Below are 72089 nucleotides of genomic sequence, written 5' to 3' on the forward strand. Positions count from 1 at the left end.
TCTTTGACGTGGTCTCTAACCGCGCTGTTTGGAATTTTCCAAAACCAAGATGCGTCGAATACCACATTTTCAATGTTCTGCTATCTCATTGTGGCAATATACACACCTTTAAGCTTTGCAACACCTTCCCAGAAAAATTCTCCAATCTTCAGACCTGGATATGTTATCTTGCAAGAAACGGTATCAGAGAATTCACTCTTGAGTATGCTTGTGCAGCAATTGATTTTGCAAACTTGTTTTAGTTACCAGCTTGCATATGGTCTTAATGGTCTTCAATGATATGCAGTTGCTCGAAAACTTGATCTGCAACTGCCCTGTTCTACAGATATTGATGCTTAATGGTCTTCAAAATTTAGCTTGTTTAAGCATTCAGGCTCCAAAGCTAAAACAGGTAGATCTCCAAGGAAAATTGGGGGCTCTCATTCTTAAAAGTTGTTCAGTCCTTGCAGAGATCACCTTAGTCATCACTTCAGATGAGTTTACCAGCGTCGAATATCAAGATGAATGAAGGATTTACCATTTGGTACACTATCTCAGTCAATTATCCAGTCTAAAAAGACTTAAAGTTTCTAGTTTTTACCTTAAGGTAATCAAGACCTGAATCTGAAACTTTGGAATTTTGCCAAAATAAAAATACAATTCCTAAACATTTGCAGTATTCTGTTTTTCCTCTTATATTCAACTGCTTTATATTTTATTGAACATATTGGACATTAACTGACTCTTCAGATTCTTTATGCTTTTGATCATAGAATTGGCTGATGCGGGATGTTTCAGACGTTGCTTATACTGCATCCAACCATTTGAAGCTTCTTTATCTCATAGATATATGTTTCAGCGATCATGATCAGACCAAGGCTACTTGCAAACTTCTAAAACACTTCTCAAACTTACAGGAGTTCCAGATCTTTGTAAGGTTGTGACATCAATGTTCATATATCTTCTTGTCTTTCATGCCATTCCATCTTGTATGCTGATCTCCAAGATGAATCCTGTTGCTGTATTTAGATTTGAAGCGGAGAATATTCAAGACAATCTTCCAAATTTCTGCAAGCACAAAATCAGTCAAGCTACTGTTTTGGACAACTTCAAATTGTGAAGATTCATCCAAGAGATTCGGTTTCAATTCTCAGTAACCGGTGTCCTGAATTGGAATTTATCAAATTCCTACTTAACCATTCTCCAATACTAGAAAAAATGGTAATTTTAAATGAAGAAGAGCATAGAGATAAATTTAATTTAAGGTTTAAGAAAGAAATATTGTTATTTAAAAGGAGTTCCCCAGAAGTGAAAATTACATATTGTCCAGTGTCCTCACTGCCATGGTACAATACAATCAATCGATGATGACTCGATGTTCTTCATTTTGTCAGTTGGGGCTTCAAGGTTTTGAGGCTTTTGATTTAGGGTGTCAGGTTTTGAAGACTGGTGAGTATCGCTCAGCAAGAAGTCTTTTAATGTTTTAATGGCCGCTTGAGGACGACCATAGATGGTTTAGTTTGCATTGGCTTGAACATTATTCTAAACTTGGAGTTTGAATAGTAGAATATTCTATGTTTCTTCAACAGAAGATGAGGAGATTAAAGTTATGCTCTGCATTAGTTAAAATTGATTGATGTGTAGTTTGTATGTTCAGTGAAATTGATTGATGTGTAGTCAAGCACATTTTTCTGGGTTTGCACTTTTTCTCTGTACTTGCACATAGATGCTTAACTGAGGAAATTCAAGTCTGGAAAAATTGAAGTACATGCTCAAATTTTAGAAGGGCTTCTCCAACTCTCTTTCAAAAGGGGAAAATTATCTTAGCCTTTTATATGGTTCACCTTGGGCCTAGGAGCGGAGTATCGATCTGACGAGGCAAATTCATAGGGTTTGCATTTGGTTGCTTTCGCTCTATGGAAAGCTTCCCATTGCTCCACAAGTCCATCGCCTTCAAGCATTTGAATTACTTCAGACATTTTTGGCCTACGTGTTGAAACGTATTGGGTGCACAATAGAGCCACTTGAACTATCTCTTCAAGCTCAATTCTGTCATAGTTGATTTTCAAATGCGTGTCTACAAGTATTTCAAGTTTCTTTTCCTGATGAATTTTCCTTACCTAAAATCATTAACAAGTGTCACTCAAGATACTGATAAATATAAGCATCTTAAGAATTTAAGAAGAAGCAAGTGGATAAAGAAGTTTGAACTCACCCAATCAAGCATTGTTCATTTCTGATTAGTTGCCTAACCAAATTCTATCGCCTTGTAGCTGATTATTAATTCTAGCAGAAGAATATTAAATCCAAAAACATTTGTTTTCTCAAGATTTATTGGCTTGATAGTTCAACTTATCCTAAAAAGATGATCAAACTCTACCAAATGAGATTCCTTGAGACAAAAAAAATTCTTCAAACCTTTGGGGCACTCATTTGAGTGCTTGCATATACTTTTGTGAATGTGAAAGAACACTTCATGTCTAAGCTTGTTAATGGTTACTATATCATTTTGAACATACCTGTTCATGGAGGTGTGCTATTTTATTTATAACTATTGACCATACTATGTGGTAAAAATGAAAATTTGTGACTTACAATATTTATATTAACTTTATTTCATGTCAAATAACAAAAATAAAACTAATTCTCTATGACCCCTCCAACTCTAAGTGAAAACATAATGTTACAAATATGTTTTTTTCTCTAGGGTTAACGTTTTTAACAAAAGCCCTCCGAACTCTGATGTGAAAGATAAAGATATCGAGCGCTCTGGTAAACATTCTAAACATCACATCACCCAACTTCAACTTCATAATTGTGAAGTAGAGCATTAATTGTCACGGGAAAATGTATACCTGCCGTGAACTTGCACGATGGGAGCTGAATGTTGTGAGTTGGGCCCCCATTCACAATTAAAGATTCAGAGAAACTTTTTTCTTTTTAAGGAAATTAATTAGTGTTATCTTATTACTTCAGTTGTTGATACAAGTGTGCGTAAGGTTAAAAAAAAAAGAGGGGAATGAATGAATATTTCAAAGTGCCTCTCTCTCTTTCTAGCCTCTTTAAACTCTCTCTTCCTCTTTTTTCTTTTTCTAAACTCTTTCTTTTTTCTTTCTAGTCTCTTTAAACTCTCTTTCAGTTGCGCGGCTGAGTTGCTGTCTGCACAGTCGTATTGATAAAGTGGGAGAAAGAAGAGGAGCTCTATAATCATCAGTTTCATAGTTTGGATTGAGCAAGGTGAAAAATATCTCCTGCCACGTGTTTGGTTTGAATAAATAGACATTTTTTGGTTTCTCATTTATCTTTCTTTCTTTATCTTTTCTCCATATATTTTGTTGTTAAGGAATTTTTTTGTTTGATAATATTTATTTACATCTAATTTAATTTGGTTGTTAATAATATTTATTTATGTCTAATTTTTTTAATTATCAATAATATTTATTTATATCTAATTATTTTAATTATTAAAAACATTTATTTGTATTTAATTGTTTTAATTACTAATGATATTTCTTTACAAATTAAAATGAATAATTATTTAAATTAATTTTTAATTATTTTAATTATAATTATTAAATAAAATATTAGTAGTTAAAAATAATTTTCAACCGTTATTTCATATAAATTATTAAATTTTTAACAGTAATTTTATAATTGTTGTATAACTAATCTAGAATAAATGTTAATTATAATTAGTAACTAAATCCATTTGGCAGCTATTTAATTAATTGCAGGTAGAATTGTGGCGGACAATGCTGCAGGGAGCAGGCTGGGACCAACTTCGGAATTAATTGTTGGTACGGCTTCTAGGGAAATGTATAAAAGAAGGCAGAATCTTATGCACACGCGCCAATGAGCACCTGTAATTGAAAAGAAGGCAGAATTTTCAAGGGAAATTTTAAAAAATAGCCAAAATGCCCTCCCATTAACCCAAAATGCCCAAAATCACTGTTTAAAAAAAAAAAAGCCTATGACTTTTTTTAAATATCAAAATTGCCCTTTCCCTCATATTTATATAACTCTTCCACTCACTATAGGGGTTTTAAGGGAATTTTAGATAAATATGGAGGGTTTTTAGATATTTACACTATAAGAGATTTTGATATTTATTTATTTATTTAAAACTTTTTCTAAAATAACAAAATTACCCCTCCCTTCATTTATATAACTCTCCTGACTCACTATAGGGGTAAATGTAATTTAGGATAAATATAGAGGGTTTTTAAATATTTTACATTATAAAGGCATTTTCATATTTATTTATATATTTTATTACTTTTTTTAAAATGTCAAAAATACCCTTCCCCTCATCTATATAAACTCTCCTCACTCATTTTATTTCCACACACTTCTCATATCACTCAAACATTCACTCTCATTTTCATTTTTTTTCAACATCAATTAGTAGGGATTCGTTCGGACGAAGGAAGTTCGTATTTCTAAATTCGACTCGAAAAAAAACTATTCATCAAAAAAAGGTATTTATGTCAATCTTATCTTAAAACTTCATTTTATTTGTTAAGTATAGTTTTTATGTCGTAATATGGGGGTTAAATGCAATATGTGACAAGTATTGGGGGTTAAAATAATTTAGGATAAATATGGGGGGTTTTTGGATATTTTACATTGTAAAGGCATTTTCATTTTTATTTATATATTTTATTACTTTTTCTAAAATGTCAAAAATACCCTTCCCCTCATCTATATAAACCCTCACTCATTTTATTTCCACACACTTCTCATATCACTCAAACACTCACTCTCATTTTCATTTTTTTTCAACATCAATTAGTAGGGATTCGTTCGGACGAAGGAAGTTCGTATTTTTAAATTCGACTCGAAAAAATACTATTTATCAAAAAAGGTATTTATGTCAATCTTATCCTAAAACTTCATTTTATTTGTTAAGTATAGTTTTTATGTCGTAATATGGGGGTTAAATGCAATATGTGATAAGTATTGGGGGTTAAAATAATTTAGGATAAATATAGGGGGTTTTTGGATATTTTACATTGTAAAGGCATTTTCATTTTTATTTATATATTTTATTACTTTTTCTAAAATGTCAAAAATACCCTTCCCCTCATCTATATAAACCCTCCTCACTCATTTTATTTTCACACACTTCTCATATCACTCATACACTCACTCTCATTTTCATTTTTTTTCAACATCAATTAGTAGGGATTCGTTCGGACGAAGGAAGTTCGTATTTTTAAATTCGACTCGAAAAAATACTATTTATCAAAAAAAGGTATTTATGTTAATCTTATCGTAAAACTTCATTTTATTTGTTAAGTATAGTTTTTATGTCGTTGCAATGGGGTTAAATGTAATATTTGACAAGTATGGGGGGGGTTAAAATAATTTAGGATAAATATAGGGGGTTTTTGGATATTTTATATTGCTATGGGGGTTTTAGATATTTTACAATATATATAGGATTTATATAACATGTTAAAAATATATAGGGATTGCTTTGATACAAGACGACATACAAGGGTGTCAAATGAAATGTTATTAAAATTAGGGCGTATTTTCATATTAAACATTGTAGGCGCATTATAATTAAAATTATAGGTTTTTTCGAGTTTCACCGCTTTAGGATATATCAATGCACATTTTTCTTATTTCTGAAGAATTTTTCGATTGTTGTCATTCTATGGTATTTCAACTTTTAGGATTCAAATTTCAGTTTTGTTTTTTCGAATTTCACCGTTTTAGCATATATCAACTCGTATTTTTCAGATTTTTTTAGAATTGTTCGATTAATACCATTCTAGGGTATTTCAATTTTTAGAATTCGAATTTAAGCTTAGTTTTTTTTTTAAATTATCGTTTTAGGATATATCCACTAGTATTTTTCAGATTTCTGCAGAAATTATTTATTATTGACATTTTAAAGTAATTCAAAGTATAGAATTTGAATATCTATTTCAAAGTATAGATATTATAAAAACGTTTTAAATAGAACGTTATAAACAGATAGATGCATTTTGATATAAGATAACATACGAAAATGTTATATAAATTGTTAAATAATTATAGGGGGATAAATAACATATTAGAAAAATATGAGGTGTTTTTTTTAATTATTAATAATTGTACGGCTGATTTACATAGTTATTATTGATTTTTTTTTATACCTGAATAATTATCTTCAAAAACTTGTCATTGTAGGATTGATATTTAAAATGGAGGGTTATGCATCGGTTCGTTACCAAGGAGAATGGATTCAAGGTCGCAACAACACAATGAAATATGTTGGAGGAGCCAAACAATTGATTAAAATCCCTTATGGAACAACATTCGAGGGATTTATTGAGCTTTTGACGGAGTATTGCAGTATTGATCCAATGAAAAACTACATTCAAGTATCAATGAAGCCAAGAAAAATTGAGCTCGACTGTCCCATCCAGATCCAAAATGATGAAGATGTGCAAGGTCTTCTTGATATGTCCCAGTACTTTCAGGAATGTATTCCTGTTTTTGTTACATGTACCCCAATTGAAGGGCAGAAGGAAGAAGATGAAGATGAAGATGAAGATGAGGATGAAGATGAAGATGAGGATGAAGATGAAAAAGAAAGCAGTTGGGTCAAAAAAGAATACGATTTGAAAAAGTTGATTGATTTCAGTAATGACCCATTATATATTGCAAACTCATGGGCTCATGGAGAAAAAGATATAGTTCCCTATTGGGGTGATTTCGATGGAAACGATATGTCCGACATTCCTTCAGACGATGTAAAGCCTGAATATATGACATCAGTAACCGAGGGTATAGATAGTTTACGGCTTGAAGATCCTACTTCAGGTGGTGGAAATTATTCTGGGCCGTTTTTTGACAATGTCCCCACTGATCCATTTAGGTGGTTTCCTGATTTTCCTCCACAACCATCAGCATCATCAAGTGGTTCCAGATCAATCCGAGAGGAGAATGGGGTCAAGATTGGTGATATTTTTCATAGTAAAGTCCAATTGATTGACGCCATGAGACAATTCGCCTTACTAAAAGGATTTCAATTTGGTGTCAAAAAGTCTGACAAGAAACAGTGGGAAATTAAATGCAAGGCTGAAAATTGTAAGTGGTATATACATGCAACCAAGTCCACTGTCGGTGATGTGTGGGGGATCAACTCTATAAATCCTACCCACACATGTTTAGTTGATCAAATCATGCCACATCACAGACAAGCTGGGGCCCGAGCTTTAGGTCAATTAATGAGATCAAAGTTTGTGATGATTGATCGAATTTATCGACCTAAAGAAATAATTGTAGACATCGCCGACCGATATAAAATTGATATTTCCTACTCACAGGCTTGGCGGGCAAGAAATTGGGCTATCAATTCATTGAGGGGTTCACCGGAGGAATCTTTTATGTTGTTACCAGATTATTGCTACAATTTACAACGTACTAATCCGGGCACCATTACTGCTATTGAAACAGACGATGAGCATCGATTTACAAATTTTTTCATGGCGTTAGGATGTTCCGTTCGTGCGTTTAGTCAATATCTTCGCCCCGTTATTTGTATTGACGCTGCTTTCCTTAAAGGTCGATATCTGGGGCATTTATTTATCGCGGTGGCTCTTGATGGTAATAATCAAATATACCCTATTGGTTTCGGTGTCGGCAAAAAAGAAGATCATGACACGTGGTGTTGGTTTCTTATGAGAATTAAAGAATGCATCCCTGACCTCTCTGAGCTTACAATAATCTCCGATCGACATCATGCTATCTACTCGGCAATCGCTGAAGTCTTTCCAGATGTCCACCATGGATGTTGTTGTCATCACCTTCTGTGTAACATGCGGGCAAAGTATAAACGAGACTCAAAGGTATATTGTAAACAAGTTATTACATTTATAACAGTTTATCATTTTCAAACATTTTGCTTACAATGAGTTTTCATATTTTTTTCCCTCTTACAGGTCGCGGGTGCATATTGGAAAGCCGCTAAATCATACACAGAGTCTGAATTTGAGCAGATGATGCAATCCATTGACTCAATGAACCCCCAAGCTGGAGCTTATCTGCGGGATGTCGGCTTTCCCCATTGGAGTAGAGCGTACTTTCCAGGGCATCGATATAATATCATGACCACAAATATTGCTGAGTCATTTAATGCCCTTGTCAGACATGCACGGGGCCTACCTATAACCATGCTCTTGGAGTTTATTCGTGGTACAATGCAACGATGGTTTTACGAGAGGAGAACCCATGCAAGTAAGTATCAAATCGATATTAATTAAAAGTTGTCTCATATACTTTTTTTTCACTTTGTTAATCATATTACCAAATGTGTTCTTAATATTTTTTCTGAATTACAGGTGAATGTCATAACTTCCTCACTCCTTGGGCGGAAGATAAGATCAGTGATCGTCTTTCAAAGTCTGCAAGTTCGGATGTTCGACCGATTACACCTACTCGGTATCAGGTTGTTGAAATTGGTGGATTCATGGGTATTGTGGACTTTGGTGACATGTCATGCACGTGTAGAAAGTTTCAGCTTTCACGTATTCCGTGCAAGCATGCCATTGCCGTTGCACGACATATGAGACTGACAAATGTGCACGCATGAGTTCATCCATTCTTCCGCACCGATATTTATCGTGCAATATATCAGGAACCAATCAATCCTCTTGGAAATCAATGTGATTGGTTACACTCACCGGAAGACAGAGTTATATTGCCCCCCGTCCTCGATAGTCGTCGTCCAGGTCGTCCAGCCAATAGAAATCGACGTCCATCACAAGGAGAAATTGTTACACCGAGGATTTGCAGTCGTTGCCATGAACCGGGGCATACACGAACCCAATGTAAATCTCCAGCACCTGTCTCGAGCTCTGCCCCCCAGCGTTCACATACAAAAGGCAAAGGAACGAGATCTTGACATGCTTATACTCAATTTTGTTTTTTATATGATTCTTCATTGTTGTACTCCAGGTTTATGTAACCGATGTATTTTTATTATTGTTTCAAATGTGTAATTGTATTGTCATTTGATGTAATAAGTTTAGTGTTACTTTATTTCAGTATTACTTTATTTTCTCTAATTGTTTCAATTGTGTAAATGTTTGAGTAATTATACGTTTTTATTATTTTTTCAGGACAAGATTATGTAAAAAATGAACTCAAATACGATACACATCCATATATAACCACAAATAAAGTATATCATATACATATGAACATACACTAAATATATACATCTAAACATAGGAATAACGATAAATATACATCCGTGAGCTACTCGATACAATGAAAGTACAACTGCGCCGCTAATCGTTGACGCATAGAGGTAGACGACTCTCGGGGGAAAACGTAGCTCCGTGACAACGCCAAACACTCAAAAAATCGCAACATGAACACGCCACAGTCACCGGAGCCTACCCCCTGCTGAGGGACATCCGACGCTCGATGCAAAGTGAAAGGATCACGTCGTGGAGTCATCCTCGAAGCAGTCCAAAAACTCGTCGCCTCTAATAATGAGGGAATAAAGGTCATGTATGGTCGCATGCGCTGCTCTAGAGTCCCTATATTCCCTGAAAATGAAACCTCTGAATCGTACACCGTAATCGACCACTCACGGAAATCTATAACTCCGACGACCCAATGTGCGTTCCCGAAGTTTATAGGGATGAAAACCTATAAACAATGAAACATTTCAGTTACTTATCGTTGTCGTTATGTTCTTGAATGTAATAGAAATATATATAAACTATACTTGATCGACCAGCGCCCATGGTTTGTATAACAATCTCGGGGTGTACGCTGCATCAACCATCCTCGTGAAGAGCCCCGAAAACTCAAACTCGCCAATCGGGGTGGTCTGCCAACTCTGCCAGGCCATCTCAATATGGCCTCCGAAGAATGTGTGCGCAGTCGTCCAACGCTGTGAGATAGTCGACTGGTGATCGTCCTGCTGCCGACGTAATAAAGCCAAAAAGGAATCCACATGCTAAAATGGTATAAACAAGTTCACGTGTTAGTTATTAATAAATATATCTAGCTTTTTACCAAATTATATAATATGGACAACTCACATCGTCGGTCAACCACTCGCGTAACTCTACAACAAGCCTCCAGAAGCTGTCTTTCGTCTTCGATCCTATGAAGTACACATCATGTGTGTCAAAAGGCGCAGCTCTGGTATACCATGTGAGGAAAGATTCCTCACGGTCTGCCGCAGAGGATGGAATCATCGTGAGTTGCCGTTTCGCCCTCCCTCTGAGTGGATTTGTATACGGGGTGTGAACCAGTGGACCCTTCCGGACGATTCGACCACGTGCAGTACGAACCAACTGCATGTTACAAATGCATGAACTAATATCCCGCAGAATTTTGTTTCGGGTAAACAAAGGAATGACCCGAAACATGTCCTCTCAAATAGTCGCTGCTGACGCGGGGTCAATGTAGAAGAAATTCGAGATAATGCAGTACGCTGTGCACGAGATATCGCATCTGCCCGGAAGTGTCTGGACTCATCGGGAATGCGTAGCTCGCTGTCAACTCGTCTTCTTTTGCGAGAAATATCCTGTAACAATCACGTAAAAATTATTAGACTTTCATATAAATAAATATGTAAACAAATGTAGTAATGAAAAAAATATAAAAAGATGAGAAATATCAAATAATTAAAATGAAAATAACAAAACGTAAGAAATAAGAATAGAAATTCGAATTCTATACAATGAAATACCTTAAAGTGACGATAATCAGAAAATGGTTCGAAAATCTTGAAAAGACGAATCGATATACCCTAAAATGATGAAATTCGAAAAAACAAAACTGAAATTCGAATTCTATATATTGAAATACCTTAAAGTGACGATAATAAGAAAATGATTCAGAAATCTTGAAAATACGAATCGATATATTCTAAAATGGTGAAATTGGGAAAAACGAAACTAAAATTCAAATTCTATACGTTGAAATACCTTAGAGTGAAGATACTCAGAAAATCGTTTGGAGATCTTGAAAATATGAATCGATATATCCTAAAATGGTGAAATTCAGAAAAACGGAACTAAAATTCAAATTCTATACGTTGAAATACTTTAGAGTGACAATACTAAGGAAATCGATCGCAGATCTTGAAAATACGAATCAATATATCCTAAAATGGTTAAATTTGAAAAAACGGAACTGAAATTCGAATTATATACGTTGAAATACCTTAAAGTGATGATACTCAGAAAATCATTCGGAAATCTTGAAAATACGAATCGATATATCCTAAAATGGTGAAATTCAAAAAAACGGAACTGAAATTCGAATTCTATACGTTGAAATACCTAAAAGTGACGATATTCGGAAAATCGTTCGGAGATCTTGAAAATACGAATCGATATAACCTAAAATGGTGAAATTCGAAAAAACGGAACTGAATTTCGAATTCTATACGTTGAAATACCTTAAAGTGACGATACTCAGAAAATGGTTCGAAAATCTTGAAAATATGAATCGATATATCCTAAAATGGTGAAATTCGAAAAAACGGAACTGAAATTCGAATTCTATATGTTGAAATACCTTAAAGTGACGATATTCAGAAAATAGTTCGGAGATCTTGAAAATACGAATTGATATACCCTAAAATGGTGAAATTCGAAAAAACGGAACTGATATTCGAATTCTATACGTTGAAATACCTAAAAGTGACGATATTCAGAAAATCATTCGGAGATCTTGAAAATACGAATTGATATACCCTAAAATGGTGAAATTCGAAAAAACGTAACTGAAATTCAAATTCTATACGTTGCAATACCTTAAAGTGACGATTCTCAGAAAATGGTTCGGGAAGCGTGAAAATATGAATTGATATATCCTAAAATGGTGAAATTCGAAAAACGAAAATGAAATTCGAATTCTATACGTTGAAATACCTAAAAGTGACGATACTCGGGAAATCGTTCGGAGATCATGAAAATACGAATCGTATATGCTAAAATGGTGAAATTCGAAAAAACGGAACTGAAATTCGAATTCTATACGTTGAAATACCTAAAAGTGACGATACTCGGGAAATCGTTCGGAGATCGTGAAAATATGATTCGATATATCCTAAAATAGTGAAATTCTAAAAAACGGGACTAAAATTCGAATTCTATACGTTGAAATACCTATGAATTTCGCTAACGGAAAAATCATTTGAAAAATTGAAAAAAACGAATCGATATATCCTATAAACGAAAAAATCAAAATATTAAGTTTAAATAACGTCGTTCATCGTAAGTTGTGTCAAAAAGCATCAAAATTCGAAAACTCGAATTTGAAATTTGAAAAATAGATATACAAAAACCTAAAACAAAAAAAACGGATATAAAATTCGAAAACTACACGGTCAGAAACCGTAGATAAGAAAATCTTCAATTTAACCCCTCATGAAAATTCTTTAATAAAAAAAGTCCACTGTTATATGCCAAATTTCCTAAAACCCCCTATGCTGTAACGAAACTCATCCGGCTCCCCAAGGTTTTAAAAAACCAACTTCAGCCCCAACTAAACAAGGAAAATTCGCTGCCGTGGGAAAACTCGTGCTGCCGTGGGAAACGCCGTTCCCACGGCAGACTGCCGATTCATTTGGCAGCGATTTTCAACCCAATTTTGGTCGTTTTGACCTCCAATTTTCACATACATCAAAGGTAAACATTGTATAACATCAAAGCCCTCAATCAATTCAACCAAAACAACCAAAAATCGAAAGATTTTAAGCAATATTCAAACGTAAACCCTAACATTTCAAAACCAAAATTCTCAATCAAATCTCAATTATTTCAGCAATAACTTGATCCAAACAATATGACGGGAGATATACTAACCTTCTTTGCCATTTGCGGTTGTCGGGAAGCTTCAAAATCGACGGAAATGAGATCGCCGTGGAATTGCCGTGGGAGGTGGAATGCTTTTGGAATTTTCGTGGAAATGAACGCAACTTGCCGTGGGAGGAAATGAAATTTTGCTGTGCTTATAAGGGGGGGCATTTTCGTAATTGTGCTTTTCCCACACCAACTTGCGAAATATCATAAAAACCCGACGTGGGATAAATATTTCCCCGAAAACCCAATGTTTTAAAAAAGCCATTTCACACCCCCAAAAACCCATTGTCCATTTAGCTGCCGTGGGAGAAATCTCTTGCCGTGGGAAACTTCGTTCGGCCGATCCATTCGGCAGCATTTTCGGCCAATTTTTGGTCGTTTCGACCTCCGATTTTCACATAAATCAAATCTACACATTTTATAACATAAAACCCCTCAATCAATTCAACGAAAACAACCAAAAATCGAAACATTTTAAGCATTATTCAACCCGTAAACCCTAAAATTTCAAACCTAAAATTCTCAGTTAAATCTCAATAATATCAGCAATAACTTGATCCAAAGAAGATTACGGGAGATATACTAACCTTATTTGCCATTTTCGGTTGCCGGAACGAAAGAAAATCGGCGGAAATTACGCTCGCCGTGGGATTGCCGTGGGAGGTGGGAAACTTTGGAATATTCTTGCCGTTGTACAGTGAAAATTAGTTAACTTTATATATGGGGGTATTTTCGTCATTTCACAAAACATGGGCATTTTTGCTTAAACCTAAATTTTTTGGGCAACTTCCCTTTGACCCCTTTAATTTTGTCTATTTTTAAAAATTTCCCAATTTTCAATAGCTGTAGCCTGCTGGCAGATTTTAATCTTTGTATATATTGTGTAAACTCAACTGGAAAGTTAATGAGAATCAGTTTTGAGGAATTGTTCGGTGAAAACAGTCTTGTTGACGGGAGTTGCAGCAGAATTGGTGAAGTTTTTGTGGAGAGACATGAAAAAAAAGGGAGGATCCCGTTGGTTGTTGGGGTTTATTGAAAATGCAATTTCTCGAAACCGGGGGTTTTTCCCAAAGAAGTAAGTATATGGGGTGGATGTGAATTTTACACGCGACCTTAACAAATTTGGTTATTTAAGTTGGAAGGTATTTTAGTTATTTTATAGAATAAAGATAAAACAGTTATTTTAATTCAAGGATATTTTAATTATTTTATTAAATACAGAGTAAAATAGTCCTTTGAATGAGAATAAGTCATTTGACCAGTTCAAATATATATATGTTTCTTTTAAGGTTTACTGATTTCATAGTTTAACTTTATAAGGAATGAGAACCTTTATAAAATATATATATATATATATATGTTTGCTGTCCAATTTTGGATTGAAATAGGTTATATTAAACAAGTTTATCCCTCTTTACCCTTGTCACTCAATCTAAAACATCAAAAACACAAAAAAAAAAAACCTGACAGGATAGAGGAAAAATGAAAAAATTCATCTTCAGCAACAAAGATGGAGGCGACGAAGATGCAGAAAAGAGAAGATGAAAGCATTGTAGAAGATCAGAGAGATTTTTATTTTCGTTAATAATAAAAAACTAACGGATGTCCCTTACCTTTAACCTACTTGATCACAATTTTCAGCAATTAACATAACATAACATAACAGGCAGCTTCTCAGCTGACGATCATGCATGTCGCTCGGCGGCGGGGTGTGCGCCGGCGAGAATGGGGCACGCCGGGGAGAGTGCGGCACTTCCGGTGAATGTGCCGCACCCCGGCAGCAAGAACTTCGCTAGACGTGTTGCACGTTCGGCGTGCTTGCTGCATGCCGGCAGCGAGGATTCGCCTTACGTGCTGCCCATCCGGCTTTGTTAGCCGCAAGGCCAGCCCTTGGATGCGCCGGTGGTGACCCAGCCAAGCGGCAACGCAAAATCCTGGCCTCCCATAACCGCCGATCATCATCATCATAAGGGCACGCATTTTCATACTTTCCGAATAAGTATATGAATATATATATAAAATCAACGCTAGCACTTACATAAATTTTAATTCTTCAGAAACATCATCTCCCACCCACATATTATTCACGATTATTAGCAGATACAATACACACACACAACATTACACTCACAATCTTATTTATATTAATAAAATTGATACCACTTCACAAGAAAGTCCCAGTCTCACTATATATCATATCCCAGGCATGCATTGCAGTACTCCCAGAGGTGATGAACGCAAGTCTCAACTCCAAGCAGACACGTAAAGCGTTCCTTGCTAATTCAAAACAAGAACAAAATTAAAATAAAACACAGAAATACATTATGGCCATGGCAGAAAAGAAATAAAAAGTACCATTTACCCCAGAAACTGGGGGGAGGAGGTGCAGGTGGGGCAGGTTCAACAGACGAACTTGGATGGTTCTGAGGCGGTGGTGGAATGGAGGGAGGTGGTGTCGTTTGCCCAGCTGCCATCACAGACAAATTTGGCTGTGGGTGACACGTGTTGAGCACCATCGCGATTGAGTCCGCTACTTCCTCCACCCACGGCGGTTGTTGACCCGGACGAGGTGGGCCCAGCATCTTAGGCCCAGGTGCGCCAGGTGCACCGAGAAATCCTGGTCTCGGGCCTCCGCCCTGTGGGCCAGGAAAACCCGGTCTTGGGCCTGCTCCTGGAAATGGGCCAGAACCACCTAGTGAGCCCAACATACCACCTGGAGGTCCGTGAGGCTTTCGTTTAAGATCCGACTCAGTTAAAGCCATTTCTTCTGGTAACCCAGGCAGCAAACGGATTTCCCCGGATTTTAGATCTTCTGGGTGGGCCTTCCAGCTGGCATGCTCCATAGCAGGTGAGCAAGCGCCCGAAGTGAAAATCCCGATCGTCGGAACTCCAAACTTTTTGAAAGTATCAGCCGTCCAGGACATCATAACATCAACAATAGCACAAACCGGTGGGACCCGGGTCGAAAAAAGATTCTGAAGGCCCTGAGCCATCTGGGTGTGCTGGTGACGGTGGTGTTGAAGAGGGTCCGAGACCGAGCTAGGCTGCAACGTCGGAGGCGGAGACGAGGGTATTTCGGTAATTTGAACGAGAGGAAATTGACCCAGAGAGGAAGGGATGTTACTGGCGATATTGGAAGAAATTATAAGGGAGGTTTTGATACTACGGGAGGCTAATTGCTTGCATAATTCCATGTAAGGATAAAGATGGCCTTGGCCGAAGAATGGAACAATCCATATCTCGGCATCAGGAAAAGTTGAAAGAGAAGAAGACATGTTTGATGTTTTGTTGGATGGTTTCGGGATGAAGAAAATTTGATATTTAAACGAAGAGAAAGCTTATCAACGAAGGGTTTGGGAGGTTTTTACCCGTAGGTGTTCATAGTTTGACCGTTTGTTACCAAAAGTTCCTTAGGGTTGGAGGTGATGGGAGAAAGCATGATCTCATTATTGCGAGCCATAAAGGTATTTGACGTTGCTTCTGCGTTGAACGAAGCTGAAGAAGCAACTTTTTTTCAACTTATTCTAGTCAGCGAATGACTGCCAAGTCTCATTCTATTGGAGCCACCTCAATGCTTTCCCATTCATACATATGGTGGCTGTTGCTAGCTTCTCACGTTCAGTAAGTCAATTGACAGAGAAGTAATATTCTACCTAAAAGATCTATCCTATCAGATCCTCTCCCACGAATATAGATAACTCTAGATGTCCAAGCACGGAATCACAGCGTGTTGGGCCTCTTTTTCTAAGGAATTTGAGTGGATGCATCATGCATACGCCCCTGTGAATGTAAATAATACTCCATGCAAGGGCTTTTCTAAGAAATTTGCAAGGGTACGAGTGATTTAGTTTAAATCATAAAATTAAATTAAATTATTTAAAAATTAGTTTACTTTAATTTATAAAATAGTTTAGTTTAAACTACAAATTTTTCAAACCTTTTTTTAATTTGATCAATTTTAAACCGAACCAAATTTTAAAACTTATTTTTAAACTGTATTTTTTTAAAATATATATATAACTATATTTGAAAGAATTTTTAATAAGCAATTAAGTATACATTTTATTTTTTGTTATATTTATTTATTTTATTTTTTTATATATGTATATTGTATATATATTTTATATTTTTATTATGTTCTAAAATTATATTTTAATTAATTTTATTAAATAATATAATTTAGAAGTGAATGATTTTAATCAGTTTAAACCGTAATTTTCAATTTGGTTTGAAATAAAAAATAATTTAACTTATTTTAAAAGATTTTTAAATTATTTTTTTCAGCTTAGTTTTAAAACACCCAAACTAAGCTGAATTTCTAAACATCACTTTGATGTAAAACCATTGGATTTTAAGGACTACCGTAAAAAATTGTAAACATCACCCCACCTCTAACTTTGTTTATTTTTATTAACAAGAAATACTATTTGACTCAAATATCAATTACACCGATTAAAATAAATTTCAGGTTCAGTGATCGACCCTACCTCCAACTTCAGCATTTTGAAGAAGAGAATGTTTTAGGCTGCATTAATTGTGTTATTTTACTGTTTTGTCTAGCTAAATTATAATGCTAATTGCTAGGATCTCATCCATTGTTCCCTGGCGCCAGCAGAATTTCCTTTGTCATGTTTCTTTGTCCATATCAAGGACTAGGAACCTCCACCATGAAAATTTTTTCAATGGCATTCACGGAAAGCTTTAGTGACATTCAATTGCTTGAAAATTAGCTTCAAAAAGTTTTTGTTTACATAAAATATAAATGAAATATATTTTTAGTATGTTGAATTATCTAAATAATACATAAATTTATACCTATAAAAATATACAAATAAATATAATCAATATATAATGTAAAAAATATATATATATATATTTATAATATCTGTTACCATAAAAAAACATATATTTAAGATATATTTTAATATGAAAAAATATATATTTAAAATATATTTTAATATCTTTTAACAAGAGAGGTATTTTCTGGATTATAAAAATAGTTGAAGAGGGAGAGATACAATTTGTATCTTCTATGAAATTGATTGAAATGTGCAGTCATGAGTTTGCAGAAATGGGTTTGCATGGTCTGGTTTAATATGGTTTGAAAGATTTTTCAAACCAAATAGCAAAAACAAAAAAATTTGGAAAAAACATGATTTAAATATCGATTCAAGTTAATAATATTATTATTGATAAAAAGTAATATTATATATTTACAATTTTTAGTATTTAATTAGATATTATTTTATACTTAATTTAAAATTATTTAATCATATAATAACATAATATTATTTGTATAGTCAATAATATATTTAAAAACGTGTATAGTCAATTTGGTTCCATCACCAACTTTGGATTGTAATATGCTACTTCTTGTGAGTCAGTCAATGCCTTCGTTTTCAATCTCTACTCCACCAACCCCCATCATCCTAACTATTTAATCCTAAAAGGACTGTCACAAATGTTAAATTAAGATAGATATAGAAATGGTTAGGTATAAAAGATGTGGGCAAATGATTCATTAAGGTTCTCACAAAGTCAAATATAATCAAGTCTTACAAGATTCATTACTTGATTCAACCAACTTCAACCAATCTTTTTTTGTAAAATTATTAAATTATATAATAATATATTATTTTTAATAAAATTCCTATTATTTTCACCTGAAACGGTTGGTAGAGTTTCCAGGTGGAGCCAGGTGGAGCAAGCGGCACGTGGGTATTTGTCTTCTCTTAAGGTGGAGTCGGGCTGTTCACATTGCTTGAAAACTAAAATGATGGAAGTAAAAAACGTTTTTTGTAAATGGGCAAAACTAACTTCATATAAGTAGAAAATATGTTATTAATTTATTTTTAATTTAAAATTATATATTAATATAATGATATATTATTTATATATTTAAAAATATATATAATAAAATTATATATATCTATGTTATCTATCCCAATTTTGACATAATTATTGATCTATTAACGAAGTTTATATGAGGTATTAATTGATAAAGAACTATGAGAACGAAGTTTATTAATTGACATATTATTAATAAAATACATAATATAACATTCAATTTTATAAATAAATAGTCTAAAAATTTATACACTACGACTTTTAAAATACGTCAATAACTAAATACGTTAATAATAAAGTAAAATATTTAAATAAAAATAAAAATAATATGAATAATTATAATTATACAAAGATATAATTATATGCACTCTATAAATATTTTAAATTCTTACTATAAAGATACAACATGTAATTATAAGAGTAAGAACTTTAATGATTTATAATCTGACTAGCCAAATTAAACTCTTACTACTTAAAAATAAAAATAAATAATAATAAGAGTAATTATAATTAATTATAAGTTATCTATAAAGATTTTAACTACTATTGATATTATTTTTTAATATTTCTATAATTTATCTCTAACAAATTCTATTAAAATAACATTTTTTCAAAATATTCTAATCAATTTGGATTATGTTAAGTTACTTTCGCATGAAACATAATACTATCCGATTTAATTTCTTGTCAAAAAGCTCAACTCCAACCTATTATTTTTTGTATCGAGTTAATGGATCATACTAAAAATTGTTAGCTCTACTTTCAAGTTTCAAATATGTGGCTCTAATGAAAACTCCACTTTTTGCTTGAACTTTACAATTAAAATCTAAATGTCCATTAGGGTTAGATTCGAATCGAACTGAATTCGAACACAGGCAAACTCAGTATCAGCTTGATAACTGTTCATTCGAGCCAAGCCATGACTCAAGCTTGTCGAACGTAATGAAAATGTAGCTCATGTTCGAGCTCGTTGGCTCGCAAGCCTTTAATAAGCCTGACTCGGAATACATACCGAGTCGAGCTACTCGCGAGCCTATAATGAGTTGAAAATCGAATATGTTTCACAATTCGAGCTACTCGGAATAGTCCCTTACATTTAATCTACTTGATCACAATTTTCAGCAATTAAACTAAAATATTTTCGCTGAAAAGAATAAGTTTGGTGTAAGAAACGTAGGAGGCATGCAGAGGGCTATTCAATCATTTTCTTAATTCTTACTCTATTTTAAAATTAAGTTATTTCAGTTAAATTTAAATTTTATTTTATTATAATAAATTGATTATATATTTTTTAAATAATAATATATTATTGTTTTAATATGGTATCGGCCCAATCTTTCTTCGGAAAATAGGCCAAAACACTTACACTGTTTCCCACTCAACCACTGGGCTATAAGGGACAAAAAAATACTTGGTTCCCCTCATCTGACCGAGACAGTTTGCTACCACTTGCTTTATTAATGAGAACTACAATGTTCATCATTCTCTTTCCAAATTTTATCAAACCACCCATGATGGGCAGACAAAATTCTAAACATCACCCCACCTCCAATTTTGTTATTTTTTTAAACAAAAAAATCCTATTTGAGTCAGATATCAATTATATCAAATAAAATAAATTCTAGGTTTACTGATTGCTCTACCTCCAAGTTCAGCATTTTGAAGAGGAGACTGTTTTAGGCTGCATTAATTGTCTTATTTTACTGTTTTGTCTAGCTAAATTATAATGCTAATTGTTAGAATCTCATCCATTGTTCCCTGGAGATTTCCTCTTTGTAGTGGATGCCTTTCATATATTGTACTCTGGCCCATAAATTTATGCATTTCTTCTTCAAAAAGACAATGGACAAATAACAGTTCTGAAGGATAATATTGTCATTAAATTTTTTTTTGAATATATATTATATTATTATATATAAATATATATACATATATATTTATATATTTATATTTTTTATGTACCCTAAATATACCCATGCACCTATTCACCCTGTACGACCCTTTACTCCCCGTATATGAAAGTTGTTGAAAGTGACGTAATAAGACAAGGATGATATTTTTAGAATTAAAAGTAAATTTGTTTATAAAAATAAAATCACTGTACGTTTGCTTAAAAAAGTTTAAACAGGAATTTTTTTATCAGTTTTAATTATTATCCCTGTTTCCTGTGTTTTTCTCTTTTTCTTTTTTTTTTTCGTTTAAATATACCTCGAATATTGCATTCAAGCTATTTGAAGGCATGTAGGTGGAAGCAGAGACTCTAGAGGCATACAAGGGGCGGCATTAGTGGCCAGAAAAAGGTGTTACGTTGCGTTAAGTTATCTCGCGGTTGGTCCAATTTCCAGGTTGGGGCCAAGTTGAGTCAGCAGCACGAGGGTTTTGGACCTTCTGTGTAGGTGGAGTCAGGTTGTTCACATGGCTCGAAAACTAAAATGGTAGAAGTTAAAAAAAAAATTTGTAAATGGGCAATACTATCTTCATATACTCTTCATCATATAATTTATTTTTAATTTAAAATTATATATTAATATAATAATATATCATTTATATATTTAAAAATATATACGTAATTTTTTTTAATAAAATTATGTGTATCTATTTATGTATCCCCATTTTGACACAACTATTGGCCTATTAAAGAAATTTATATGAGGCATTAATTGATGTAGAACTATGAAAATCAAGTATGGGGGAAAAATTGAATTACAGACTCAAAATATTAAAAGGGATTCTCCTTAAAGAATTTTCACTCAATAAGAACACTATATTCATGAAATTTCACTCTAAAGCTATAATATTCTCAAACTTAAAAACTATACAATTAAGTGGGACAAATAAGAGAGAATCAAAGCCCGTTTGGAGCTCTGACAAGCCACTGTAATGCAAGAATTTTTGTACAATAACCTTAACTATAATTAAAAGGGATATAAATATTTTTTTCTTTCTCTTAGGCTAGGCCGACAAACGCCCTTCAAGCGCTTGAGAATCTTGTGGCCACACGTCAATGAGTACGTGTCCTTTTTTGATTGGAAATGAATGGTGTGAGGTGGGGCCCCATTCACAAGTAATTTGGAGGATTATGATTTGTGCAGACACGATTTTCTCGTTGAGGAAATTAATTAACTATTATGATTATCTTAATATTTCTTTAGTTGTTGATAGAAGCGCGTGCGTACCGAAAGGTACAGCAGGAAGTGAACCGATCTATGAGTACGTGTCCTTTGGTCATACTACTAAGCTATTTTTTAGGTACAGTTTGGAAGTGTCATTGTCAATACTAAACTATAAATTTTCTCTGAAAAGGTACAGTCCGAGAAGACCGCCCTTTTGTCTCTAATCTATGTCAGGCACCCTTTGGTCATATAACCATTTTTGGACATTCCTTGGTCATTTTGAAAGATCCCTCCGTCCTTTTGACTGGGTTAACCAGGGAAGGGCCCTTCCCACATTTGAGTCACACTGTAGGGCTGACGTTCTTTGGAGTCATTTGAGAAATTTTTGTCAGCTTGTTCTCATCATTTGAAATCACCGTTACGTTTCTATTTATATGGGTGATTAATTTAAATAATAAAATTATAAATATTTTAATATATAAATAAATTATATTTATATATGATATTATATAATTAAATAATTTTAAATTAATAATAAAATAATATTTAATTATATGATAATATATATATATATAATATTATTTTAATCTAAATTATTATTGATTCATCATCTCTTTAATTTAGTTAAATAATAAAATAATATTTAATTATATAGTATTAAAGTAGGGTCAGAATAAGTCAATGGTTTTAATGGTCCCACATGATCCTTTTGGAATCATTTTAAATGTTGTAAAAAAAAAATTTCTCGTGTACTTTTACTCTCTCCATTGCGTCCACGTGGACCTGTTAATACTGAGCCACGTGGAAAGAACTCTACACGTGGCAATCTATCAGATCTCTTTACCATGAGACATGTCACAGTAGATGAAATTTTACCAGCCAATGAGAAATATCCACGTAGGAATTGACTAGATGAGGATGCATCTCCTCCACAACCTTGTGGGCTTAATCTAAATTGCGATTGACTCATCATCTCCTGCCCCGGGCCCAGCCCGGCCCAACCCCAGCCACTTATTTTTAAATTATTATTTCATTACATATTAATTATTATTTCATCTTCTTATTTGTTTCGCTCGAAAATTATTCAAATTCCTTTTAAAATATCATTAAAAAATTCCCAAATATTAGTTTAAGTGGAACAAAAAAAATAGATTTTATGTATAAAAATATATAAATTCAAATTTTTTTTAACAATATATCAAAATCAAACTTTTAATTTATCTGATTCAATGATTATAAGATCAATCATTAAATCTAATAATTGTCTTATTTGATGTGTTTTGCTTGATCTCAAAAATAACGATCCAACTCAAATAAAATATTTTGATACAAAAAAAAATTATTTTCAAGTGCCTCAATTAGCATTTTCAGTACATGTAATTGTCAAAATATCGTTTGGTCACTCACTTCAACTGGTTGCCATCACTTGCTTAATTAATGATCCATTTCTTATCTGCTCTTTCAAATGTGTGGCTCTCATGAAAACTCCTACACTTTTTGCTCAAACTTTACAATCAAAACCTAGATGTTCATCCTTGTCTTTCAGATTTTCACCAAACTACCCATCATGGGTAGAACAGCAAGTTAAGCTATGGAATCTCAATATTTATTGACTCAAGTTCAACTATATATTTCTAAAAATAAACTTGAATACACATGTTAACGTCTTGTAACATAGGTATACTGAAGTGAGAGAGATTATAACAACATATTGTTAAGGTTGAACTCTGTCAAACGAGATTCTTTATTTAAAAAAAAAATCTATCAAACTTTTATGGGCCTCATTTGGGTGCTTGGATGGTTACAAAAATGTTTTTGTCCCTATAGTTAACATTGATTTCAAGGACTATTGTAAAAAATAAAAGTGAGTATAATTTGGTTTAAACCATAAAATCAAATTAAACTATTTAAAAATTACAATTTTGTTTAGTTTGGTTTAAATTGATATATTTTAGAAAAACAGTTTTTAGTTTATGTTACAGTTTTAGTAATTTTCAAATCGAAATAAATTGTAAACTATATTTTATATATATATGACATCATTTTTTAATAAGCTATTTAGCTTTTTTTGTCATATTTATTTTGTTATTTGTTTTTACATTTATATAATATATATATATATTTCATATTTATTTTATTTGTTTATGTTATGTTCTAAAAAACTATAATTTTATTAATTTTATTAAATAATATATATTTAAGAATAAAAGATTTTTCAGTTTTATTTGAAACCTAAAAAGTTTTGGTTTGGTTTAAAAATTCCCAAACCTAGCTAAGAGAGTACTTCTCCAAATGAGAGGTGTTTCTAATTTGTTTTGTCCAGCCAAATTATAATGCTATTTGCTAGGATTTCATCCATTGCTCCCCGGTGATTTCCTCTTTTTAGTGGATGCTTTCCGGATATTGCACTGTGCCATCTAATTTTATGCATTTCTTCTTCAAAAAGACAATGGATAGATAACACTTTCTGAAGAATAATTTCATTCTCAGTAAAATTATGTGTATCTATTTTATGTATTTATTTTAAATACTCAAATAAGTACACACTAATGTGTATCAATATGTGATTGAGTGATTTTATATTAAAAATAAAATAACACTCAATCACATGATAACACATATAAGTATTACCTATTTATGTATTTAAAATGAGTACAAATAATATTGTTCTTTTATTCTACATGAATTATATTATTCTTTTTCAAATTTTAATAAAACTATATGATCCTACTTTAAGTATATAGATAAGTATACATTTATATATATTATTATATAATTAAAATAAAATAATACTCTTATATATATTATTATATGATTAAAATAAAATAATACTCAATCATATGATTACATATATAAATATGTATCTATTTATATTCACAGAATGGACATATATCACATTGTTTTTCAAATTTTGTCAAAGTCCATCTTATTGGTTTGTAGTTCAAAAGACTTTCATGAGATCACTCTATAGCCCAATTGAGAGTTTATTGGGCCTCTTTTCCTAAGGAATTTGGGTGCAACATGCCAAGGGCTTGTCTTAGAAACCTGCCAGCCATATTTCCAAATTCCAATTCCTGCAATGATTCCTTGCACAAACCAACCACAGCAGCCAAAACTTCCACACAAAAAATCAAAACACAATAATAGATTCAAGATATATAAAAGAGTACATGATTATTCAAATATCTCAATCAAAACAAAAGAGACTAAACTCAATAATAGATTCAATGTATATAAAAAAGTACATATTTGTTCAAGTATCTCGATCAAAACCAAAGCGACTCCAAGAAAACATAAAATGATCAGCCGGCAATCAAGGTGTCTCTTCCTCCCCTCACCCACACCAATCCCTCTTTTTGTGTTATCTTAACTAATCTAGTCATTGCACCATCTTATAATAACCTTCTATCGAAATTCTTATTTTTCGTCCTATGTACCCACATGATAAATGACATAATAGTTTGCCCATGTGATTTTGATTTATATAGACCTAATATTGAATATTCAATTAGGTGTACATGATATATCATTATGTGATTAGATGTTACTTTATTTTAAATTCAAAATCATTCAATTACATTATGAGTTGATATATTATTTAGGTACTCAATTAAACACTTAAAACTTGGTGCAAATAATTTCTTTGATAGGTTACTGTTAAAAATAAATTATGTGTCTTGTAAAAAAAAATAATCATAAATGAAATAGAAGAGATACAATTGTTCATATTAATCATATTATACAAAAGGCCAAAAGACTTATTGTTACCTAAGGTTCAGTGTATTCTTAAACTCTCACTTGTAAAGTTTTAAAAACTCAAATACTCACATTTTAGTTAAGTTTTTGTGTTAAGGTTAAGGGTAAAAATATCATTTAGTTAAAAATATTTAAAAAAACTAAAATTTTATCACATTTTTCTTCCTTAGTTTACAAAACTAATAATTTTTCTCCACCCAAAATTTGAAAAGTGACAATTTCTTCCTTATAATTTTTCTCTCCTTCTCTTTGATAACTATCTCATTTCCGATCGTCAATCAATCTTCCTAAATCTCTTTTCTAGTGTCAATGGTCTCCTTTCCACCATCTTCATTCCCCTTCTCTCTTTGTCCTCCTACCTTCTCCTATCGAATCTTTATCTAAGACAAAGACCATTCGTCTTCATTGATGGTAGAGGAGGGAGATAATAGAAACCAAAAGGGAGAGAGAAGCAAAGGGGGAGAGAGAATATGACCAGAGATGACGAGGTTCATCGGAAAGTGATGATAGAAAAAATAAAACCCTAGAGAGGGGAAATACAACTTTTCAAAATAGTAATAGAGAAAAATTGTTAGGTTTTTAAACTAAGAAAGAGAAATGTGATTAAATTTTAGTTTTTTAATATTTTTAATTGAATGACATTTTTACCATTACTCTTAACTAAGAATTTTAACAAAATGAAGGGTATTTGAGTTTTAAAATTTCACCTTTAAGAGTTTAAGAATACAATAAACCTTGGGTGAGATTAAGTCTTTTGGCCTATACAAAATGAAATAGTATAAGCCAAAGGTTGTGACCAAGATGAATAAGTGCTGACAATTGACTTAAGTTATGAACTCCTTTTTAATTGTTGCGTTAATTATTATTTGATATAAAAATCCGATTTATTAGCAAAGAGAAAAACATATTTAATCATTACTATTCCTGAACTGTTAACCTCCCCAAATTTGAGAGTTACTTGGGGCGAGCATTTTCAGGGAATTTGCCGTCAGGCTTCTGTGTGGGCCGTGGCATCAGCCACTTCAGGGGTTCTTCCGCAAGGAGCCTAAAGCTTGTAACTTTCCACTGAAACTGTTTTTACTTTATTTGTGTTTTATTGTTTCCGTCTCTAGACTTTTTCACCTTATATACCTTTTTTTTAATTTTTTTTATTGTTATCTTCTCTTGGTTTATTAATTTTAACAAAACCCCTTTATCACTTTGATGTTTGAGTGATTGATTTCAAGGACTATTGTGAAGATGAATGTTATTTCAATTTTCTACTGAAACTTGTAACGTTTAGGTTGATTCTGCGGTTTTACTGGCTTGTGTCAAGAGAACTGAGAGATAGTTTTTCTCTAAATGTGATATAGTTTCTAAATTTAGTCTTTGTTTAGCTAAATTATATTGCCAATTTTTAGGATTTCGTCCATTGTTCTTTCGTGATTTTCCCTTTATGTCGGTTGCTTTTCATGCCTTGCAAAAAAAAAAAAATTGGACAGATAATAGTTTTTAAGAATGATATTGAAAAATTTTCCCTTTGATTATGTCAAATGTGGCCTTATCTCTACCAGTTACATTGTGTACATAATATGAGTACTCGAGCAAAAATCGAGCAAGATCAGCTCAAGGTGAGCTTGCAGTAATCGATAGACTTAGTGAACTGCCATGGGCTATTTTGGACAACATCCTTGTTCGTCTACAGATAAAGGAGGCTGTGACAACAAGCATCTTGTCTAGAAAATGGAGATATAGATCGGTTGACCTTTCGAAGCGGCTCTTTGATGTGGTCTCAAACCGTGCCCTTCGAAATTCTCCATATACAAGAGGTCTCTACTACATTTTTAATGTTCTGCTATCTCATTGTGGCAATATACAGCTTTGCAACACCTTCCCAGAAAAGTTCTCCGATCTTCAGACCTGGATACATTATCTTGCAAGAAACGGTATCAGGGAATTCACTCGAGTATGTTTGCACCGCAATCAATTTTGCAAACTTGTATAAGTTACCAGCCTGCATATGGTCTTGTAAACATCTGACCCATTTGCCACTCCGTCAATATGAATTACCACAACCTCCTTGTGCTTCTAAAGGTTTCCGAAATCTTGTCAGTCTCAAACTTTATGGGAAGATTAATTATATACAATTGCTTGAAAATTTTATCTGCAATCACCCCGTTCTACAGACATTGTTACTTAATGGTCTGCAAAATTCAGCTTGTTTTAGTATTCAGGCCCCAATGCTAAAACAGGTTGCTCTCCAAGGAAAATTGGGGCTATCATTCTGAAAAATTGTTCAGTCCTCGCAGAGGTCACCTTAGTTATCACTTCCAATGAGTTTGCCAGCGTTGAATGTCAAGATCAAGGAAGGATTTACAATTTGGTAGAGTATCTCAGTCAACTATCTGCTCTGAAAATACTTCTAAGTTTCTGATTTTTCCCTCAAGGTAAAAATATGATTCCTAAACAATTGCAGTATTCTGTATTTCCTCTTATATTCAACTGCTTTATCTTTTATTAAACGTATTGTACATTATCCTACTCTTCAGATTCTTTATGAATTTGATCTTAGAATTGGCTAATGCGGGATTTTTCAGACATTGCTTATGCTATATCCAACCATTTGAAGATTCTTTCTCTCGATGAAATGTGCTTCAACGATCATGATCAGACCGAGGCTACTTTCAAAGTTCTCGAACTCTCTCCAAACTTACAAGAGCTTCAGATCTCAGTAAGTTTGTGACATCATTTTCCATATATTTTCTTATCTTTCGTGCCTTTCCATCTTGTTTGCTGATATCCACACGAATCCTATTGCTGTATTTAGATTTGAAGCGGAAAATATTGAAGGCAAGCTTTTGAATTTCCGCAAGCACAAAATCAATCAAGCTACTGTTTTGGCCAACTTCAGATTGTGATGATTCATCTAGGAGATTCTCTTTCAATTCCCAGTAACCAGGGTCCTGAATTGGAATTTATTAAGTTCCTACTTAACCATTCTCCCATCCTTGACAAAATCATGATTTTGAATGATGAGCATAGAGATAAATTTAATTTAAGGTTTATGAAAGAAATACTGTCAATCAATTTCACACTAAGTTTGAGCTGTGTTCAAGAGTGCTGAGGCTTTCCTACTGCTAAGATTTAGTTAAAGAAAACAAAAAAAAAAAAACTAAACCCTAGGTTATGAGCTTGAGCCGGAGATGAGAGAGAGAATAAACGAAAAGGGAAGAGAATTTTAGAAGAGTGAAGAAAACGGCGTTTTATTAAAAATAAACAGCTCAACCAAAATACAGATGTTTTCGCAGGTTTTTATAGGCAAAGGGCAAGATTACACTTTCACGGCTCAATTAATTTAACATGCACAAAAGAAAGCAAAAAAATGTGACACAACTTACAAAAATTACAGCATGCATTTAACCTCCACAGACAGTGAAATGATTAAGATTTCTTTTCAAACAGAAAGACTTTAGTACATAGACCTAAACAGAACACACCAGTTTACAGTAGATCTTGAATGATGCATGACAGAGCATAACAACCACAGTAAGCTTAAGCATGTAGTAAACAGGATTGAAATATTGTCACAAGAACTCTCAGTAGCAGGTTACAACAAATCAGATCTAAGCCAAAAACAAATTATACATGCAATATTTTGAACAAATCAGGATGAGCAGTAACATAGACTACTAGATCTACATATTGAAAGTCAAAACCGTAGACTAAACATTGTGAACAAATCATCCAAGATCATGGAACAACGATACATCACAATTGATGAAAAAAAAAGTTGTAGATCAACTCAAGTAACGTACAGATCTATGAAGTTATAACAAGAACTCTTAATAAAAGTCCACATCAAGGTTAGATCAAAACAACATAAGGCTATGCAAACATTATCTAAACCAATATATGATGAACAGTCACAGAAATTGCAGTTTATAACTCAAAAATAGCAGATCTGAAGACAAAATATCAGAATAAAGCACCAACAGATCATATATACTACAGATCTACACATATAGAATCCGATCTAAACTAAACAGTAAAAGGAGCCAAAATCAAACAACAAAACACAACTACTTTCAAGATAACTAAGGAACAGACGGTGAGAGAGATACTGACCACGAGCTTCCACAAGATTGGCTTTCGAATCAGCGTTACCTTTCGTCGCCAGGACACATGACGTTGGTCCGGTGCTCTGATACTATGCTGAGACTTTCCTATTGGTAAGATTTTGTTAAGAAAACAAAAAAAAAAAAAAACTAAATCCTAGGTTACGAGCTTGATCCATAGATGAGAGAGATTAAACGAAAGGTAAGAGACTCCTAGAGGCTTGAAGAAGAAGGCGTTTTACAGGTTTTTATCGGCAAGGGGCTTGGAAATTTACAAAAAGACAGGGCAGCACAGAAATATTACAAGTTGTCACTAGGCGCAGGCACATTACAAAAATAGCACTTTCACCCTTACTATAATAGCCAAAATTAACGGATTGATAAGTATTTAAGTTTTCAAAAGTTAGCGGGAGTGGCTGGTTTTCACTATGCCTTGGGTGGGAATTAGTTATTTGGCTTGAATCAATAGACATATGTTTTCTTTCCAATTTTGAATTGAAATATGTTGCCTTAAACAAGTTTAACCCTTTTTAGTTTTTACCATCGCCATCAGTCAAGCTACAAGATCAAAAACACAAAAAAAAAAAACCTCAAAAGATAGAAGAAAAATGAAAAAAAGAACTCTAGAGTTATAGAGATGCAGAAAAGAGAAGATGAAAATACTAAATAGAAGATGAGAGAGATTTTTATTTTCGTTCATAATAAAAAACTAACGGAAGTCCTTACATTTAACCTACTTTATTACAATTTTCAGCAATTAACATCAAAGCCCCGCCCTCATGTATTTCACTTCTTTTGGTTTTGTTTCTGCCTGTACCCGACTTAAAGTGAATGTTCGGACCCTTGGCACAAGCGGGATGATAGACTGAAAGACGGTGACCACGTAGCCGCCTTGGCGACAGCTCTCCTGATACATAACTCTGCTACTTTGCAACAATAGAAAGAAATTCTGAAATCTTCTAATCATACTCTACTCTCATCTGAAAACAGCATCTTCCTGTCACGTTAGACAAATATCCAAAATAAGTGAACCTAATCGATCAAAGGAGATTAATTTGCTACATAAATGGATACAATTTTATTTATATTAATAGCAATCCGGCTTTCTTAAGAAAGTCTCAGTCTCACTATATATCGCATTCCAAGCAAGTAGTGCAATCGTCCCAAAATTCCAAGCAAGTAGTGCAGTTGTCCCAAAAGCGAATGAAGCAAGCCCCGGTACGAAGCAGAAGTCTCCAGCATTCCATGCTAATTCAAAACAGGACCAAAATTAGAATAAAACTCAGAAATACATTGTGGGCAGGGAAGAAAAGAAATATGACGTACCATTTATCGCAACAACTGCGTCGAGGTGAGGCAATTGGGGTAGCTTCACCAGACCCACTTGGAGGGTTCTGAGTCGGTGGTGGAGTGAGGACATTTGGTGGCGATGAGGTCGCTGCCATCGGAGCTTGGAGTGACCAACTTTGAGGCTGTTGAGGCTGTGGTGAAGAGGGGGAAGAGCTTGGTTAAATACATACAACTGGCTGATACCGTGGCCCCAGTATTAGAGGAAAATAAAGTATTGTCTAAAACGTCCAGTCGGGGTCGAAAGCGATGTACTTACTTTTTTATTCTGATCTGATCTTGTCGGGATCGAAAGAGTTTCACGCGCACGTAAAAATAAATCAAATATTTTTTAAAATATTAAAGCTATTTTTTATTATTTTTATATAAACTCCTATTTACATATATTTTTTATTTCATTTAAACATTCATTTTTATTTTTATTTTTATTCAATATTTAATATTATAGATTTGTTTGAAAAAAAATTTGTATTTTTGAATTCAAATAAAAAAATTAGTTCATAAGAAAAAGATATTTATACAAATCTTAACTTAAAATTTAATTTTATTTGTTAAATCTAATTCGCATATTATTTCAAAGAGACATTTAAATATTTAATCATTTCCTTTATATTTATACTAATCATTTCTTTTATAGGTCATATTTTAAAAAAATAACATTTCCTCCCTAAGATTTAGTTTTCAAACTCCGACGTCATTGTTGGGAGTCTTTCCATCCCAAAACTTTTTTTTCCTTTAATGATCTCTCTCTTTTCAATTGGACTCTCGATCGGTGTCAAATCAAGCTAGGGAGGCAAAAAGCTTTATCAAAAAAACAAAATTCTTTAACTTCCCAAAAGAAGATATATAGGAAAACGATCATCTTTTCAAATGAAGATGAGATCTTTCTCTTCGTTTTTTCAACTTAATTCGATGCCTATTAGGCATTCAGTTGAGAGAAGAGAGATCACTAGATCATCCAATATTATTTAAGTAATAATATATTCACTTAGTGTAGAAAATTTTTTCTAAATAAATTTAATATGATCCCATGATTCTTTGGATAATATCGGTCAGAAAGACAATCTCACTCCAATTCCCACCCAGCGACAGATACAATTTGGTTTGGATCTTCTGTTTGCCCACATCGCCAGAAAACAAAAACTACAGTGGCCAAACAACTTCTTTGTTAACGGGCAATTCTATCTTTATATACTTTTGGCTATATAGTTAGATATTCAATCAAAATATATATACAATTTTATTTTTAATAAAATTATATGTATTTATTTTAAATACATAAATAGATATATATTTATGTATATTATTATGTGATTAAATAATTTTAAATTAAAAATAAAATAAAATTTAATCATATAATGACAAACATAAGTATGTACTTATTTGGGTACTTAAAGTCCTTTTTAATAAAACTATATATATCAATTTTAAGTACATATTTATATGTATCATCATATAATTGAGTGATATTAAATTAAAGATAAAATAAAACTCAATTTATGTGATAATGTATATAAGTGTGTATTTATTTATGTATTTAAAATATGTATGTATAATATTATTCTAATTGAAAAAAAATCTAATTAACAGATTATTATTTTAAAAAATGCATAAACAACAATAAAAATTTAAGATTTTTCATATATATTTTATTATATATTTTTTTAAAATATATTAACTTATATTATAAAAAATATATTATATTATTTAATATATTTATTATATTATATTAAATTAATATATTTTATAATATATATAACTTTTTAGCGGTATGTTATATCACATCATACATTTATGTATGTGTGTGTGTGTGTATATGGAGGGCGATCCGAGCAAGTTTTGTTCTTTCTCAGAGGCGTTGGCCAATAAAAGCTTGTGTGTATATGGAGGGCGATCCGAGCAAGTTTTGTTCTTTCTCAGAGGAGGTTGGTCAATAAAAGCTTGGATTATTAGAGGCTACACCTGCCCAGACGGTGACAGACTGTTGCTTATTGTTCGGCAAACCTTTCATCCTTCGATCTTTCAAACCTGTGTCGCACTTGTCAACAAGTCCTTGCAGCATCTTAATGGCCACTTGGCAATCATAGGTGGTTCAGTTTTCATTGGCTTGTGCACAATTTGTCAGTCGAGCTTGAATACTAAGAATATCCCCTGTTTCTTCGTCAGGAGATGAGACTTGGAATGTTTTTACCTTCTGCATCAAATATTATGCTACAAATAAAAATTAGAAAGAGTATAATTTAATTTAAATCATAAAATTAAATTAAATTATTTAAAAATTATAATTTATTTAAAGTTAAACTGATAAATTTTTAAAAAATAATCTTCTATTTGAATTACAGTTTAAACAATTTTTAAACCAAACCAAACCGTAAATCTTTTTTTTAATATATATATATGAAATTATATTTAACAAAATTTTTACAGTTATATATATATATATATACACACATACACAGAGAGACATACATACACACATGCAGAGACATAATATTTTCTCGAGCATGTACACATTTTTTTATACACAAATATATACATACATTGATGTATTATCATGTGATTAAATGTTACTTTATTATCAATTTAAAATCAATAAGCCATATTATGACATATTCATGTGTATACACATAGTTTTATTGTATTTAGGCTGAAAAACTTGTTCTCACCCAAGGTTAAGTATAATTTCAAACTCATACATTCTAATTTTTAAAAACTTAAACTCCCGTCCATGAGCAAAATTATGTTAAAAAACTCAATTTAAGTTAAGAGCAAAATCGTTATTTAAGAAAAAATTTAAAAAAACTAAAGTTTTATTATATTTTTTCCCCTTTCCGTCAGTTTGAAGATATAATAATTTTTCCCATTTAAAGTTTGAAAAGTGGCAATTTTCCCTTTAAATTTTTGAAACAATCGTCAGTAATGATGAAATTCACTATCTCTAGCCACGTTGCCTTTCCCTCTAGGCTTATCTCCTTCTGTCGATTTGTTTTCACCATCGATGACATTGATTTCCTCCGATGATGACTAAATTGTCTTTGTCGAAGTATCATTATCTTGGATAAAGACGATTTCATCTTCATTAGGAAAAATTAGTATCGTCGATGGGTGGGGTTTGATGCACAGAAGGAGATAAACTAGGAGGGAGAGCCAACACAGCCAGAGAGGATGAACTTTGTTATCTCTGACAATGGTTTTAAAATCATAGGGGAAATTGCAACTTTTCAAGCTTTGGCTGGAAAAAAACATTAATTTTCAAACTTTGGGGGGGGGGGGGGGGGGGGGGGGGGGAGATGTAAAAAAACATTAGTTTTTTAAATTTTGTTATTAAATGACGGTTTTGTCATATACTTTAATTAAAACTTTTAATAAAATTTTACTCAAGAGTGAGAATTTGTGCTTTTGAAAGTTGGAAGGTATGAGTTTAGAATTACACTTAACCTTGGGTGGGAATAAGTCTTTTGGCTTTGTATTTATTTTACATATTTATATTATGTTCTAAAAACCTCTAATTCAATTAATTTTATTAAATAAAATACATTTAAAAATGAATAATTTTAAAAATTAAAATCGTAATCTAAACTAGACTAAACTATAATTTTTTAAATTTTGTTCGGTTCAAAACTTAAAATGATTTAGTTTGGTTTGAATAATTTTTTAACCATTTTTTATTTTAGTTTGACTTAAAAAAAAAAAAAACTCTCAATCCATACTAAATCAGACCATGCCTTCTGGATTATTTTAAGGCATCATGGGGCGATACAATTTGTATCTCCTGTGAAACTGATTGAAATATGCAGTCATGGGTTTGCAAATATGATCGCATGATTCTTTAGCCCAGTGGACCTTCATGACATGAATCTATAGCCCAATGGAGAGTTTGCTTAGCCTCTTTTTATAAGGGATTTGGGTACATACGTATGCCAAGAGCATGTGCTAGAAACCTGCCAGCCATGTTACCAGATTCAAATTCCTGCAATGATTGCTTGCACAAACCATAGATTCAACGTATATAAAAGTGTACGTAATATTTCAAGTATCTCAGTCAAAACCAAATTGACTTCACAACAAGGGGAATCACTTCCTTCTCACAATGTTTTCCTCATGCGTTTGTCACCCCTTTCTTTGTTAGCTCTGAATTTTTAGCCCACTTTACTTTAAATCACCTTTAATTTGCACATGTCTCTCTTTTTATGTTGCCGTAACTAATCTAGCCATTACACCATCTTCTAATAATTTTCTGCCAACATTCTTATGTTTCCTCTTATATACCTACATGATGAATGACAAAACAGTTTACTTAATATTATGTGAGTCCTATTTTAAGTATCTAATTAGATATTTAAAATTAAATATATATATTTTTATTAATAGATTAATATTAAAAATAAATTATGTGCCTAATAGAAAAGAAATAATCATAATAAATGAAATAAAAGAGTTACAAGTGTTCATGTTGATCATATAATACAAAATGAAGTGGTACAAGCCAAAGGTTGTGACCAAAATGAATAGATGCTTACCATTGATTGAAGGTATGAACTCTTTTTTAATTGTTGCGTTAATCTACTTTATTTCTTGGTTACCCATTATTTGATATGAAAAATTGATTTATTAGCAAAGAGAAAAACATATTTAATAATTAATATTCCCTACTGTTGACTTACCCAAATTTGAGCGTTACATGGGGCAACTGTTTTTAGGGAATTTGCCGCCAGGCTTCTGTGTGGGCTGTGATTTATAGTTTCTGTCTCTAGACTAAGTTTTCAGCTTTTATACGATTTTTTTCTTAATAGTGATTGTTACTGTCTCTAGGGTTATTATTTTTAACGAGAACCCTTTACCTTCTTGATGTTAGAGTGATTGATTTCAGGGACAGTTATGAAGATGACTGTTAGTTCAATTTTCTATTCAAACTTGTAATGTTTTAGGTTGACTCTGCTGTTTTACTGGTTTGTATCATGAGAACTGAGAGATAATTCCTATGTAAATGTGATGTAGTTTCTAAATTTAGTTTTGTTTAGCTAAATTATATTTTTCTAATTGCTAGGATTTCATCCATTGTTCCTGTTGATTTTCCCTTTGTGGTGGATACTTTTCAAATCTTGCAAAAAAGACAACCCGACAGATAATCGATTTTAAGAATGATATTGCCTTTGGAATGCCATTGAAAAAATTTTCCCTTTGATTATGTCAGATGTGGCTTTATCTCTACCAGTTACAATGTGCAGATACTATGAGTACTCGAGCGAAAATCGAGCATGATCAGCTCAAAGGTGAGCTTACAGCAATCGATAGAGTCAGCGAACTGCCTTGGGGTATTTTGGACAACATCCTTGGTCGTCTACAGATGAAGGAGGCTGTGAGAACAAGCATCCTGTCTAGACATTGGAGATATAAATGGGTTAACCTTTCAAAGCTGCTCTTTGACGTGGTCTCTAACCGCGCTGTTTGGAATTTTCCAAAACCAAGTGCGTCGAATACCACATTTTCAATGTTCTGCTATCTCATTGTGGCAATATACACACCTTTAAGCTTTGCAACACCTTCCCAGAAAAATTCTCCAATCTTCAGACCTGGATATGTTATCTTGCAAGAAACGGTATCAGAGAATTCACTCTTGAGTATGCTTGTGCAGCAATTGATTTTGCAAACTTGTTTAAGTTACCAGCTTGCATATGGTCTTGTGAACATCTGACCCATTTGCAACTCCGTCAATATGAATTACCACAACCTCCTTGTGCTTCTAAAGGTCGTTTCAGAAATCTTGTCAGTCTCAATCTTTATGGGAAGCTTAATGATATGCAGTTTCTCGAAAACTTGATCTGCAACTGCCCTGTTCTACAGATATTGATGCTTAATGGTCTTCAAAATTTAGCTTATTTAAGTATTCAGGCTCCAAAGCTAAAACAGGTAGATCTCCAAGGAAAATTTGGGGCTCTCATTCTTAAAAGTTGTTCAGTCCTTGCAGAGATCACCTTAGTCATCACTTCAGATGAGTTTACCAGCGTCGAATATCAAGATGAAGGAAGGATTTAACATTTGGTACACTATCTCAGTCAATTATCCAGTCTAAAAGGACTTAAAGTTTCTGGTTTTTACCTTAAGGTAATCAAGACCTGAATCTGAAACTTTGGAATTTTGCCAAAATAAAAATACAATTCCTTAACATTTGCAGTATTCTGTTTTTCCTCTTATATTCAACTGCTTTATATTTTATCTCATAGATATATGTTTCAACGATCGTGATCAGACCAAGGCTACTTTCAAACTTCTTAAACACTTCGCAAACTTACAGGAGCTGCAGATCTTTGTAAGTTTGTGACATCAATGTTCATATATCCTCTTGTCTTTCATGCCATTCCATCTTGTATGTTGATCTCCAAAATAAATCCTGTTGCTGTATTTAGATTCGAAGCAGAATTCAAGACAATCTTCCAAATTTCTGCAAGCACAAAATCAATCAAGCTACTGTTTTAGACAACTTCAAATTGTGAAGATTCATCCAAGAGATTCTGTTTCAATTCTCAGTAACCGGTGTCCTGAATCGGAATTTATCAAGTTACTACTTAACCATTCTCAAAACTAGAAAAAAAGGTAATTTTAAATGAAGAAGAGCATAGAGATAAATTTAATTTAAGGTTTAAGAAAGAAATATTGTTATTTAAAAGGAGTTCCCCAGTAGTGAAAATTACATATTGTCCAGTGTCCTCACTGCCATGGTACAATAAAATCAATCGATGATGACTCGATGTTCTTCATTTTGTTAGTTGGGGCTGCAAGGTTTTGAGGCTTTTGATTTAGGGTGTCAGGTTTTGAAGACTGGTGAGTATCGCTCAGCAAGAAGTCTTTTAATGTTTTAATGGCCGCTTGAGGACGACAATAGATGGTTTAGTTTGCATTGGCTTGAACATTATTCTAAACTTGGAGTTTGAATTGTAGAATATTCTATGTTTCTTCAACAGAAGATGAGGAGATTAGAGTTATGCTCTGCATTAGTTAAAATTGATTGATGTGTAGTTTGTATGTTCAGTGAAATTGATTGATGTGTAGTCAAGCACATTGTTCTGGCTTTGCACTTTTTCTCTGTACTTGCACATTGATGCATAACTAAGGAAATTCAAGTCTGGAAAAATTGAAATACATGCTCAAATTTTAGGAGGGCTTCTCCAACTCTCTTTCAAAGGGGGAAAATTATCTTAGTCTTTTATATGGTTCACCTTGGGCCTGACAGCGGAGTATCGATCTGACGAGGCAAATTCATAGGGTTTGCATTTGGTTCCATTCGCTCTATGGAAAGCTTCCCATTGCTCTGCAAGTCCATCACCTTCAAGCATTTGAATTACTTCAGACATTTTTTGTCTATGTCTTAAAAGGTATTGGGTGCACAATAGAGCCACTTGAACTATCTCTTCAAGCTCAATTCTGTCATGGTTGCTTTTCAAATCCTTGTCTACAAGTATTTCAAGTTTCTTTTCCTGATGAATTTTCCTTAGCTAAAATCATTAACAAGTGTCACTCAAGATACTGATAAATATAAGCATCTTAAGAATTTAAGAAGAAGCAAGTGGATAAAGAAGTTTGAACTCACCCAATCAAGCATTTCTCCTTTCTGATTAGTTGCCTTCCCAAATTCTATCGCTCTGTAGCCGGTTATTAATTCTAGCAGAAGAATATCAAATCCAAAAACATTTGTTTTCTCAAGATTTATTGGTTTGATAGTTGAACTTTGTTCTAAAAGGATGATCGAACTCTACCAAATGAGATTCCTTGAGACAAAAATTTCTTCAAACCTTTCAGGTACCCATTTGAGTGCTTGGATATACTTTTGTGAATGTGAAAGAACATTTCATATCTATGCTTGTTAATGGTTATTATATCATTTTGAACAAACTCGTTCATGGAGGTGTGCTACTTTGTTTATAACTATCGATCATACCAAGTGGTAAAAATGAAAATTTGTGACTTATAGTATCTATATCAACTTTATTTAATGTCAAATTAACAAAAATAAAATTAATTTTATATGATCCTTTGACTCTATGTGAGGACTCAATGTTATAAAAATGTTTTTATCTCTAGGGTTAACGTTTTTAACAAAAACCCTTTGAGCTTTTATGTGAAAGACGTGGATTTCAAACAATGATTTTAAAATTAGACTGGTGATCAAATCGATTATTTTACTGGTTTATAATTCAACCGGTTTGATCGAGAACCAGTTGGTTCAACTTATTATCAAATTATAATAATACAATTTTATTTAAAAATTTGTAAAAAATAAAATTAATCAGGATACCCACGCTTATGAAAATTAGAACATATCTTTTTTAAAAAGTAAAATTATTCATTTGATTTTAATGAAATAATTAAAATAAAAAAATATCTAAATATCATATACAGAAAAAAACATAATTCTGTAAGTTATTGTCTATAGAAGATATTTTAATAGATATGAGATACTTTTTTTTCTTTTTTTTAATTTTATTTTTGAATTTATTTTTCCTTACAAACCTTTAAAAATTCATCCAATCTAGTAAAAAAAAATCAAATTACTCAAAAATAATTAAAATTTCAAAAAATATCCTAAATTTGGGTCAAACCCTATTCTACCGATTTTGATCGATTCATTGGTTTGATCGAGTCAATGAATAAACCATTTTTTAATGTTAACCTAACTAGATTTAAAATCGATTCCCGGTTCAACTGATTGAACCAGCTAATTTGATCTAGTTTTAAAATCAGTGATTTCTTGCACTCTGGTAAACATCACATCACCCCAACTTCAACTTTATAATTGTGAAGTAGAGCATTCAGGCAGTGGGTCGGGTTAGGCCCATATAGTAATGGGCCTTTAGGCCAGGTCAGCTCATATATTTTTAAAAGTTGAAAGCTCGACCCTATACATATAGGGTTACGCTGACTCATTTAAACAATTTTTTTTATAAAAATTTTAATTAAAATTTTTAAATATAAATTATTTTTTAATTATTAAAATAGAGGATAATATCTCCAATATTTTATTTATAATTTCTCATTTGTGGCAGAGAAATATTGTGGTTATATGATAAAAAATATTATAAATTTATAATATAGTACAAATAAATTAATTTACATATTGTATAAATTAGAAACATAAATAATATATATATATATATATATATATATATATATATATATATATATATATATATATATATATATATATATATATATATATATATATATACTAAGCGATTTATCTACTCATTTTTAACATACAAATCTTTGAATTCTTTTGATATTAGATTCATTTGTAATATTTTGTAATGATAAAATTAAAATGAAAATGAAATCATAAATACAAAAAATTATTATTTGTGAATTCAGATAGTTTTTGAAAGAAAGTTTATGAGAGAAAATAAGATTGAGAATATAATAAAAGAATTAAGATTGAGAGAAATTGAAATTGAATAAGAGTTTAATTGGGTTATACAGAGAAAAATAAGTAAATAAAAAATTTTTAAAAATAAACTTAAAGGCTTTTGCTTTGGTAGAAGGGCAAAACCCTTTCTGCCACCTGCTCTTTGATTTTTATTTTTATTTTTATTTTTTAAATAGTGACGATTAGATCGAATTGATTCATGGGTTTAATATTAAAATTTACGGCCTAATCTGAAAGGCCTATGGATCAAGCCCAACACACTTTAGTGTTGAGTTAGGCTTTGTTGAATTAAATTTTAAATTTGTATTTTAGATTGAGCCCCAATTTGATGTGATCTAATTAGCATATCTAAGAGCATTAATTGTCACAGGAAAATGTATATGTGCTGTGAACTTGATGATTGGAGCTGAATGTTGTGAGTTGGGGCCCCATTCACAATTAAAGATTAAGAGAAACGATTTTCTTGTCAAGGAAATTAATTACTGTTAATGATAATTATTATGATTATCTTTTTACTTCATTATTGATGCAAGTGTGCCTAAGGTGGAAAAGAAAAAAGAAGAGGGGAATGAATTAATACTTCAAAGTGCCTCTCCCCCTTTTAATCTCTTAAAACTTTCTCTTCCTCCTTTTTCCTTTAAATGTTAAATATAATTAGTAACTAAATCCATTTGGCAGCTATTTAATTAATTGCAGGCGGACAATGGGGGTTTGGTGGGCTGCAGCAGGGAGCAGGCTGAATGGTCGGGAGACTGCGGGCTGAATTAGTTGTTGGTACGGCTTTTACGGAAATGTTCTAAAAGAAGGCGGAATCTTACGCACACGCGTCCATGAAAACGTATCCCTGCATGATTGGAATTGAATGGTGTGAGGTGGGGCCCCATTCAAAAGTGATTGGGAGGGAGCATTGTGATTTGTGAAGAAAGCTTAAGAGAAAAGATTTTCTTGTTAAGGAAATTAATTACTTGTTGTTGATAACTTTCTCTCTAAGTTTTTATAGAGAGGAAGTGTTACCGTTTTTGTTTTTTTGGGGGGACACTTTTCATTATGAAATTTTGTGTGGCATTTGCGGTTCTAAGCAGAGCGACTGTACTGTAATTATTACGCGGTCTTCAATTTGGGAAAGGCACCACTTGTTCTTTTTGAATTATTATTTCATTTTCTCATTTGTTTGGCTCAACAATCATTTAAATTCCTTTAAAACTATCAAATATTTTCTTTAAATTTTATTAAAAAATTATTTTCGAGTGCCTCAATTAAAAAAAAATTACTTTTTTTGGCTTGTAATTATTTTCAGGTCAGGTTGGAAAATGAAAGCTTGATGGAAATATTAGAGCTTTCCATGCATCCTGTGTTTTTTTTCCCTTTTTTTTTCTTTTTTGTTTGGTTAAATATACCTCAAATATTTAATTCAAGTTATTGGAACGCATGTGAAGTGATCAAAATAGATATTGAAGGTAGGGCTGGATTCGAGGCGAGCTTTTTCGGGCTCGAAACAAGCTTAGCTCGAACGAGCCCGAAACGAGTCTGTTATAAGCGAACACAAATACGAACACGAACCAGCAAAAATAAAGAAACGAACGCGAGTCCAAACCCGAACAGAGGAATGCTCGGCTCGGCTGGCTCGGCGAGTCAAGTTGAGCTCGTTATTAATATGTTGGTTGGAGCCTGACGGTATTATATATGACTTCTTCTGCGTTGACTTTGTATTTTACAACAGCTATATAAAAAAGTTTGCTTTGCTTTGTTGGCTTCTCTTAAAATCAAAAACGCTGTCGTTTGGAAATTGGAAGCGATTAAAGAAACTAAAGCAACAAACTTAATATTTTTTCTGTTGTTCTTCATTCTTCTCTGCCGAAAATATTAGTCGAAACTAAAATACGCCGACAAGGTTTTCCATTCCACCTTTCTTCTCTGCTGTTCGTCTCTGCTGTTCAGCCGCCGACAAGGTTCAGTTGCAGTTTTGGATGATCTCTCAGCTGAAGAGCTGGGTGCAAAGATCAAGGAGTATGATATCACAGCTCCAGACACAAATTACCAAACATGTTTAGGTTGCCTGCAAGAAACAGATTTGATGCAAGGTATAATAGTTTTGTTTTGTAGTGATTTCTTTTATTGATGTAAGCCTTCTATTCTAAGAAGGTAACTTATTTCTGCTGTAGTTTTTTCTTTCACTTCTTTATGATGGGAAATATGCCACGTATGGCTTTAGATTGCACTTTATCCCTCGTATGCTTGTTTTTGCATCAGTCCCCGTCCTTTTGTAGTGATTGGGAAAAATCAGCACTGCTTAATGGTTCATATTTGGATTTTGATTTTAACTTTTTGAGTAATGATTTCTCATACATCATAGTACTTGACCTTAATATGGTTCCTAAATTTAATTTGGATCCATGCTTCTATGAGAAATTATTTGCTCTTATGAGAAATTTATATGTATTTTAACTGTTGACGAGCCAAGAATATGACCCCAAATCCGAGCCGAGCAAATCCGAGCTATTAGAGACGAGCCCGCGTTAAGTGCGAGCTGAGCACGAATATTTAAATTATAAAACGAGTCGAACACGAATATAAGTTTTGAAGAGCTCAACGAACCCAAAGCGAGTCGAAAATGAGCTAAACAGTATTTGAGCTCAGTTCGGCTTGTATCCACCCCTAATTGAAGGGGAAGGAGCCGCCAGATGTACGTGGAGGAAGAGAAACTAGAGGTGTACACGCGGCGGCATATTAGTTGCCATATGTACTTGGAGGAAGAGAAACTAGAGGTATACACGCGGCGGCATATTAGTGGTCAGAAAAAGTTTAGGGTACGGCTTTAAGGTAATGCGCTAAAAGAAGGCAGAATCTTATGTACACGCGTCAACGAGCACGTATCCTTGCATGATTGGAATTCAACGGTGTGAGTTGGGGCCCCATTCAAAAGTGATTGGGAGCATTGTGATTTGTGAAGAAAGTTTCAGACACGCGATAAGAGTCAAGGAAATTAATTACCATTTCTCTCTCTCTTCTCTCTCTCTATGGGGTGGAAGGGAATGAATGAATATCTTAAAGTGCCTCTGTCTCTCACTCTTTCTAATCTCTTAATACTTTCTCTCTCTAAATCCTGCTCTTTGTCCTTTTTCTACCACAACCCCTTAAAGCCATGTGGATGAGTTTTTTTTTGGGATATTGAAATTTTTACTATATAATTATATCACATTTTATATCATCTAAATATTTTTATGATTTTGAAAAGAATAAGTTTGGTGTAAGAGACATAGGAGGCATACAGAGGGCTATATTCAATCATTTTCTTAATTCTTACTATATTTTAAAATTAAGTTATTTCAGTTAAATTTAAATTTTATTTTATTATAACAAATTAATTTTATATATTTTTAAATAATAATATATTATTATTTTAACGTGATATCGTCTCAATATTTCTTTGGTAAATAACCCAAAACACTTCACTGTTTTCCACTTAACCACCAACTATTTTGAACTATAAGGGACAAAAAAACCTTGGTTATCCTTCATCATTTGACTGAGTCAGTTTTGCCATCGTTTGCTTAATTAATGGAAATTACTTTTCGCTTAACTTTACAATTAAAACCTAAAAGTTCATCATTCTCCTTCAAAATTTCATCAAGCCACCCATCATGGGTAGACAAATTACTCAAGGTAAGAAATCTCAAAGTCAATTAACTCTGATTGGATCTTATATTTCTATAAATAAATTTAAATTAAAAAATCAACCTATTTTGGGTGGGATATATTCCTTTGGCCTTATTATTATTTTGACCATCTTTTTGGTATAATTAATTATGTGTCACGTCGTAGTAACTTAATTAATGCTCCCATCACAAATTTTAAATTTGAATTTCTTTAATTATATTTTCATAAAACTGGTCTAAAGTGATGATGACAAATGCCTCCCCGTAAACGCGTTTTCAGCTTTAAGGGGAAAAGGGCTTGGATTTGGTAAATGTAAGGTCCCACCCTTACCCTTACATTTACGGCTGAGAAAGTCTAAATTAGAAAGTGAAGAGAAAGGAGGCGCGAGATGTCGGAGGGGGAAGATAATCTACAGTGTACACGTGGCGGTATTTAGTGCTTCAGAAAAGGTGTTACGTTCCGTTACGTTATCTAGTGCTTGGTTAAGTTTCAAGATCAGGCCAGCTCGAGCCAGGAGCTTGAAGATGGAAATGTGCAATCATGTATTTGTGGTTACGTTGCATGATTGGAATTGAATGGTGTGAGGTGGGGGCCGACAAGTGATTTGGAGGATTGTGATTTGTGCAGAAGGTTCAAGAGAAACGATTTTCTTGTTGAGGAAATTAATTAGTATTAATGATAATTATTATGATTATCATTTTTTATTATATGTTTGCACTTATTATAAATGCAACAATAATTTATTGATTAACCTTTTTTAAAACAATAGTGACATTTATAGTTGGCATTAAAAATAATAGTAATGGGTGGAAATATGATATTTTTTAAGGTTTTTAATGATAATTACAAATATCGATATAAATTATGATAGTTACTCCTTAATAATAATTAAAAATATTGGCATAAACACTGATAGTTATTATGATATTTACTTTTTAGTAACAATTGCAAATGTTAGCATAATTTATAATAATTACCATTTCGTGGTAATTATAAATATTTATATAAATTATAATAGTTATTCTTTAACGACAATTGTAAATATCATTAAAGTGTTTTTCAATTAATTTTTAAAAAATATGAATTAAACTTAACGGTATTTCTATATGTCACAAATAATTGTCATAATATCGTCAAACTTTTAGTAACAATTATATAGTATTTTTACAATTTAGTTATCCCTTCCGATGAGTTTGCCAGAGTTGAATATCAAGATCAAGGACGGATTTACAATTTGGTACACTATCTCAGTCAACTATCCGGTCTGAAAATACTTCTAAGTTTCTGATTTTTCCCTCAAGGTAAAAATATGATTCCTAAACAACTGCAGTATTCTGTATTTCCTCTTATATTCAACCGCTTCATTTTTATTAATCATATTGTACATAATCTTACTCTTCAGATTCTTTATGAATTTGATCTTAGAAATGGCTAATGCGGGATTTTCAGACATTGCTTATGCTGCATCCAGATCTCAGTAAGTTTGTGACATCATTGTCCATATATTTTCTTGTCTTTCATGCCTTTCCATCTTGTTTGCTGATATCCACACGAATCCTATTGCTGTATTTAGATTTGAAGCGGAGAATGTTCAAGGCAAGCTTTTGAATTTCCGCAAACACAAAATCAATCAAGCTACTGTTTTGGCCAACTTCAGATTGTGATGATTCATCTAGGAGATTCTCTTTCAATTCCCAGTAACCAGGGTCCTGAATTGGAATTTATTAAGTTCCTACTTAACCATTTTGAGCTGTGTTCAAGAGTGCTGAGGCTTTCCTACTGCTAAGATTTAGTTAAAGAAAACAAAAAAAAACTAAACTTAGGTTATGAGCTTGAGCCGGAGATGGGAGAGAGAATAAACGAAAAGGGAAGAGAATTTTAGAAGAGTGAAGAAAACGGCGTTTTATTAAAAATGAACAGCTCAACCAAAATACAGAAGTTTTCACAGGTTTTTATAGGCAAGGGGCAAAATTACACTTTCACGGCTCAATCAACTTAACATGCACAAAAGAAAGCAAAAAAATGTGACACAACTTACAAAAATTACAGCATGCATTTAACCTCCACAGACAGTGAAATGATTAAGATTTCTTTTCAAATAGAAAGACTTTAGTACATAGACCTAAATAGAGTACACCAGTTTACAGTAGATCTTGAATGATGCATGACAGAGCATAACAACCACAGTAAGCTTAAGTATGTAGTAAACAGGCTTGAAATATTATCACAAGAACTCTCAGTAGCAGGTTACAACAAACCAGATCTACGCCAAAATCAAATTATACATGCAATATTTTGAACAAATCAAGATGAGCAGTAACATAGACTACTAGATCTACATATTGACAGTCAAAATCGTAGACTAAACATTGTGAACAAATCATCCAAGATCATGGAACAACGATACATCACAATTGAATAAAAAAAAAAAAAGTTGTAGATCAACTCATGTAACGTAAAGATCTATGAAGTTATAACAAGAACTCTTAATAACAGTCCACATCAAGGTTAGATCAAAACAACATAAGGTTATACAAACATTATCTAAACCAATATATGATGAACAGTGACAGAGATTGCAGTTTCCAACTCAAAAATAGCAGATCTGTAAACAAAATATCAGAATAAAGCACCCACAGATCATATACACTACAGATCTACACATATAGAATCCGATCTAAACTAAACAGTAAAAGGAGACAAAATCAAACAACAGAACACAACTACTTTCAAGATAACTAAGGAACAGACGGTGAGAGAGATACTGACCACGAGCTTCCACAAGATTGGCTTTCGAATCAGCGTTACCTTTCGTCGCCAGGACACATGACGTTGGTCCAGTGCTCTGATACTATGCTGAGACTTTCCTATTGCTAAGATTTTGTTAAAGAAAACGAGAAAAAAAAAAAAAAAAACTAAATCCTAGGATATGAGCTTGAGCCATAGACGAGAGAGATTAAACGAAAAGGTAAGAGACTCCTAGAGGCGTGAAGAAGAAGGCGTTTAAAAGGTTTTTATAGCAAGGGGCTTGGAAATTTACCAAAAACAGCGCAGCACAGAAATATTACAAGTGGCAGCTAGGCGCAGGCACATTACAAAAATAGCACTTTCACCCTTATTATAATAGCCAAAATTAACATATTTATAAATATTTAAGTTTTCAAAAGTTAGCGAGAGTCACTTGGGTTTTCACTATGCCTTGGGTGGGATTACCCATTTGGCTTGAATCAATAGACACATGTTTTCTTTCCAATTTTGAATTGAAATATGTTGTCTTAAACAAGTTTAACCCTTTTTAGTTTTTACCATCGCCATCAGTCAAGCTACAAGATCAAAAACACACACAAAAAAAAAAAAAACCTCAAAAGATAGAAGAAAAATTAAAAAAAAAAATCTAAGGTTATAGAGATGCAGAAAAGAGAAGATGAAAATATTAAATAGAAGATGAGAGAGATTTTTACTTTGGTTCATAATAAAAAACTAACGGAAGTCCTTACATTTAACCTACTGTATTACAATTTTCAGCAATTAACATAAAAGCCCCGCCCTCATGTATTTCACTTCTTTTGGTTTTGTTTCAGCCAGTACCCGACTTAAAGTGAATGTTGGGACTCTTGTCACAAGTGGGATGATAGACTGAAAGACGGTGACCACGTAGCCGCCTTGGCCACAGCTCGCATGATACATAACTCTGCTACTTTGCAACAATAGAAAGAAATTCTGAAATCTTCTAATCATACTCTACTCTCATCTGAAAACAGCATCTTCCTGTCACGTTAGACAAATATCCAAAATAAGTGAACCTAATCGATCAAAGGAGATTAATTTGCTACATAAATGGATACAATTTTATTTATATTAATGGCAATCCGGCTTTCTTAAGAAAGTCTCAGTCTCACTATATATCGCATTCCAAGCAAGTAGTGCAATAGTCCCAAAATTCCAAGCAAGCAGTGCAATTGTCCCAAAAGTGAATGAAGCAAGCCCCGGTACGAAGCAGAAGTCTCCAGTATTTCATGCTAATTCAAAACAGGACCAAAATTGGAATAAAACTCAGAAATAAATTATGGGCAGGGAAGAAAAGAAATATAACGTACCATTTATCGCAACAACTGCGTCGAGGTGGGGCAGTTGGGGTAGCTTCACCAGAGGCACTTGGAGGGTTCTGAGTCGGTGGTGGAGTGAGGACATTTGGTGGCGATGAGGTCGCTGCCATCGGAGCTTGGAGTGACCAACTTTGAGGCTGTTGAGGCTGTGGTGAAGAGGGTGAGGAGCATGGTTAAATAGATAAAATACTGACGCTGGAAAACCTTTCTAAAAGCGATGCCACTGTGAATGTCTGCATCGAACTTGAAAATCCCACTCCCTTCCTTCCTCTCCTTTCCCCCATTTTGTCACTGTCAAGCACTGTCAAGCATCAAGCAAAAACCTTTTAATTTGGAAAACATCTGCTTTTTAAACTTTTAAGTAAAATTAAATCAAATATTTTTTAAAATATTAAAACTATTTTTTATTATTTTTATATAAACTCTGGTTTACATATATTTTTTTATATTATTTAAACACTCATTCTTATTTTTATTTTTATTCAATATTTGATATTATAAATTTATTTTTTAAAAAATTCATATTTTTGAATTCAAATAAAAAAATCAATTTATGAGAAAAATGTATTTATACAAATCTTAACTTAAAATTTAATTTTATTTGTTAAATCTAATTCGTATATTATTTCAAAGGGACATTTAAATATTTAATAATAATTTAAGGTTAAACAAAAGGCTAAAGGACTTATTCCCACCCAAAGTATCCCTTAAACTCAAGTTTTCATCTCTTAACTATAAAAATTTTAAACACCCACTTATGAGGGTTTAAGTCTATTAGTTTCAAAGGTAAATTCATCATTTTATCTATAATATTAAAAATAAATTAAAATTTAATCTCATTTTCTCTCTTCCAAAACCTTAAAAACTAATCATCATCAGTTTAGAGGATATTTTCGTATATTATTTCAAAGGGACATTTAAATATTTAATAATAATTTAAGGTTAAACAGAAGGCCAAAGGACTTATTCCCACCCAAAATATCCTCTAAACTCAAGTTTCGATATCTTAATTATAAAATTTTAAACATCCACTTATGAGAGTTTAAATCTATTAGTTTCAAAGATAAAATTATCATTTTATCTATAATATTAAAAATAAATTAAAATTTAATCTCATTTTTTCGCTCTCAAAATTTTAAAAACTAATCATTTCCATTATAGGTCATATTTAAAAAAAATGACATTTCTTCTATAGGTCATATTTAAAAAAAATGACATTTCCTTCTTAGGATTTAGTTTTCAAACTCCGACGTCATTGTTGACAGCATTTCCATCCCAAAACTTCTTTTCCCTTTAGTGATCTCTCTCTTCTCAATTGAATTCTCGATCAATGTCGAATCAAGCTAGGAAGGTAAAGAGCTTTATCAAAAAAATAAAACTCTTTATCTTCCCAAAAGAAGATATCTAGGAAAATGATAATCTTTTCAAACGAAGATGAGATCTTCATCTTCGTCTTTCCGATTTGATTTGATGCCCATTAGACATTCAATTGAGAGAAAAGAGATCATTGGATCATCGAATATTATTTAAGTAATAATATATTCACTTAGTGTAGACAATTTTTTCTAAATAAATTTAATATGATCCCATGATTCTTTGGATAATATTGGTCAAAAAGACAATCCCACTCAAATTCCCACCCTGCGATACATACAATTTGGTTTGGATCTTCTGTTTGCCCACATTGCCAGAAAAAAAAAATATGTAGTGGCCAAAAAACTTCTTTGTAAACGGGCAATTGTATCTTTATATACTTTTGGCTATATAGTTAAATATTTAATCAAAATATATATACAATTTTATTTTTAATAAAATTATATGTATCTATTTTAAATACATAAATAGATATATATTTATGTATATTATTATATAATTAAATAATTTTAAATTAAAAATAAAATAAAATTTAATCATATAATAACATACATAAGTATGTACTTATTTGTGTACTTAAAGTCAGTTTTAATAAAACTATATATATCAATTTTAAATATATATTTATATGTATCATCATATAATTGAATGTATTAAATTAAAGATAAGATAAAACTCAATTTATGTAATAACACATATAAGTGTATATTTATTTATATATTCAAAATATATATGTATAATATTATTCTAATTAAAAAAAATCTAATTAACACATTATTATTTTAAAAAATGCATAAACAACATTAAAAATTTAATATTTTTCATATATATTTTATTATATTATTATTTCTTTTTAAAAATATATTAACCTATATTATAAAATATATATATTATATCATATAATATATTTATTATATTATATTAATTTAATATATTTTATAATATATATAATTTTTTTTCTATGTATTACATACGTATAATACATGCATACATACATATATGCTGGGCGATCACAACAAGATTAGTTTTGTGTGAGTATTTTTGTTCTTTCTCAGAGGTGGCTGGTCAATGAAAGCTTGGATTATTAGAGGCTACACCTGCCCTGACAGTGACTGTTGCTTAGTGATCGGCAACCGTTCATCCTTCGATCTTTTAAACCTGTGTCGCACTTGTCAACAAGTCCTTGTAGCATCTTAATGGCCGCTTGGCAATCATAGGTGGTTCAGTTTTCATTGGCTTGTGCAGAATCTGACGGTGGAGCTTGAATACTAAGAATATCCCCTGTTTCTTCGTCAGGAGATGAGACTTGGAATGTTTTTAGCTTCTGCATCAAATATCATGCTACATATAAAAATTAGAAAGAGTATAATTCAATTTAAATCATAAAATTAAATTAAATTATTTAAAAATTATAATTTATTTAGAGTTAGATTAATAAATTTTTAAAAAACAATTTTCTATTTGAATTACAGTTTAAACAATTTTTAAACCACACCAAACTGTAAATCTTTTTTTTAATATATATATATAACATACTCACGCATGGAGAGACATACATACACAAATGCACAAACATAATACTCTCTCGAGCATGTACACATTTTTTTATACACAAATATATACATATATTGATATATTATCATGTGATTAGATATTACTTTATTATCAATTTAAAATCAATCAACCATATCATGACACATCTATGTGTATACACATAGTTTTATTGTATTTAGGCGGAAAGACTTGTTCCCACCCAAGGTTAAGTATAATCTCAAACTCATACCTTCTAATTTTTAAAAACTTAAACTCCTATCCATAAGCAAAATTATGTTAAAAAACTCAATTTAAGTTAAGAGCGAAATCGTTATTTAATAAAAAATTAAAAAAAACTAAAGTTTTATTACATTTCTTCTCTTTTCCATCAGTTTGAAAATATAATAATTTTCCTTAATTAAAGTTTGAAAAGTGGCAATTTCCCCTTTAAGGTTTTGAAACAATCGTCAGAAATGATTAAATTCACTATCTCTAGTCACGTTGCCTCTCTCTCTAGGCTTATCTCCTTCTGTCGATTTGTTTTCATCCATCGATGACATTGATTTCCTCCGATGAAGACTAAATAGTCTTTGTCGAAGTGTCATTATCTTGGATAAAAACGATTTCATTTTCGTTAGGAAAAATTAGTGTCGTTGATGGGTGGGGTTTGATGCACAGAAGGAGATAAACTAGAAGGGAGAGCCAATACAGCCAGAGAGGATGAACTTTGTCATCTCTGACAACGGTTTTAAAATGGTGATTTTAAATGATGAGCATAGAGATAAATTTAATTTAAGGTTTATGAAAGAAATGCTGTCCTTTAAAAGGAGTTCACTGGAAGCGAAAATTACATATTGTCCAGTGCCTACTGCCATGGTACATTACAATCAATCGATGATGATTTGATGTAGACACGTCAATTGGGCCGGGTTAAACGGAGGCACGGCACGAAGCACGAAAAAAAAGCACGGCACGAGAAAGCCCGGCCTGGCACTGTAGCATGTCGGGCTAGGCCCATGGGCCTACTGGGCCGGGCCTCGGGCTTTGATATTAAGCCCGTGGGCTGGCCCGGCCCGGTACTGTTTATATATATATATTTTTAATTTTAATTGACAGATTTTCTGCCTTGTGCTGCTGCCTTCTGCCGCAAGGCAGAAGCCAAACAAGGCTTCTGCCTTGTAGCAGAAGCTTTGGCCTTTATTTTTTTTTTTAATTTTTTAATTAATTTATTTTTTTATATAAAACTATTTAATTTTTCTTCATTTTCACTTCTATTTACAAATCTTAATCTCAATTATTTTATTATATTTTCAATCTCATTTTTTCTTATTAATTATCTTTCAAAATATATCTAAATTCGTAAATAATAATTCTTTGTGTTTATAATTTTATTTTAATTTTATCATTACAAAATATTACAAATAGATTAAGTATTAAATGAATTCAATCTATTTGAATATTATTATAATATATATTTATTTATGTTTTATAATTTGAAAAATAATTTGTTTAAAAATTTTAAAAAATATTCAAAACCCGGCCCGGCCCGGCCCATTTATATATGGGCCGGGCCTTGGGCCTTCATATATTAATGGGCCGGCCCGGCCCGAAAGTCCATCACTGTTTGGGCTTTAAGCCCGGCCCGGCCCGTTAGCCCGATGGGCCGAGCCTGAGCCAGCCCGGCCCGGCCCATCGACATCTCTAATTTGATGCTATTCATTTCCTAAGTTGGGGCAACAGTGTCTTGAGGCCTTTGGCTTAGGGTGTAAGGTCTTGAAGACTGGTGTGGTGTATTGCTCAGCAAGAAGTCTTTTTAATGTTTTAATGGCCGCTTGACGATCATAGATGCTGTAGTTTGCATTGGCTTGTGCATTATTCTAAACTTGGAGTTTGAATGGTAGAATGAGCTATGTTTCTTCAACAGAAGATGAGGAGATGAGAGTTATGCTCTGCATTAGTTCAGATTTTTTTAGCTTCTGCTAAGTTTCATGAAAACTAGCATAGAAAAAGCAACATCTCTTGCTTTGCAGTTTGTATCTTCAGTGAAGCTGATTGATGTCTGGTAAAGCACATATTTCTGGCTTTGCGCATTTTTTGTGTACTTCCTGCACATAGATGCTTAACTGATGAAAATCAAGTCTGGAAAAATTGAATTACAAGCTCTCATTTACATATATTTTTTATATTATTTAAATACTCATTCTCATTTTTATTTTTATTCAATATTTGATATTATAAATTTGTTTAAAAAAAAAATTCATATTTTTGAATTCAAATAAAAAAAATCAATTTATGAGAAAAAGATATTTATACAAATCTTAACTCAAAATTTAATTTTATTTGTTAAATTTAGTTCGTCTGTTATTTCAAAGGAACATTTAAAAATTTAATAATAATTTAGGGTTAAACAAAAGGCCAAAGGACTTATTTTCACCTAAAGTATCCTCTAAACTCAAGTTTTCACCCTTTAATTATAAAAATTTTAAACACTCACTTATGGAGGTTTAAGTCTATTAGTTTTAAAGGTATAATCATCATTTTATTTATAATATTAAAAATAAATTAAATTTAATCTCATTTCTATCCTCTCAAAACCCTAAAAACTAATCATTTCCTCCATAGGTCATGTTTAAAAAAAATGACATTTTCTTCTTAAAGTTTAGTTTTCAAACTCCGACGTCATTGCTGGCAGCCTTTCTCTCCCAAAACTTCTTTTCCCTTCAACGATCTCGCTCTTCTCAATTAGACTCTCGATTGATGTCAAATCAAGCTAGGGAGGCAAACAGTTTTATCGAAAAAATAAAACTTTTTATCTTCCTAAAAGAAGATATCTAGAAAAACGATCATCTTTTCAAACGAAGATGAGATCTTCATCTTTGTCTTCTCAACTTGATTCAATGCCCATTAGGCATTCAGTTAAGAGGAGAAGGATCACTGGATCATCGAATATTATTTAAGTAATAATATATTCACTTAGTGTAGAAAATTTTTTCTAAATAAATTTAATATGATCCCATGATTCTTTGGATAATATCGGTCAGAAAGACAATCCCACTCCAATTCCCACCCAGCGATAGATACAATTCGGTTTGGATCTTCTGTTTGCCCACATTGCCAGAAAACAAAAACTATAGTGGCCAAAAAACTTCTTTGTAAACGGGCAATTCTACCTTTATATAATTTTGGCTATATAGTTAGATATTTAATCAAAATATATATACAATTTTATTTTTAATAAAATTATATATATCTATTTTAAATACATAAATAGATATATATTTATGTTTATTATTATATGATTAAATAATTTTAAATTAAAAATAAAATAAAATATAATCATATAATGGCATACATATGTGTGTACTTATTTATGTACTTAAAGTCAGTTTTAATAAAACTATATATATCGATTTTAAGTATATATTTATATGTATCATCATATAATTGAGTGATATTAAATTAAAAATAAAATAAAACTCAATTTATGTGATAACGCATATAAGTGTGTATTTATTTATGTATTCAAAATATGTATGCATAATATTATTCTAATTGAAAAAAAATCTAATTAACATATTATTATTTTAAAAAACCCATAAACAATAATAAAAATTTAAGATTTTTCATATATATTTTATTATATTATTATTATTTTTTAAAATATATTAACTTATATTATAAAAAATATATTATATTATATAATATATTTATTATATTATATTAATTTAATATATTTTATAATATATATAACTTTTTACCGGTATGTTATATCACATCATATATTTATATATGTGTGTGTGTGTGTGTATATGGAGGGCGATCCGAGCAAGTTTTGTTCTTTCTCAGAGGCGTTGGCCAATAAAAGCTTGCGTGTATATGGAGGGCGATCCGAGCAAGTTTTGTTCTTTCTCAGAGGAGGTTGGTCAATAAAAGCTTGGATTATTAGAGGCTACACCTGCCCGGACACTGACAGACTGTTGCTTATTGTTCGGCAAACCTTTCATCCTTCGATCTTTCAAACCTGTGTCGCACTTGTCAACAAGTCCTTGCAGCATCTTAATGGCCACTTGGCAATCATAGGTGGTTCAGTTTTCATTGGCTTGTGCACAATTTGGCAGTCGAGCTTGAATACTAAGTATATCCCCTGTTTCTTCGTCAGGAGATGAGACTTGGAATGTTTTTAGCTTCTGCATCAAATATTATGCTACATATAAAAATTAGAAAGAGTATAATTTAATGTAAAATCATAAAATTAAATTAAATTATTTAAAAATTATAATTTATTTAGAGTTAGACTGATAAATTTAAAAAAACAGTGTTCTATTTGAATTACAGTTTAAAAAATTTTTAAACCGAACCAAATCGTAAATCTTTTTTTAATATATATATATATATATACACACACACACACATGCATGGAGAGACATACATACACACATGCAGAGACATAATATTTTCTTGAGCATATACACATTTTTTTATACACAAATATATATATACATTGATGATTATTATGTGATTAGGTATTACTTTATTATCAATTTAAAATCAATTAACCATATCATATCACATCTATGTGTATACATATAGTTTTATTGTATTTAGGCTGAAAGACTTGTTCCCACCCAAAGTTAAGTATAATCTCAAACTCATACCTTCTAACTTTTAAAAACTTAAACTCCCACCCATGAGTAAAATTATGTTAAAAAACTCAATTTAAGTTAAAAGCAAAATCGTTATTTAATAAATAATTTAAAAAAACTAAAATTTTATTACATTTTTTCTCCTTTCCATCAATTTAAAAATATAATAATTTTCTCCAATTACAGTTTGAAAAGTGACAATTTCCCTTTTAAGATTTTGAAACAATCGTCAGAAATGATGAAATTCACTATCTCCACCCACGTTGCCTCTCCCTCTAGGCTTATCTCCTTTTGTCAATTTGTTTTCATCCACCGATGACATTGATTTCCTCCAATAAAGACTAAATTGTCTTTGCTGAAGTGTCATTGTCTTGGATGAAGACGATTTCATCTTCGTTAGGAAAAATCAGTGTCGTCAATGGGTGGGGTTTGATGCATAGAAGCAGATAAACCAGGAAGGAGAGCCAACATAGCCAGAGAGGATGAACTTTGTCATCTCCAACAATGGTTTTAAAACCCTAGGAAAAATTGTCACTTTTCAAGCTTTGGCTGAAAAAAAAATCATCAATTTTCAAACTTTTGGGGGGGGGGGGGGGGGGGGGGGGGGGGGGAGAGGGAATAAAACATTAGTTTTTTTAATTTTTTTATTAAATGACGGTTTTGTCATATATTTTAATTGAATTTTTTAATAAAATTTTGTTCATAAGTGAGAATTTGAGTTTTTGAAAGTTGAAAGATATGAGTTTAGGATTACACTTAACCTTGGGTGGGAACAAGTCTTTTGCCCTTATATTTATTTTACATATTTATATTATGTTCTAAAAAAACTCTAATTCAATTAATTTTATTAAATAATATATATTTAAAAAATGTATAAACAACATTATAAATTTAAAATTTTTCATATATATTTTATTACATTATTATTTCTTTTTAAAAATATATTATATCATATAATATATTTATTATATTATATTAATTTAATATATTTTATAATATATAAAACTTTTTACCGGTATGTTATATCACATCAAACATTTATATATATGTGTGTGTATATGGAGGGCGATCCGAGCAAGTTTTGTTCTTTCTCGGAGGCGGTTGGTCAATAAAAGCTTGGATTATTAGAGGCTACACCTGCCCAGACAGTGACAGACTGTTGCTTATTGTTCGGCAAACCTTTCATCCTTCGATCTTTCAAACCTGTGTCGCACTTGTCAACAAGTCCTTGCAGCATCTTAATGGCCACTTGGCAATCATAGGTGGTTCAGTTTTCATTGGCTTGTGCACAATTTGGCAGTCGAGCTTGAATACTAAGAATATCCCCTGTTTCTTCGTCAGGAGATGAGACTTGGAATGTTTTTAGCTTTCTGCATCAAATATTATGCTACATATAAAAATTAAAAAGAGTATAATTTAATTTAAATCATAAAATTAAATTAAATTATTTAAAAATTATAATTTATTTAGAGTTAGATTGATAAATTTTTAAAGAACAATTTTTTATTTGAATTACAGTTTAAGCAATTTTTAAACCGAATCAAACCGTAAATCTTTTTACTATATATACATATTAAAAAGATTTACGGTTTGATTCGCTTTAAAAATTGCTTAAACTGTAATTCAAATAGAAGATTATTTTTTGAAATTTTATCAATCTAATATATATATATATATATATATATATATATATATATATATATATATATATATATATATATATATATATATATGAAATTATATTTGACAAAACTTTTACAGTTATATATATATATACACACATACATGGAGAGACATACATACACACATGCAGAGACATAATATTTTCTCGAGCATATACACATTTTTTTATACACAAATATCTACATGCTTTGATATATTATCATGTGATTAGATGTTACTTTATTATCAATTTAAAATCAATCAACCATATTATAACACATTCATGTGTATACACATAGTTTTATTGTATTTAGGCTGAAAAATTTATTCCCACCCAAGGTTAAGTATAATCTCAAATTCATACAATCTAACTTTTAAAAACTTAAACTCTCATCCATGGGCAAAATTATGTTAAAAAACTCAATTTAAGTTAAGAGCAAAATAATTATTTAATAAAAAATTTAAAAAAACTAAAGTTTTATTACATTTTTTCCCCTTTCCGTCAATTTGAAGATATAATAATTTTTCCCAATTAAAGTTTGAAAAGTGGCAATTTCCCCTTTAAGGTTTTGAAACAATCGTCAATAATGATGAAATTCACTATCTCTAGCCACATTGCCTCTCCCTCTAGGCTTATCTCCTTCTGTCGATTTGTTTTCATCCACCGATGACATTGATTTCCTCCGATAAAGACTAAATTGTCTTTGTCGAAGTATCATTATCTTGGATAAAGACGATTTCATCTTCGTTAGGAAAAATTAGTGTCGTTGATGGGTGGGGTTTGATGCACAGAAGGAGATAAACTAGAAGGGAGAGCCAACATAGCCAGAGAGGATGAACTTTGTCATCTCTGACAACGGTTTTAAAATCATAGGGGAAATTGCAACTTTTCAAGCTGTGACTGGAAAAAAATCATTAATTTTCAAACTTTGGGGGGAGGGGGGAGATGTAATAAAACATTAGTTTTTTAAATTTTGTTATTAAATGACGGTTTTGTCATATACTTTAATTAAAACTTTTAATAAAATTTTACTCAAGAGTGAGAATTTGTGTTTTTAAAAGTTGGAGGGTATGAGTTTAGAATTACACTTAACCTTGGGTGGGAACAAGTCTTTTGGCTTTGTATTTATTTTACATATTTATATTATGTTCTAAAAACCTCTAATTCAATTAATTTTATTAAATAAAATATATTTAAAAATAAATAATTTTAATAAATTTAAATCATAATCTAAACTAGACCAAACTATAATTTTTTTAATTTTGTTTGGTTCGAAACTTAAAATAATTTAGTTTGGTTTGAATAATTTTTTAACTATTTTTCATTTTAGTTTGACTTAAAAAAAAAAAAAAAACTCTCAAACCATGCTAAATCAGACCATGCACATCTCTACCTTTTGGATTATTTTAAATCATCATGGGGGGATACAATTTGTATCTCCTGTGAAATTGATTGAAATATGCAGTCATGGGTTTGCAAATATGATCACATGATTCTTTAGCCCAGTGGACCTTCATGACATGAATCTATAGCCCAATGGAGAGTTTGCTTAGCCTCTTTTTATAAGGGATATGGGTACATATGTATGCCAAGAGCATGTGTTAGAAACTTGCTAGTATGGTTAGATTTTAATTGAGTCAGCTAGAACTCAAACTCGAGTTTAAGCTCAACTTGATCAAGCCTGAAGCGAACCGACCTTAGCCGAGCTCAAACTAGAATTACTCGTCAGATTTTCTAATTAAAAATTTTGATACAAAAACGATATCGTTTTAATCAATATGTATTAAAATAACATCGTTTTAATAATGAAAAATGAGTCAAACTGAATTCGAATTGAGTTTGAGCTCGGCTCGGCTCAAATCTAGCCCTACCTGCCAGCCATGTTACCAGATTCAAATTCCTGCAATGATTCCTTGCACAAACCATAGATTCAACGTATATAAAAGGGTACATAATATTTCGAGTATCTCAGTCAAAACCAAATTGACTTCACAACAAGAGAAATCACTTCCTTCTCACAATGTTTTCCTTATGCGTTTGTCACCCCTTTCTTTTTTAGCTTTTAATTTTTAGCCCACTTTACTTTAAATCACCTTTAATTTCCACGTCTCTCTTTTTATGTTGCCGTAACTAATCTAGCCGTTACACCATCTTCTAATAATTTTCTGCCAACATCCTTACGTTTCTTTCTATATACCTACATCATGAATGACATAACAGTTTATTTAATATTATGTGAATCTAATTTTAAGTATCCAGTTAGATATTTAAAATTATATATATATAATTTTATTAATAGATTAATATTAAAAATAAATTATGTGCCTAATAGAAAAGAAATAATCATAATAAATGAAATAAAAGAGTTACACGTGTTCATGTTGACCATATAATACAAAATGAAGTGGTACAAGCCAAAGGTTGTGACCAAAATGAATAGATGCTTATCATTGATTTAAGGTATGAACTCTTTTTTAATTGTTGTGTTTATCTATTTTATTTCTTTGTTACCCATTATTTGATATGAAAAATTGATTAATTAACGAAGAGAAAAACATATTTAATAATTAATATTCCCTACTGTTAGCTTACCCAAATTTGAGCGTTACATGGGGCAACTGTTTTTAGGGAATTTGCCGCCAGGCTTCTGTGTGGGCTGTGGTTTATAGTTTCTGTCTCTAGACTTAGTTTTCAGCTTTTATACGTTTTTTTTTTTTTTTCAAAATTTGATTGTTATTGTCTCTAGGGTTATTATTTTTAACGAGAACCCTTTACCTTCTTGATGTTAGAGTGATTGATTTCAGGGACAGTTATGAAGATGACTGTTAGTTCAATTTTCTATTCAAACTTGTAATGTTTTAGGTTGACTCTGCTGTTTTACTGGTTGTATCATGAGAACTGAGAGATAATTCTTATGTAAATGTGATGTAGTTTCTAAATTTAGTTTTGTTTAGCTAAATTATATTTTGCTAATTACTAGGATTTCATCCATTGTTCCTGTTGATTTTCCCTTTGTGGTGGATACTTTTCAAATCTTGCAAGAAAGACAACCCGACAGATAATCGATTTTAAGAATGATATTGCCTTTGGAATGCCATTGAAAAATTTTTCCCTTTGATTATGTCAAATGTGGCCTTATCTCTACCAGTTACAATGTGTAGATACTATGAGTACTCGAGTGAAAATCGAGCATGATCAGCTCAAAGGTGAGCTTACAGCAATCGATAGAGTCAGCGAACTGCCATGGGGTATTTTGGACAACATCCTTGGTCGTCTACAGATGAGGGAGGCTGTGAGAACAAGCATCCTGTCTAGACAATGGAGATATAAATGGGTTAACCTTTCAAAGCTGCTCTTTGACGTGGTCTCTAACCGCGCTGTTTGGAATTTTCCAAAACCAAGATGCGTCGAATACCACATTTTCAATGTTCTGCTATCCCATTGTGGCAATATACACACCTTTAAGCTTTGCAACACCTTCCCAGAAAAATTCTCCAATCTTCAGACCTGGATATGTTATCTTGCAAGAAACGGTATCAGAGCATTCACTCTTGAGTATGCTTGTGCAGCAATTGATTTTGCAAACTTGTTTAAGTTACCAGCTTGCATATGGTCCTGTGAACATCTGACCCATTTGCAACTCCGTCAATATGAATTACCACAACCTCCTTGTGCTTCTAAAGGTCGTTTCAGAAATCTTGTCAGTCTCAATCTTTATGGGAAGCTTAATGATATTCAATTGCTCGAAAACTTGATCTGCAACTGCCCTGTTCTACAGATATTGATGCTTAATGGTCTTCAAAATTTAGCTTGTTTAAGTATTCAGGCCCCAAAGCTAAAACAGGTAGATCTCCAAGGAAAATTGGGGGCTCTTGTTCTTAAAAGTTGTTCAGTCCTTGCAGAGATCACCTTAGTCATCACCTCAGATGAGTTCACCAGCATCGAATATCAAGATGAAGGAAGGATTCACCATTTGGTACACTATCTCACTCAATGATCCAGTCTAAAAGGACTAAAGTTTCTGGTTTTTACCTTAAGGTAATCAAGACCTGAATCTGAAACTTTGGAATTTTGCCAAAATAAAAATACAATTCCTAAACATTTGCAGTATTCTGTTTTTCCTCTTATATTCAACTGCTTTATATTTTATCTCATAGATATATGTTTCAACGATCGTGATCAGACCAAGGCTACTTTCAAACTTCTTAAACACTTCGCAAACTTACAGGAGCTGCAGATCTTTGTAAGTTTGTGACATCAATGTTCATATATCCTCTTGTCTTTCATGCCATTCCATCTTGTATGCTGATCTCCAAAATGAATCCTGTTGCTGTATTTAGATTCGAAGCGGAGAATATTCAAGACAACCTTCCAAATTTCTGCAAGCACAAAATCAATCAAGCTACTGTTTTAGACAACTTCAAATTGTGAAGATTCACCCAAGAGATTCTGTTTCAATTCTCAGTAACCGGTGTCCTGAATTGGAATTTATCAAATTCCTACTTAACCATTCTCCAATACTAGAAAAAATGGTAATTTTAAATGAAGAAGAGCATCGAGATAAATTTAATTTAAGGTTTATGAAAGAAATATTGTTATTTAAGAGGACTTCCCCAGAAGTGAAAATTACATATTGTCCAGTGTCCTCACTGCCATGGTACAATACAATCAATCGATGATGACTCGATGTTCCTCATTTTGTTAGTTGGGGCTGCAAGGTTTTGAGGCTTTTGATTTAGGGTGTCAGGTTTTGAAGACTGGTGGTGAGTATTGCTCAGCAAGAAGTCTTTTAATGTTATAATGGCCGCTTGAGGACAACCATAGTTGGTTTAGTTTGCATTGGCTTGAACATTATTCTGAACTTGGAGTTTGAATAGTAGAATATTCTATGTTTCTTCAACAGAAGATGAGGAGATTAAAGTTATGCTCTGCATTAGTTAAAATTGATTGATGTGTAGTTTGTATGTTAAGTGAAATTGATTGATGTGTAGTCAAGCACATTTTTCTGGCTTTGCACTTTTTCTCTGTACTTGCACATAGATGCATAACTGAGGAAATTCAAGTCTCGAAAAATTGAATTACATGCTCAAATTTTAGAAGGGCTTCTCCAACTCTCTTTCAAAGGAGGAAAATTATCTTAGTCTTTTCTTAGTCTTGCACATAGATGCACATTTTTCAAAGCGCAGTATTGATCTGATGAGGAAAATTCATGGGGTTTGCATTTGGTTGCCTTCACTCTTTGGAAAGTTTTCCATTGTCGGAAATATATATTAGGCTTACATCCATATTTAAGTGTAAACACTTAGGTTGTTAGACCTGTTTTTTGGTTTAACCAGTTTTTGGTTAGATACGTTGTCATTTGTATCTAGAAACACTTTAAGCTATTAGACCCATTGTTTGACTTGTACTCTGATACCATATCAGAAATATATATTAGACTTATAAGTGTGAAGATTAAAACCTATATTACACAAAACCAATTGGCTTGTGTTAAGGTCTAATCTACACACTTATATACTACTCATTTTACTTAAGTTTATTAGATGTGTGACTCTCTTTTTTTCTTTTTTTTATTTGAGTCTTCAACACTCATCGCCTTGCAAGTCTATCACCTGCAAGCATTCAAATTACTTCAGACATTTTTGGTCTATGTCTTGAAAGGTATCGGGTGCACGATAGAGCCACTTGAACTATCTCTTCAAGCTCAATTATGTCATAGTTGCTTTTCAAATCCATGTCTACAAGCATTTCAAGTTTCTTTACCTGATGAATTTTCCTTACCTAAAATCAGTAACAAATGTCACTCAAGATACTGATAAATATAAGCATCTTAAGAATTCAAGAAGAAGCAAGTGGACAAAGAAGTTTGAACTCACCCAATCAAGCATGGCTCCTTTCTGATTAGTTGCCTTACCAAATTCTATAACTCCGTAGCCGGTTATTAATTCTAGCAGAAGAATATTAAATCCAAAAACTTTTTTTTTCTCAAGATTTATTGGTTTGATAGTTGAACTTTGTCCTAAAAAGTTTATTGAACTTTACCAAATGAGATTCCTTGAGACAAAAAAAAATTCAAACTTTTCGGGGACCCATTTGAGTGCTTGCATATACTTTTGTGAATATGAAAGAACATTTCATGTCTAAGCTTGTTAATGGTTATTATATCGTTTTGAACAAACTTGTTCATAAAGGTGTCCTACTTTATTTATAAGGGAAAAGAACTATTTCTCACCCAAATTTTAGGTCATTCACAAACTTACACCCACGAGAGATGAAAAACCTTAATTCTCACCCATAACCAAACTTCTATTAATTTTTCTATTAAAAGGAGGGTTAAAATAGTTATTTTACTATTTATATTAAGAAATTATAAAGTTTATTACTTCCCACCCCCTAGGTTTTAGAAACTAACATTTCATTTTTACCTAAAGTTTTAAAACTTTGAAAAGTAATATTTTCACCCTCAAACCTAGGATTTTCATATTTTTTAAAACTCAGCTGCCTCCCAAAACTTTTAAAAATAACAGTTTCACTTAGATTCTTCAACTTCATCTTCTGGCATCGTCTCAGGCCGCCTCTTTCTCCTAATGCGATGGCGGTGGTGCGATGAAGAGATTTCTATCTCCTTGTTGCACCACTGTGTGATGAAGAGATGTCTCTTCGTCACACCACCCAAACGACGTTTCCTCATTCAAATCTAGGCGACGAAGGGTCATCATTTGTTATCCTTTGTAGTCAGAGATGGAAAATTAGTGGAATGCGTCAGTCATCGATGGTGGTAGGAAAAGAAAGCAAACCCTAAGGGTGAAATCTAAATTTTTTAAATTTTGAGGATGAGTTGAGGTGTTAGTTTTTAAAACCTGAAGGGAGAAATAATTAAATTTTAAAGTTTATAGGTAAAATGATGATTTTATCTCTATCTCTAACTGAAATTTTAGATGACAGTTTAGTCACAGGTGAAAATTAGGGTTTTTCATTTCCTGTAGACATACGTTTGAGAATGACCTAAAATTTGGATAGAAAATAGTCATTTTCCCTTATTTATACCTGTTGACCATACTAAATGGTAAAAATGAAAATTTGTGACTTACAATATTTATATTAACTTTATTTCATGCCAAAATAACAAAAATAAAATTAATTTTCTCTAAACCCTTCGACTCTAAGTGAGGACACAATGTTACAATAATGTTTTTATCTCAAGGGTTAACGTGTTTAACAAAAACCCTCCAAACTCTTATGCCAAAGACTTGGATTTGAAGCACTCTGCTAAACATTCTAAACATCACATCACCCCAACTTTAACGTCATAATTGTAGAGCATTAATTGTCACGGGAAAATGTACATGTGCCGTGAACTTGCTTGGTGGGAACTGCATGTTGTGAGTTGGGGCCCCATTCACAATTAAAGATTAAGAGAAACGATTTTCTTTTTAAGGAAATTAATTAGTTTTAATGATAATTACTATGATTATCTTATTACTTCAGTTGCTGGTACAAGTGTGCGCAAGGTGAAAAAGAAAAAGGAAGGGGGAATGAGTGAATATTTCAAAGTGCCTCTCTCTCTTTTTTTCTACCGCAGCCTTGGAGCCACGTAGATGAGTTGTTGTCTGCACAGTCGGGTTGACAAAGTGGGAGAAAGAAGCGGAGGTCTGTAATCATCACTTTCATAGTTTGGATTGAATAAGGTGGAAAAATATCTTCTGTCAGATTGAATTAACAGATATTCGTTGGTTTCGTACTTTTCTTTCTTTCTTTATCTTTTCTCCATATATTTCCTTGTTAAGGAATTTTTTCGTTTGATAATATTTATTTACATTTAATTTAATTTAATTGTTAATAATATTTATTTGTGTCTAATTTTTTAATTATCAATAGAATTTATTATATCAAATTATTTTAATTATTAAAAATATTTATTTATGTCTAATTATTTTAATTATTAATGATATTCATTTACTATTAAAAGAATAATTATTTAAATTAATGTATAATCATTTTAATCATAATTAGTAAATAAAATATTAATTGTTAAAAATAATTTTCAACCATTATTGATATAAATTGTTAAATTTTTAACAGTAATTTTATAATTATTGTATAACTAATCTAAAATAAATGATAAATATAATTAGTAACTAAATCCATTTAGCAGCTATTTAATTAATTGGAGGGAGAAATTGTGGCGGACAATGGGGGTTTGCTGGGCTGCAGGGAGCAGGCTGAATGGACGGGAGACTGCAGGATTGTGATTTGTGAAGAAAGTTTAAGAGAAACGATTTTCTTGTTTAAGGAAATTAATTACTATTTGTTGATACAATGTGAAAACAATGGGAGGGGAATGAATGAATATTTTGAAGTGTCTCTCTCTCTTTCTAATCTCTGAATACTTTCTCTCTCTAAGTCCTCCTCTTTCTTCTTTTTCTACCACAACCCTAAAGCCATGTGGATGAGTTGTTAAGGAAATAAACCTGTTTTTTTTTTTTTAAGTAAGTGTATATGATAGGCACATGGATGAGTTGCTGTCTGCAGCAGTGGTCTTATCTCCAAACAGAAGAGATGTGTTGATAAAGTGGTAGAGAGAAGAAGATGTGTGTAAATACTATTGGCCCTAGACTAGCGAGCTGATCAATCACTTTCTACTAAGTTTGAGCTGTGTTCAAGAGTGCCTCTCTCTCTTTTTAATCTCTTAATACTATCTCTGTATAAATCCTCCTCTTTCTCCTCCGTCTACAACAACCCCAAAGGCACATGGACGAGTTGTTTCTGCAGGAGTCGTGTTGATTAAGTGGGAGAGAGAAGAGGAGGTCTGTAAATATTTATCAATCAGTTTCATAGTTTCATACTAAGTTGAGATGTGGAATGAGGAGGAAAATATCTTCTGTCGCGTGATTAGATTGAATCAATAGATATACGTTGGTTTCGATTTTTGGATTGAAATATTTTTTTTGTCCCTTTTTACCATTGCCATCAGTCAATCTACAACATCAAAAACACACATAAAACTGACAAGATAGAAGAAAAATGAAAAAGAAATCTAGGGTTATAGAGACGCAGAAAGGAGAAGATGAAAGTATTATAGAAGATGAGAGAGATTTATATTTTCGTTAATAATAAAAAACTAACAGAAGTCCCTTAGATTTAACCTACTTGATCACAATTTTCAGCCATTAGCATGAAACCCCTTATGTATTTCATTTCTTTTACGCATGTCACGGCCCAAATGGCAATAATCTCCGCTGCCTTGTTCTTTCCATATACATCCTCTCTTGCCTCATGCTTCCAGAGTGCAACAACATCGCCTTGTAAGCTCGACTATCTGTACCCGACTTAATGTGAATGTTGGGACTGATCATTTTTCTTGCAGGAGGATATACAAATGATACGTACCAAGAACCCACAAGTCGATGATGACAAGTTGGCCAGTACTGGGAAGAAAGGGCACAAGTGTGATGATATATTGAAAGATGGTAACCTGGATGGAGAAGATGATCACAATGATGAGCGGCTGGATGCAGAAGAAATGTTTTATAATGAACTGGATTGTGAAAATCCAAACGACACTTTCCATCTCGAAGATGATGACTATTAATTCCAACATTGATTTGTCTAAACGGGCACGGTGGACTGCCTCAGTTGGTAATCAGTAGGACTATTTCTCCAGGACTCTTATGTCTGGTACTGGCCTAAAACTTAAACCTGCAAAAGTACATCACAATAGAAAGATATTCTGAAATCTTCTAATCATACTCTACTCTCGTCTGAAAACAGCATCTTCCTGTCACGTTAGACAAATATCCAAAATAAGTGAACCTAATCGATCAAAGGAGATTAATTTACAACATAAATGGATACAATTTTAATTACATTAATAGCAATCAGGTTTTCATAAGAAAGCCTCAGTCTCACTATATATCGCATTCCAAGCAAGCAGTGTAGTAATCCCAGAAATGATGGAAGCAATTCTCAGTACGAAGCAGACACGTCCAGCATTTCATGCTAATTCAAGACAAGAACAAAATTAAAATAAAACTCAGAAATACATTATGGGCATGGCAGAAAAGAAATAAAAAGTACCATTTATCGCAACAATTGGGGGGAGGTGTTGCAGGTGGCGGAACTACTATTGAAGCTTCCACAGGCAAACTTGGAGGCTTCTGAGGCAGTGGTGGAGTGAGGAGAGGTGGTGCTGGTGAGGTCGCTGCCATCGGAGCTTGGACAGACAAACTTGGAGGCTGTTGAGGCAGTGGTGAAATGGGGGAAGGTGGTGTTGTTTGCCCAGCTGCCATCACAGACAAACTTGGCTGCTGGTGAGAAGGATCTTTGGAACAGAGAAGAAGAGGAAGGGAGAGCGGTTTTGATAAAGAAGAGGTGTGAAAATTGCGTATGCGTTGCAGGACTTATTATTCTTGGTAGTTCTTGTGCAATATATAGGCCTAAATATTTCTAGAAAAGTCTTCAATTTGATAATGGTCGACCTTTGGCAGTCCATCCCCTTTCCCTCTCTCTCTCGCTCTCTCTCTCTCCCCCCATCTTCTTTACCTGCTGCAATCAGCCCGCTCTCTCTCTCTCTCTCGCAAAACTCTAATTTAAATTGATGTTGACTCATCCCCTCTCTCTCTCTCCTTCTTCTTTCCCTGCTGACAACATCCCTCTCTCTCTGTCTTTTCCGCAAAACTCTAATCTAAATTGCTGACTCATCAACTCTTGGCCCTGCCCACTCACCCACCCTCTCTCTCTCTCTCTCCCCCCATCTTCTTTACCTGCTGCAATCAGCCCGCTCTCTCTCTCTCTCTCGCAAAACTCTAATTTAAATTGATGTTGACTCATCCCCTCTCTCTCTCTCTCCTTCTTCTTTCCCTGCTGACAACATCCCTCTCTCTCTGTCTCTCTCGCAAAACTCTAATCTAAATTGCTGACTCATCAACTCTTGGCCCTGCCCACTCACCCACCCTCTCTCTCTCTCTCTCTCTCTCTCTCTCTCGCAAAACTCTAATCTAAATTGTTGATTCATCAACTCCTGACCCTGGCCCGCTCACCCACTCTCTCTCTCTCTCGCAAAACTCCAATCTAAATTGCCGTTGTTGACTCATCATCCCCCCCCCCTCTCTCTCTCTCTCTCACAAAACTCCAATCTAAATTGTTGTTGACTCATCATCCCCCCCCCCCTCTCTCTCTCTCTCTCTCTCTCTCGCAAAACTCTAGTATAAATTGCTGTTGTTGACTCATCATCCCCCCTCTCTCTCTCTCTCTCGCGCAAAACTCTAGTACAAATTGTTGTTGACTCATCATCTCCCTTCTCTCTCTCTCTCTCTCTCGCGCAAAACTCTAGTATAAATTGTCGTTGACTCATCATCTCCCCCTTCTCTCTCTCCCTCGCAAAACTCCAGTCTATGTTGTTGTTGTCATCTCCTGGCCCCGGCCCACTCGTCCCCTCCCCCTCTCTCTCTCTCCGATTGCAAAGATCATTAAAGTGTTTTTCAATTAATTTTTAAAAAATATGAATGAGATTTAATGGTAATTCTAAATGCCACCAGTAATTGCCATAATATAGTAAAATTTTGAGTGGCAATTATATAGTAGTTTTATCGGTGTTGCATAATTGTTGCTAAAATTTATAATGACACTAGATTCAACGATATTTATCATAATACTAGTAAAAATATTAAAGAGTGTTTAGTTTAGATAATATTTTATTATTAAAATTAAAATATTATCTTAAAAATATATTATTTTAAAGATTATTAAATATAAATAATTATTATGTTTAATAAAAAATAAAAAATATAAATAATTATTAAATTTAATTAGAAGAAATAAAAAATATTAATATATTATTTTACTTTTTTTAAAACGATAATTATAAATGTTATTAAAGTGTTTTTTAATTAATTTTTAAAAAATATAAATTAAATTTAATAATAATTCTAAATATCACAAATAACTGTCATAATATTATTAAACTTCTAGTGGCATTTTTAAGAAGATTTCTGCTAAGTTTCATGAAAATTAGCATAGAAAAAGCAACATCTCCTGCTTTGCAGTTTGTATTTTCAGTGAAATTGGTTGATGTCTAGTCAAACACACATTTATTTCTGGCTTTCACATTGTTTCTGTACTTCCTTGCACATAGCATATTTGGTATTTCCTCAAAATATATTTAGTTAAGAGAGAGAGAAAGTGTAAACAATTTAGCACTTTGAAATGTTCAGTCATTCCTCGTCCTTTTGTTAAGAAGAAAAAGGAAAATATAGAAAGAGAGAAAGTAGTAAGAGTTTAGCACTTCGAAATATTCCTCCATTCCTCCACTTTTTTAACCTTGCACAGGCTTCTATCAACTGAAGTAATAGGGAAAATCATAATAATTAATTGACGTGTGGCGTCAAGCGTTTGAGGGGATTTTGTGATCTGCATAAAAGACAGATATCTATCTCCCTTGGAAAGTGAGCTGTAGTTAGGGCTGGACCAAACCCAGCTAGCTCCGGATGGAAGATGGGTTTGATTTTTTTTAATTTAATTTAAATATAAAATAAATTCATTAAACTTATTTTAAAACTAAATTAAATTTAAATTATAAAGAATTAAGTTTGATTTAGTTTATACGTTGAATAAATAAATTAATTCAATTTAAATTTGATTTATAGTTCAATTTAAATTATGTTAAATAATTATTAAATAATATCATTTTGCCAATGGGTTATAATTCAAACCATTAATTTGACCCATATAACCAGTTATGATTTTGAATTATAAATTTGAGTTAAACTCAAATCATCTTTGATGTTAACTTGATGAATTCGAATCAAACTTAAACTGAACTATTTTTCATTCGAACCAAAGTCAAACCAAAAAGTGTTTAAATTTAGTTTAGTTCAATTCATATCTACACTTAGTTGTAGTTTTAAACAATAAATTATAGTTACGGTTACTGTATAAAAATTCCTATATTGATTCAAAGTTAATGTTGTATTATAGTGGTACATCAGAGCTCCAAATTGGCTTTGATTTTTTTTTTTTTTCCCACCTAATTGAATAGTTTTTCAGTTTGAGAATATTATAGCTTTAAATGAAATTTTCGTGAATCTGGTGTTCTTATTGAGTGAAATTTTTATGAGGAGATTCCCCTTTTAATATTTTGAGCCTGTAATTCAATTTTCCCATACTTGATTTTCGTAGTTCTGCAAAAGTCAATGCCTCACAAGGAACATTTAATGTCTTTCACAGCGAGGAAAATATAAAATCAGGGACAGCTCTCACAAAATGGCATAAAGCTTTCATTTTCCAGCCTCTAATTATTATGGTTATCTTATTACTTAAGTTGTTGATAGGAGCGTGTGTAAGGTGATAAAAAGGGCGAGGCTAATCTCTTAATACTTTCTCTCTCTCTCTATATTTTCCTCTTTCTTCTTAAAAAAAGGGAGAGGAATGAATGAATATTTCAAAGTGCTAATCTCTCAGTACTTTCTTAAAAAAAGGAATGAATGAATACTTTCTTCTACTTCTTCTTCGAAAGTCCTAAAGACACATAGAGTACTTGTTGTCTGTAACATTTCTTTTATGTTTTTTGAAAGTTTGAAAATTGTAAGTAAGAGTGAAGTTGCTAGTTTTTAAAATTTACGGAGAAAAATATAATAAATTTTATGTTTTTAAAATTTTTTTTGTTAAATGATGGTTTTATCCTTAATTTTAATTAAGTTTTTTAATAGAATTTTGTCCATAGATGAGTATTTGAGTTTTCAAAAATTAGAGGGGGTCACTGGGGATTTCAATATACCTTGGGTGGTATTAATTTGGCTTGAATATTATTTTCAAACTATTTGAAGCCATGTGAAATGATACAATGCTGCTGCATAGGGAAATATACTGCCCCAATATATTCACTTCCTCTTTAAACCAAACATCCTTCCTCCTATATATATATATATATATATATATATATATATATATATATATATATATATATATATATATATATATATATATGTATGTATGTATCTTCTTCTTCTATTCCTTCACCATTACCCCACCACTTTGATGTGAAATATATATATATATATATGTATGTATGTATGTATCTTCTTCTTCTATTCCTTCACCATTACCCCACCACTTTGATGTGAAATATATATATGTATGTATCTTCTTCTTCTATTCCTTCACCATTACCCCACCACTTTGATGTGAAAGACATTGCTTTCAAGGACTATTGTTTAAAATTCTAAACATCACCCCACCTCCAACGTAAGCATTGTGAAGAATAGACTGTTTTTAGGCTGCATTAATTGTGCTATTCTACTGTTTTGTGCTGCTTGCTAGCTAGGATCTCGTCCATTGTCCCCTGGTGATTTCCTCTTTGTAGTGGATGCCTTGTGTATCTTGTACTCTGGAGTCTGGCGGCTAAATTTATGCATTTCTTGAATTTTCTTCTTCAAAAAGATAAGGGACTGGTGATAGTTTTGAGGATTAATGTTGCCTTTGGAATGCCATTGAAACTTTATCAGGGAACTCACTTTTGGGTTGCTTTATAAATGATAATGCTAATTTGCATGGTTTCTATATCCTAAGGTACACGTATGATACAGTACACGATGAAAAACAATAATATCCTAAGATAAATAAAACATTATCAATACAATAAGTATATTATATAATACGACATATATTCTACAATATGATACATATTATTAATACAAATTGATATACTATTTTAAAGAAGTGATAATATGGTA

At 32.2% G+C, this 72089-nt stretch overlaps 4 protein-coding genes and 2 long non-coding RNA genes across 7 annotated transcripts; 2 read left to right on the plus strand and 4 right to left on the minus strand.

Annotated features, from left to right (window-relative positions):
• Window positions 1-14918: 14918 nt before the first annotated feature.
• On the minus strand, window positions 14919-16115 carry LOC123205977 (collagen alpha-1(XVI) chain-like). The gene is made up of 2 exons (XM_044623057.1): window positions 15165-16115; window positions 14919-15086 (listed from the first exon to the last, which is right to left on the minus strand). Exons 1-2 carry the CDS (start codon window positions 16082-16084, stop codon window positions 14996-14998), a joined length of 1011 nt encoding a protein of 336 aa, XP_044478992.1. The 5' UTR covers window positions 16085-16115; the 3' UTR covers window positions 14919-14995.
• A 10913-nt stretch (window positions 16116-27028) lies between these two features.
• LOC123205940 lies at window positions 27029-29827 on the minus strand. The gene is made up of 2 exons (XR_006499918.1): window positions 29630-29827; window positions 27029-28511 (listed from the first exon to the last, which is right to left on the minus strand). It is a non-coding gene; the product is annotated as an uncharacterized LOC123205940 (long non-coding RNA).
• Window positions 29828-36199: 6372 nt separating this feature from the next.
• Window positions 36200-37002, plus strand: LOC123205929 (F-box/FBD/LRR-repeat protein At1g13570-like). The gene is made up of 2 exons (XM_044623006.1): window positions 36200-36565; window positions 36628-37002. The coding sequence occupies exons 1-2, from the start codon at window positions 36200-36202 to the stop codon at window positions 37000-37002; spliced, it is 741 nt and encodes a 246-aa protein (XP_044478941.1).
• Window positions 37003-45163: 8161 nt separating this feature from the next.
• On the minus strand, window positions 45164-47354 carry LOC123205944. Of its 2 annotated transcripts, none has more exons than XR_006499920.1 (2): window positions 46811-47354; window positions 45164-45820 (listed from the first exon to the last, which is right to left on the minus strand). It is a non-coding gene; the product is annotated as an uncharacterized LOC123205944 (long non-coding RNA). The 2 variants fall into 2 exon arrangements; XR_006499919.1 differs by having other exon boundaries at window positions 45164-45823.
• Window positions 47355-60526: 13172 nt separating this feature from the next.
• LOC123205930 (F-box/FBD/LRR-repeat protein At1g13570-like) lies at window positions 60527-66952 on the plus strand. Its single transcript, XM_044623007.1, has 2 exons — window positions 60527-61336; window positions 66728-66952. The coding sequence occupies exons 1-2, from the start codon at window positions 60527-60529 to the stop codon at window positions 66950-66952; spliced, it is 1035 nt and encodes a 344-aa protein (XP_044478942.1).
• A 316-nt stretch (window positions 66953-67268) lies between these two features.
• LOC123205931 (vegetative cell wall protein gp1-like) lies at window positions 67269-67649 on the minus strand. The gene is made up of 2 exons (XM_044623008.1): window positions 67438-67649; window positions 67269-67359 (listed from the first exon to the last, which is right to left on the minus strand). Exons 1-2 carry the CDS (start codon window positions 67647-67649, stop codon window positions 67269-67271), a joined length of 303 nt encoding a protein of 100 aa, XP_044478943.1.
• Between the last annotated feature and the right edge of the window lie 4440 nt (window positions 67650-72089).

This window comes from Mangifera indica, unplaced genomic scaffold (assembly GCF_011075055.1).
Source record: "Mangifera indica cultivar Alphonso unplaced genomic scaffold, CATAS_Mindica_2.1 Un_0020, whole genome shotgun sequence".
Lineage (NCBI taxonomy): Eukaryota > Viridiplantae > Streptophyta > Magnoliopsida > Sapindales > Anacardiaceae > Mangifera > Mangifera indica.

Bases quoted from the DNA above. Each gene is read 5' to 3' on its own strand.
- LOC123205977 (XM_044623057.1), bottom strand. From the start codon at position 16,084: ATGTCTTCTTCTCTTTCAACTTTTCCTGATGCCGAGATATGGATTGTT. The intron at 15,087-15,164 runs GTACTTTTTATT...GTTTTGAATTAG, and splicing joins CCCAGTTTCTGGGGTAAATG to CAAGGAACGCTTTACGTGTC.
- LOC123205929 (XM_044623006.1), top strand. From the start codon at position 36,200: ATGAGTACTCGAGCGAAAATCGAGCATGATCAGCTCAAAGGTGAGCTT. The intron at 36,566-36,627 runs GTATCAGAGAAT...AACTTGTTTAAG, and splicing joins ATGTTATCTTGCAAGAAACG to TTACCAGCTTGCATATGGTC.
- LOC123205930 (XM_044623007.1), top strand. From the start codon at position 60,527: ATGAGTACTCGAGTGAAAATCGAGCATGATCAGCTCAAAGGTGAGCTT. The intron at 61,337-66,727 runs GTACACTATCTC...TTTTTCTTGCAG, and splicing joins AAGGAAGGATTCACCATTTG to GAGGATATACAAATGATACG.
- LOC123205931 (XM_044623008.1), bottom strand. From the start codon at position 67,649: ATGGCAGCTGGGCAAACAACACCACCTTCCCCCATTTCACCACTGCCT. The intron at 67,360-67,437 runs GTACTTTTTATT...GTCTTGAATTAG, and splicing joins CCCAATTGTTGCGATAAATG to CATGAAATGCTGGACGTGTC.